Source organism: Rutidosis leptorrhynchoides, chromosome 3 (assembly GCF_046630445.1).
Source record: "Rutidosis leptorrhynchoides isolate AG116_Rl617_1_P2 chromosome 3, CSIRO_AGI_Rlap_v1, whole genome shotgun sequence".
Lineage (NCBI taxonomy): Eukaryota > Viridiplantae > Streptophyta > Magnoliopsida > Asterales > Asteraceae > Rutidosis > Rutidosis leptorrhynchoides.
The window spans coordinates 40,240,209-40,312,297 of NC_092335.1; the positions used below are offsets into that span (position 1 = coordinate 40,240,209).

The 72,089-nt window shown below is 32.3% G+C and overlaps 4 protein-coding genes across 8 annotated transcripts; 1 reads left to right on the forward strand and 3 right to left on the reverse strand.

Annotated features, from left to right (window-relative positions):
• The first annotated feature begins 5,148 nt into the window (after window positions 1–5,148).
• On the forward strand, window positions 5,149–11,180 carry LOC139895974 (uncharacterized). 4 transcript variants are annotated; one of them, XM_071878540.1, is made up of 6 exons: window positions 5,149–5,615; window positions 7,139–7,841; window positions 9,074–9,434; window positions 9,525–9,914; window positions 10,172–10,232; window positions 10,823–11,180. In XM_071878540.1, the coding sequence occupies exons 1-4, from the start codon at window positions 5,273–5,275 to the stop codon at window positions 9,573–9,575; spliced, it is 1,458 nt and encodes a 485-aa protein (XP_071734641.1). In that variant the 5' UTR covers window positions 5,149–5,272; the 3' UTR covers window positions 9,576–9,914; window positions 10,172–10,232; window positions 10,823–11,180. The 4 variants fall into 4 exon arrangements, with proteins under 4 accessions (XP_071734641.1, XP_071734640.1, XP_071734639.1 ...); XM_071878539.1 differs by having other exon boundaries at window positions 10,842–11,180; XM_071878538.1 differs by lacking the exon at window positions 10,172–10,232 and having other exon boundaries at window positions 10,823–11,178.
• A 1,892-nt stretch (window positions 11,181–13,072) lies between these two features.
• Window positions 13,073–17,459, reverse strand: LOC139895975 (probable aspartyl aminopeptidase). Its single transcript, XM_071878541.1, has 10 exons — window positions 17,241–17,459; window positions 17,076–17,154; window positions 16,671–16,806; window positions 16,306–16,578; window positions 16,058–16,190; window positions 15,641–15,877; window positions 14,611–14,740; window positions 14,089–14,270; window positions 13,874–13,986; window positions 13,073–13,532 (listed from the first exon to the last, which is right to left on the reverse strand). The coding sequence occupies exons 1-10, from the start codon at window positions 17,451–17,453 to the stop codon at window positions 13,427–13,429; spliced, it is 1,602 nt and encodes a 533-aa protein (XP_071734642.1). The 5' UTR covers window positions 17,454–17,459; the 3' UTR covers window positions 13,073–13,426.
• A 1,754-nt stretch (window positions 17,460–19,213) lies between these two features.
• On the reverse strand, window positions 19,214–22,480 carry LOC139895976 (diphosphomevalonate decarboxylase 2-like). Its single transcript, XM_071878542.1, has 10 exons — window positions 22,100–22,480; window positions 21,717–21,915; window positions 21,430–21,493; window positions 20,949–21,012; window positions 20,764–20,844; window positions 20,593–20,679; window positions 20,269–20,426; window positions 20,125–20,173; window positions 19,826–19,950; window positions 19,214–19,634 (listed from the first exon to the last, which is right to left on the reverse strand). The coding sequence occupies exons 1-10, from the start codon at window positions 22,313–22,315 to the stop codon at window positions 19,412–19,414; spliced, it is 1,266 nt and encodes a 421-aa protein (XP_071734643.1). The 5' UTR covers window positions 22,316–22,480; the 3' UTR covers window positions 19,214–19,411.
• A 1,823-nt stretch (window positions 22,481–24,303) lies between these two features.
• On the reverse strand, window positions 24,304–29,490 carry LOC139895977 (choline/ethanolaminephosphotransferase 1-like). Of its 2 annotated transcripts, XM_071878544.1 has the most exons (19): window positions 29,382–29,490; window positions 28,664–28,833; window positions 28,501–28,510; window positions 28,353–28,403; window positions 28,058–28,135; window positions 27,846–27,921; window positions 27,427–27,449; window positions 27,248–27,348; window positions 27,055–27,149; window positions 26,912–26,980; window positions 26,665–26,734; window positions 26,433–26,496; window positions 26,304–26,344; window positions 25,556–25,640; window positions 25,387–25,449; window positions 25,047–25,105; window positions 24,787–24,912; window positions 24,650–24,702; window positions 24,304–24,559 (listed from the first exon to the last, which is right to left on the reverse strand). In XM_071878544.1, the coding sequence occupies exons 2-18, from the start codon at window positions 28,798–28,800 to the stop codon at window positions 24,681–24,683; spliced, it is 1,170 nt and encodes a 389-aa protein (XP_071734645.1). In that variant the 5' UTR covers window positions 28,801–28,833; window positions 29,382–29,490; the 3' UTR covers window positions 24,304–24,559; window positions 24,650–24,680. The 2 variants fall into 2 exon arrangements, with proteins under 2 accessions (XP_071734645.1, XP_071734644.1); XM_071878543.1 differs by lacking the exons at window positions 28,664–28,833; window positions 29,382–29,490 and having other exon boundaries at window positions 24,308–24,559; window positions 28,501–28,610.
• Between the last annotated feature and the right edge of the window lie 42,599 nt (window positions 29,491–72,089).

Genomic DNA, 72,089 nt, shown 5'->3' on the forward strand with positions numbered 1-72,089 from the left:
CTTTTCATCTAAAGTTGACGGCATGCATACCATTTCATAATACATCCAACTATAATTGACTTAATAATAATCTTGATGAACTCAATGACTTGAATGCAACGTCTTTCGAAATATGCCATGAATGACTCCAAGTAATATCCTTAAAATGAGCTAATGCACAGCGGAAGATTTCTTTTATACCTGAGAATAAACATGCTTTAAAGTGTCAACCAAAAGGTTGGTGAGTTCATTAGTTTATCATAATCCATCAATTCCATAATTTTAATAGACCAAAATATTTCATTTTTCATAAACAACCTTACACTCGCAAGTGTATAAAAATCATTCGTATGATGAACACCTGGTAACCGACATTAACATAATGCATATAGAATATTCCCCGCATACTCGCAAGTATGCCATAAATATTGGCAATCGCAATCACCATTTAAATCGAAGTGCTAAAGCATTCCAAATTCCAGAATGGGGTTTGTTAGGCCCACAGATCTATCTTTAGTATTCACGTCAATTAGGGGCCATTTCCCTAATTCTTAGGTTACCAGACTTGAAGGGGCGATATTCGGTATAGTAATTCAACCATACAATGTAGTTTCAAGTACGTGTGTCTATTTCGTCAAACATTTATAAATGCAGTGCATGTATTCTCATTCTAAAAATATATATTGCAAAAGCATTAAAAAAAGGGAGCAAATGAAACTCACGATACGATATTTTGTAGTAAAATATGCTTACAACGGAACTGAACAATGCAGGGTTGGCCTCGGATTCACGAACCTATATCATTTATTTATATATTAATACACATAATTGAAATCGAACAATATATATATATATATATATATATATATATATATATATATATATATAAATTTATTAGTTATTTCATTTTATATTAATAACTTATATGTTTCATTGTTTATATTCATTATATATATTTTTAATAACTAAAACTAGTAATATAGTTAAGTTATGTGTATTCAAATATATTTTTATGTAAATCTCATTTAGTTGTTAATTTAATGATAATACCAAATAATGATAATAATTTATCAGATTTAATAATGATGTCAAAAATAATAATTTTGGATAAGAACATTTGTCACTTTAGTTGTAGTTATAATGATAGTGATAATAATAAGTATATTAATAATCTAATATTAATACTAGTAATACTCATATCATACAAATATTCTTTATCATCAAAACATCTCAAGTTATCATCATTTTCATAATAACAATAATATTTATAATACCTAATATTAATAATACCAATACTTTGTAATAATAATAATAATAATAATGACAGTTGTAATAATAAGTATAATAATAACAATAATAACAATAATCATAGTAATAACAACAACAACAACAACAATAATAATAATAATAATAATAATAATAATAATAATAATAATAATAATAATAATAATAATAATAATAATAATAATAATAATAATAACGAATACTACCTCAAGAGTGTATAAGCTTTCAAAATAAAATGCCATAGCCCGGGCTCGAACCTTAGACCTCTCACTCAACCCCAACACCTCTAAACCATTTGTCCCTCATAGTTTTTCTGTTTTAATACCGTATCATAATTTTATAACCCGTATTATCTAGTCCTAATTACTTCAGCCCAACAACAACCTCATAAGCCCAACTGAACAATCGAAGCCCAAACAAATGTCCAAGAACAGATTCGTACATTCAGTAGGTTAACCGTGACTAGAAACAAAAGGTGGGGTTTATTCGTTGATGACTTGTCGGCCATTAAAGCAAGGAAGAACACGCCAGCAAAAAAAATAAAATAAAAAAAATACTATCATCGTCATTATCAAAACAACATACACCATCATCGTTGCTGTTATATTAGGAAACAGAAACAGATTAGCTGCAAAAGTTCACGAATGCGTTAACAAGGTGGTTTGTTTGTGGCGTTGAACAGAAAAATAAACAATACGTATCATCTTCTTCCTTCATCTTCACTGAATCAGAAATAAAAGAAACAGGAATAGCACAACAACAAGGTTGCAGCGGTTGTGATTTTGAAACTGAACGGTAAGGAAAAAAATATCGAATGGGTAATATTAACTGTAACTAACAGAATTAATCGAAAGTGGTTGTGAGGTGAGTAAACAGGTCTGTGATGGTGGATTTGGATTGAAAATAGTGATACAGAAACGTAACATTAATTAGTCGTAGGTGAGGGTTGTTTGATTGTAAATATATATATATATATATATATATATATATATATATATATATATATATATATATATATATATATATATATATATATACGAATAGATACAAGCAGCTAATTTCGATGGTTTAATGAGGTTGTTTTGAACTCGAACAGATATCATGGGTTCGTTATCATTGTTTATCATCATTATCATCATCTCTTAATTACCTTCATCATTATTATGATCTATCATCATTATCATTCTTCTTTTCGTTTCATCACCATAATCATAACATCACGTTCATCACGTATATTATGATAATCATCATTACCGTTATGTGGGTGTTTGTGTTGGTTTTGTTTCGAACGGCAATAGGAAGAAACGAAGATGTAGCAGTAACAGTTTTCTTTAAATAGAATTTAACGATAGTTATAGCAGCAGATGGATATCACGATGAAGAAAGAGAAGGAAGAAGTTGGTTTTTAAGTGGGTGTAGGGTTGATCACGACTAGAGAAACAGAAACCCAAATGAAGAAAAAGAAAAGAAAAAAATGTATAGCAGCGGTGGTTGTAGTGTGTGAGTGGGTTTCGATTTAAATGCTAAGTCAGAAGCAATAAGTATATGGTGGTGATTCTTGGTTTGATAAGAAATAGAAAAAAATTGGTGGGAGATGGTGACTCCACGAAGAAGAAAAAAGAAGAGAGAGGAAAAGAGAGAGAGATGGATAGATATAGACTAAGGTGGTGATTAAATGTCTTGTTTCGAGTAGCAACAATGGTGGGTGTTTGATGGTATGGATCGACCAAGAGAAATAAGAAACAGAAAGGAAGGTGAAGGTTTTGTTTATGGTGTCATTCCATTTGCATATAGATGCATATATATTTATATGCAAGTGTAGGGTGTCTATACATGATGACTAAAAAGACAGAACTAGCATCCATATTAAACTCTCAGCCAAACTAAGGGGTCGTTTCAATTTATGGGTAGGTATATTTCTTATGGAAAAGCAATTGAATATATATAAAGTATAGCTTGTGGAATTCACAAAAGCAAAAACAGTGATATTGTTTAGAATCTCGTAAAAATTGTTTGATTGTATACTACCGACAGTTTTCACGGACTGTGTATCGTGCGAAATTAGTGGCGGATAAAAGTGTTCAGAAAAATCTCATATTTTTAAATTAACTATATTTATTTATTTTGGTCATTATGGTATAAAATTCGATCATTAATTATTAAATAAATTGTACATTAATTATTCACTCCCAATCTCAAGTAAAATATAAAAATTTTTAAAATTTATCAAATAACTTCTAAATGTATTATTAATAAGCTTATAATTTATAAAACTTATTTTTGGATCACCGTTTATTTTAAAATCACATAAGTTCGTATTAAACTTATTTAATATCCATCGAATGGCGATTGAGTGTTACTGTCGTTTACTAAATCGATTCAAAATTATAAAATATATATTTAATATACTTTATTTATACATATAGATATGTTTTAAATAATAATTATCATAATATCATATTTTTATTTTTTTTTCTCATAATTAATTTTAATAACAACAACATTTAATATTTCAAATTATATTTCCAATTAATATTTATATATATATATATATACACACACACACATATCTATTTACAAATAGTTGTTCGTGAATCGTTGGGAATGGTCGAAAGTCAAATCAATATATGAAACAGTTCAATTTTTTTGAGACTCAACATAACAGACTTTGCTTATCGTGTCAGAAACATATAAAAATTAAGTTTAAATTTGGTCAAAAATTTCCGGGTCGTCACAAAGTGTCCGTTTCGAATGTGGTTAGTTTCGTTTTGTTCATAAAATTATTTCGAGTCTGACACTGCCGTCGAAAAAATTTAACTCGTGGCGAGCAGGAAGATACCGGTTGTCGTTGTGTTTAGCGTTTTTTTAAAAAGTGTCCGTTTTGCGTATAGTTAGTCCCGTTGGGTTCGTAATATTTTTTCAAGTTGAACGGTGGTTTCTGAAAAATTTAACTCGCACTGAGCGAGAAGATAGAGCCCGTTATAAATTCGGGTGGAATTAGTTTCTTTTATTTTAATAAAATTATATATTTACACTTTTTATCCCTGAAAAGTGTAACTTGAGGGTCCGTTGTGTAAATATAGTCGAAGTTGAAGGACCGTTTGTAATGTGAACACAAACTCAAAACGACAATCCGATATAACTGAAACCACGACATTCGCCACTACTTTTAGTATACAAGTATACAAGTGTTAATGTTAATGTTAATTATTATTATTATTATTAAAAATATAAATATAAATACTCAATTTTGAGCGAACTTTATGTTTGTAAAATTAATGACAAGTTTCTTAGTCGGAATCCATGATTCCACAAAGCAATAAACTAAATGACTTTAACATTTACATTCACTTATTACATAAAAACATATCATTAAACTGTTCGTTTAAATAAACCCGTATTTTCACGATTTATTTCACTTCACCAGTAAGACCCCTTGTAGCGGTAAACCACCAACGGCGTGGCAGCCTAGGTGGCATGGGGAAACGCCCTATATTGCAAGTATCCATGCGTGGCTTGTTCAAAAATGGGGACTGCACGTTGCTTTGCAACGGGATGGGCAACGTAGTTGGTTAGTAATTTATTAATTTTATATTATTTTAAATTATTATTTTTATCCCCTTTTAATATTTAACACAATTATATTTTAACACATCATCACAATACTCCTAACTCACACCACCACTACTTCACTCAAACAACTCACACGTCATAGTTATCAAAAAGTAACTCACGCCCCCAACCCAGTACAAGTGCTCTAATAATAAAAAAGATAAAAAAGAAGTAGACGCCACGTGCGACCGATGGAGTCACGCTTCCATCAAACCCTATCTTTCATCTTTCATCACATGATATAATATAATTAATTATTAATTATTAATTATTATTCTTCTTCCTGTCTGCCTTCCGATTCATCTTTCCATGAAATCAATCAAAACAAGGGTTTCATCTCTGATCTCCAACCACAGCCTGAGATCACTACAATCATCACCATAATCATCAATTATTGATGATTACTTCTGCTATCAAACCTACAACCACCAATCGCTCCGCTACAACCACTACCGTCGCCGCCACCGGCACTGCTGCCATGGCGGGCTCAGTTGACGATCTCGGAACTGCTCCACCAGATTCATGGGAGGTTGCTGATCTAGACGTCACTATGAGTAGGTTGATGCTTTCACCTAAGCGAGACAACAAAACTAACTCTGATTCGAGGGATGCTATTACTGATAGTATTGATTTATTAGCTCCGGTTAGGTCCTCATCAGGCGGTGTGTTGGATAATTTGGTTGACTCCGTTGATCAGTTTCTTCGTGAAGCTTTGCAAAACCCTAGGGAGCGCCTTTCAGGTCTGTGTATATTTTTTCGTAGATTTATTGTATTTATGTGGTTTCTTATAGATTATTAGTTATAGATATATAGAGTAAATTATAACTATTACGTAGTAGAAGCTAAAATATGATGCAATGTTGTTAGTGTAATGGTTTGTAATTTAATTTATTTTAGCTTTATGATTTTGATTACTGCCAATGATTATTTTACAATTGCTTTGATCTTCTGCGAGGAAGGTATGGAACATTTGGCGGCAAACGGGTCGGTTTGGGTAACGGGTCAAAATGGTTTTGGGTTGAAATGGGTCATAGGTCAAACGGGTCAATTTTTAAACGGGTCAAAATGGGTCAAGTTGGTTCGGTTTGGGTAACGGGTCGAAACGGGTCACAGGTCAAATGGGTTACATAGCTTTTTTTACATTTGTTACATGATTTTAGTTATTATTATTTATTATATATACATAATAAGAAATATTAATATTAATGTACATAATAGATAATAGATAATATAACCATGAATACTTTCATAAATTATTTACGAATGAAACTTTTTATGCTCGACCCATTTGACCCATTCACAAAACCCATTTGACCTATTTCTATTTATTGATCTTTGAGTCTTGATTCCCATTAGACCCGTTCATTCATTTTTTGTATAGGAATCAATAGGTTGAAGAGAAACCCATTTGAATCTTTTTTTAAGTTTTGATTTACATTGTTAGGCCTAATTTTTTTCAAGACCCAATTGACCCGAAAGCTTGCACCATTTGACCCGAATTTTAGTGTTTGGGTCTCGATTGCCAGGTATAATTTGGCTTGTTTCATTTGGCCATGTGTGTACTGCCCTGAGTGAGAATCTTCTAGTTGGCTGGTGATTCAGGTTGATATAAGATGGCTCAACCATATTGACCTGGTATTTATTGTTGTCAGTGTGAGCCTGGAAAGAGTGAGAGGCATGGTGGGACGAGGCCATATTAGTTTACGTCTGACAGACTACGTTAATCAGGAGACCATCTGTGCTTTGGTGATGGGTTAATTGAATATGTAAAATGTAAAAATGATGCTAGTGCAGTTTTCTTTAGAGTTAAAAGCACCTTGCTATGAGTTAACTTTAGGAATTTTCAAATTCTTTCCTGCCTTCTGTGAATGCCACAAGTGAGGGTTAGTAATTTTGACTTATATGAGATGGGTAGTCGTAACTGAAATAATAGGAATTGCCATTGTTATGTAGCTCATGAATCAAGGCGGATTTCTTGATATTCATTTCTTTTGTATATAAGTTTTGCAACATAGTAAAAGCAGATGCTCTTTCTACACAATGTGATCTCATTTTACTATCTGGAAAATGTTATTTACTAACCAGATCATGATGCTCAGTTCGAGTAAGATCCAATGATATGGTATATATTATCTGTTTGGATTTTATAGATGATTTACTTTGTGAACCAATTTGTTACTGTAAAGCCCCGTCTTATATATATACATCGTTTTCTTTGTTTCAAATTTCTAAAAGAGGTATGCATTTCTTTTGTTGTGTTCAGTACTACGGATAGAGCAGGATGTGGAGAAATTCATTAGAGATCCTACACAACAACAAATGGAGTTCCAACAACTGCCCACATCATATCTGCGGTTAGCAGCACATCGTGTGGCTCAACATTATTCACTGCAGTCTATGGTTTTATTGGATGATAACCTCCCTGATGGTTCTGGCTCAAGAATCATCATTCGTAAGACTGCTGAATCCCGGGTTCCTTTAATTCGCTTAGCAGACATCCCGGTTAATATACCGACCGAGGACCTTACCAGTAGCCCTGTTAAAGTTGCAATCAAACAAAGGCCTAGTAAAAGATCCCAAATGGGTAGTGGAGCAAACTCAAATTTGACAAAGAGTAATAGTTTAAAGAGTGTGGAGGAGAGAAAAGAAGAATATAATAAAGCACGTGCAAGAATATTTAACTCTAGTTCTGTTTCTAGTGGTGGGAAACAAGAGAATGAGCCTAGGATGCAAGAAGTTTATCAGCAACATGGTCCATTAGGGACTTCAAAGGTAGAAGAAGCTTCTGCTCCTGATACGAGTATTGGCAGGGCCTCAGTTGATTCTTCCGCAGGAAGTAGTAGATCAGGTAGAAGTAGGACAGAGAAGGAACCGGTTGTTAGGTCAAGGAGTAATAGTAGAGTGGCCATCTTTCGTGACCATGAAGTTGAGCGAAAGGATCCTGATTATGACAGGAATTATGACAGGTCAGCATCATCACTTAATGGTTGCTTCTTAATACTTGTTTTTTTTGCTATCTTTTGGACTATTAAAAAAAGAAACTATTTCTCATTGTTAATCTATTTTGTTAGTTTCAAGTAGTATAATGTTTATTATGCTTTAGTCATAAATTCAAAGTATAGGATTCTAGCGTGTATTATCATTGGTATTTTGATATATTTTTTTTGCATGTGAATTTTGTTTTTTGGTGGACAGAATTGTACTAGATGGATTAGTTAACAATGTGTGCTGTTGCTTGGCCACATCATGTAGTTTCCATTGTGTGTATAGAACATACTGTTTGGAGTGTAAAATGGTTATAACTAGTTGTGGAGCCCTCGCTTCGCGCCGGGGGCTCCGTTTTGAATGCGAGTTAAAAAAAAAAAAGTCGTGATCTATTTTGTAAAAAAGAATTTTTTTCGACATAACATTGAAGGGTTGTTCCTTTTGTGAAAGTTGCTTCTTTTAGCGTTCGGGTTTTATTTTAAAAAAAAAAAAAAGTTAGTAAAGTGGGGGTTCGACTTGTATTTTAATAAAAGTTAGTGGGTTAAGTTTGTGAAATTTGAAAAAACTTTACGTATAAAGTGGGGGTTCGATTTGTATTTTAATAAAAGTTAGGGGGTTAAGTTTGTGAAAATTGAATATTAGTAAAAAAAAAGTTAGTAAAGTGGGGGTTCGATTTGTATTTTAATAAAAGTTAGGGGGTTAAGCTTGTGAAATTTGGGAAAAAATGTACGTATAAAGTGGGGGGTTCGATTTGTATTTTAATGAAAGTTAGGGGGTTAAGTTTGCGAAAAGTGAAAAAACGAATAGTACTATTCATTTCCACTACCTATTTTAATAAAAGTTAGGGGGTTAAGTTTGTGAAAAGTGAATATTAGTAAAAAAAAAGTTAGTAAAGTGGGGGTTCGATTTGCATTTTAATAAAAGTTAGGGGGTTAAGCTTGTGAAATTTGGGAAAAAATGTGCGTATAAAGTGGGGGGTTCGATTTGTATTTTAATGAAAGTTAGGGGGTTAAGTTTGCGAAAAGTGGAAAAACGAATAGTACTATTCATTTCCACTCTACCTTTTAGATATAGGTATATAATATATAATATATAATATATAATATATAATTAATGTCGCGGTGTTACTCATCAACCCCATTTTATGGAGGCTTATATTTCAATCCCTATATATTTATCGTTGGTTTTGATAATAATACTGTGTCTTTTTCAGATATGCACAAAGATTTGATCCAGGCTTTGGATTTAATGGAGCTTCATATGCCATACAGCCACTGTACACACCAGTCGTGAACTACAATACCGAATTTCCTCAGCTTGGTGCTGGCCACAGGTCTCCTATTTCTAGTGAACACCAACCTTGTGGTCTCCCTCAACATTTACCCGGCCCATGGGTCCCACCATCTTCTCCTGCAGGAATAGGCTACAGGCCTCCAGAAGCTATGATGACTCCATATAGTCCCGGTCATGCTAGCCCACATCCTGCAACCACACTATATATGCAGTATCCATGTCAGCGGCCTGGGATGACATTTATCCATCATCATGACCAAATTCATCAACACTATACACAGGTAAAAAGGCTCACACTAACATTTCAGTACATACATCCGTAGATAAGTTAATTGCCATTAAAGTAATATCTGTTGATCATGTTATTGCAGTCTCAGCAGCAACATTCTGATGCAAGTTTTGGTTTAGCCCGGCCCCGGTGAGGGGCGTGGGCAATGCCTGCATCCTGCCAGAGCTATCGAAAGGACTTATTGGGTTGTGGTTTCTACCATTAAACTTTATCTGAGCTGGCAGAGGTGCAGGCATAACCTTCTGAGGTCGGCTGTGATGGACGTGTGAGTATCATGGATATGTTTTAGGTCCGTTTCACCAATCTCAGTTATGAGAGCTTCATTATTCTTTGCTGAAGCTTATTGGTCCCAGTTGATTCCACTTTGTTAAGTAGCTCAATGAGAGCTCACTTTGCCATTGATGATGACGAAGAATGATAGATGAAAGAACGGCTATTGGAGCCGCAAATGTACACCTCTCTTTCATACAAGGTAGTTTTCTTAATCTTATCTTCCTCTGTTCTGTTATCTTCCACCTTTTAATTTCTTTCTTTGATCCTAATAATTTGATCATTAAATCTTTTGTTTTTTTTATGAGGAAAGATGTAAAACTATTCACCGTAGGTTTGGAAAATACATGTCCTCAACTTTTTTGTAGTATGTTGGTATGTCGGGTATGATAACAACACTTTCATTAATCACTATCTCAAAAATAAACTAAATATTCTATGAGGTTTTATGCATTACAGGGAGTTCACATGATCAATATAATGGCCCAATAATGGTATAGGATGCTCAAGTAGGTTCAAGGTAGCTTCGTAAATAAATGCTTGCTTAGTTGACATTCTTTTTATGTTTAGTTATAACTAGTTGTGGAGCCCTCGCTTCGCGTCGGGGGCTCCGTTTTGAATGCGAGTTAAGAAAAAAAGTGTTGATCTATTTTGTTAAAAAAAAAAAAATTTCGACATCTAACATTGAAGGGTTGTTCCTTTGTGAAAGTTGCTTCTTTTAGCATTCGGGTTTTTAAAAAAAAAAAAAGAAAGTTAATTGATCTATTTTGTAAAAAAGAATATTTTTCGACATCTTTTGGTAGCATTGAAGGGTTGTTCCTTTTATGAAAGTTGCTTTTTTATCATTTGAGACAAAAAAAAAAAAGTAGCACAGTAGTAGCGTGGTGAGTGTTATTATACAATATTTTTAGTGTTAGTGATGGGATAAATAATATTTTAGAATATAGGTATAAAATGGACGAATTTTGTCTATTAGTTATATTAGTAATAGTAATTATAATTATAATAATATAATTATATCTGGTTACTTGAATCATTGTTAGCAATAAACTATCACTAAAACGTTGTTGATAGTTCTACTTCACATGTCACATAGTAAACGTTCCTCAGTTTTGTATTGTTGTTACAGCTCCATGAGCACAAAAGGAACTCTACAAACAAAAAAGAGAGCCCGGGTTTGTTTGCTTTTCGTTGACGGTTTAATATAGGGGCTGCGCCAAACCTCTGTTCTTGAGTAAATGGAAGAAGAAAATGGCACATCATAACAATATTGTTGGATTTATATGTAAAATTCTTTTGTTTGAAACTTATGTTCTATGCATGTCACTGGTGGTTATGCTTTCTTTATATACTAAGTTCTGCGTTATTTGCTTTTAAATGAAAATTTTGTATAGTTAGCGTGTTTCCCAGTCGAAAATAGATATGTGGACCAACCAATGACTTAAATCTGCACTGGTTTGTTTTATAGTTGGACTTTGGTAGCAACATGTTTCCTTCTATGTTCTTAAAGAATTTTGTGTCATTCGCAAAGATTCTTTAAATCGCTTAAACTTTTTTTCATTTGGGGAAAGTCTTTTTCCAGAGATAAACTCCCCGCAACAAAAAACCTCTTTACTTTACGTGGCGAGGTGGCGTTAACAAACTTAATCCACTTTGTCGATGAGTTAGATGCAAGTCTCAAAACCAAAAATTGAAAAGGTAGTTGAGATTTACCCTCCGTGTTCCAAAATTCTAGTTGTTTACAGAGTTATTAAGTTTGGGGATGATGTTATCCTACCCGTAATTCTTACTTTTTAAAATATAAATGAATCAACTAGTCTAATTAATAATTTTACATTCTTTTGTAAAATATACTCGTAAAAAAAGATAGAGCCTCTGTATTTCATTATAATTGGTCTCACCAATCGTCATGCTTAATGGCTGCTTAAAAGGATCAAATAGTACTTCAACTCCCTGTCTGTGCAGGATACGTATACTCCTAGGTGTGAAGTTATCCATTTCACTTTTCGAGTCACAAAGACCGTAACATGAAGGCAAAACATGAGATAAACGATCACATGATATACGAATAGATGAGTCTTTTCACAAGAATGTGACATCTTCGGAACATATGTTCATGTTGGATATAACCAAAATTCCAACCGAATTTGTTCCTTTTGTTACCCACATGGAGAACCACCCTCTTTTATCCTCTTGCTTGCATCACATAACATACATACGCGCACCTAACTCTTGCCTACCCTTTATTCTTTTCTGTAACATTTAATATACCGTTTTTAATCATTCACAATTTCCCCTTTTTAAGGTGTGAACACAAATCCTATCACAAGATACATCTTCGTCTTACATTCCTTCACGATTATTTCTTCTCGTCTGCTGCAAAATCTTTTTCACATTGAACTCGCTGATTTGGTCAATGTCATAATTGCCTTGCCTTTTATTGATGGTGCTTTCACAAGATTTGTGTAACATTCATGTCACATGAAGTTAAATGTATAAATCTCAAGGATCTTTCATGATTTTCACATTAAGTCACTAAACATGAAGCTAACCATTCTGATATGATTTTTTGGGTCTATCAAAAATGGAAAAAGGAAGTTTTCGGTCTCCATGGACGGTTAAAGTCCCATGCAAAGAATGATGGTTTTATAAGTAATATAGGAGTAAGAGTTGCCTTTCCCTTCAAAAGACTTTGTCTGTTTTGTGCGAGCCTTTTAGATTTCCTTCAAAAGGCACTTTATGTCATGTATATATATATATATATATACCAACTGCCTGTTACATATCTACCATAAGCACCGGTTACAGCAATTACCATACATGAGCTGTCATAGCTAGTACAAGGTTCACATACATAAACAGGTAATCTAAGCTGATTTTCATATGTTGACATCTTGTCTTATTATACACCTTGAAGCCCACAAGGGTTTAGTTGTTTCTATAGAGATTTTAATTCTGTTACGTAAAAAGATTTAGATAAAAGTTATCTTGAGTACAAAGGTTCACTATATTGCACTTGTTTAAACCATTAAAACTTCTCGTTTTAGGCACTTGTCAGCTCTTAACAATAATAAATTATAGCTGAATGACCCATTTGCAAATGGTCATCAGATCATCTTAAAAAAATTTAAACGAAAGATTTCAATAATAGAAAGAATTAAAATGCGTTGAACACGCGTCTGATGAAACGATTGTTTCTACTAACTTCAAATTCATATCACTGAACTTGGTTTCAGTGTCAGAAACAAAGCTACCAAGATGGAAAAATTCAATACAGAGTTGTACCTGCGAAATTGCCAAATCATTCAAGAAAATGAGAGGCTGAGGAAGATAGCTCAACAACTGAACCAGGAGAACCAGGCTCTGCTGACCGAGTTGAGGAGGAAATATGGCGATCCTAACTGTGTTAAAAAACCAGAACTCGGTTCCAGTTCACAGGAAGAGAAAAATCCAGCAAAACCAAAGGGTTGACTTAGCGAGTCAAAGCCTTCGATGTGTATTCTTTAATAAATACCATATAATACACCAATAGGAATTTATGGTCAATTTAGAGACATCAGAGGGGTTAGCAATTGCTATCTCTTCATATGTTATTCTTATCCAATTAAAAAAAGAATACACTTTTTTTGAATGAATATAAATATCGTGCAAGTGTCTTACAGTCGGTTTGTCGTACATTTGTTTCGTTGCTAATGATTGGTAGGAACTAGTTAACTAATCCACGTTCAGTTTTTGGTCCACACTTGAGAATGTCTGGTAAAATGCCTTGAAATGGTTATAGGCGATATCTACGTCTTCTTTTCCACAAATCTCCCTTACACTGCAGTTATTGAAATAAACCCATAAATTTTAAAAATCCAAAAGAAAAATAACATGATATGGGAATATCGATGTGGAAACAACAAAACAATAGGATAAAAAAAAGGCAATGATAAATCCACCAAAGGTATGCATTGTTTGTGTGTACAGTACAATCTGTGTGTGGTGGATTAAACAAAATTGATGGTGGATTCATCATTTTTATAAAGAAAAATAATATGATGATTTAAGAAGTGATTTTAACATAAGGATGTTTAAATTGTGCAATATTTACTTAGATGGTTTGGGTCATGTGGGCGGGTTAACATGTAAAAAGAGATTCGGGTTAAAACAAGTTATTACCTGTGCATTGAAAGCTGAGGAATGCCACAATCAACAGTACGGATACCAATTCCAGAAGCAAGTATAGGACCTATAGTGGATCCACAACCCATATCGTTTCTCACCACAAAGTCCTGCATATAAGGTCAAAAAAATTAAGTTTTGACTCTTTTTAAAACAAAATTAACTGTTATGATATAAAAGAAAACAGTCAAAATGGTGTAATATACAGTTACCTGAGTAGGAAGGTTATGAATTTTAGCGACTTCTTTAAAAAGAAAAGCAGTGACTCCACTTGTTGCATAGCGTTGGTTAGCATTGTGCTTAATCACAAGACCCTTGTGCAGTTCTGGGCGGTGGTGTTCTTCGTGTTTGTCCATAAAATTAGGATGAACTCCGTGAGCCATGTCCGCAGAAACTGCAAGAAAATATATAACAAAAAATCAATAATAATAATAATAATATGGATTCGTCCTAGGACAACCTGTTGTTAAGGTGAATAATAAAACTCTTGTACAAAGCGGTTATTAAAAGTGGCGGTTATGAAATTGAACAAGAGTTTTATGCACCTAAACAATTGTTAGAAAAATCCTAATAATATATGCAATGAATAATTAATCATACCATCTTTCAATTGTTTTTTTTAATCAGAGGTTCAAGTAAAGCGTTAATTAATATTATAATAAACTGCTGGAGAATTTTGAATATTGATTTGCACTAATTAATAAAATAAAATTCATCAAAAACTTAATACGCACCAAGAAATGATTGACGAATTGCACGCTCAAAGATGCTCTCTCGGAATTGACTAGTCAAGCAATCAGTTATTCGCCTCATAGCTTGGAACATTGTGGGTGCACCGGCGCCTTGCATTGAATCAGAACCTACCTATACAATATTATTATGCAGTAAAAACTGAAGACATTAAGTAAATACAACAACAACAACAACAACAACAACAACAACAACAACAACAACAACAACAACAACAACAACAACAACAACAACAACAGTACCCAATACCACTTGAGTGGTGTATGGGGGAGGTGAGATGTAGACAATCCTTCCTTTATCCGAGAATAAAAACAAGTCATTTCTCCACCCAGAAAAGTAGAGAAAGTCATCCCTCTCTTTATTCGGCGGATAAAGAGATTGCTTCCGAGTGGACCTCCGGCCTTTTAAGACATTAAGTAAATGGTAGTGATTATTGGAGTAAAAATTTTGCATTTAAAAATTGAGTAGAGAACATGAAAACATCAAGTGCACAAGCAACAAGAAGGTAGCCTAATTCCTCATGGCTCGTAAGCAAGTTATCAAAAAGTATAAGGATATGTATATGCAACACATTAGGGGCTAGAGGTGGCCAACTAAGTGGGTTTGGGTTAAATTTTGGTATGGGTAATGTTGACCTGAAACACATGTTGTCCAAAACCTAACAATTTATTTATAAGTAAATAGCCAGCTATCTGGTTCAAAGAATTATGTTGATTAGATAAATAACTTTCAACGGTTCCTTATTAATGTTTCTGGTCTTACCCATTAAGGAAGAACCAAATAACACAACATGACCAACTTTATTTACCACCTCTGTTAGATGCAAAAGGCTTGCAAGTGAGACCTTCAAATTGGTACCAAGTATTATATATTATACTTTATAATAACAAACAACATACTCAATGGACTTTAAAAGTTAAATCTAATCTTTGATTTTCTTAATTGCGACATCATAATTTTAAGGAACTATTCATAACTATTATACAAATGATTTCATTTTGAAAGTTTAAGTACCTCTTCGTTATCGAAAAGTGCAACCATTCTAATTGCATGCTCATCTGATAGATCTTTGGGCTCAGATGAGTCAATAAGAGCTCTGAGTGCACAAAAGCTTGAAGCAAGATTATCTAATCTTCCAGAAAATATGAACTCATTGTTAGCACCACCAAGACAACTCGGCTGGGTATCACATATGTTTAGCTCAATGCTCGCTATTTCACCAACTTCACAATCCAACTCATCTGACAAGATCTAAAACGGTAACCACAAAAACCAAAGAATGTCATCAAATAAAGTTCATTTAAACATACTAATAGCACACACAATTCATTGTTGTAATTATAGTTTACTGTCGTCACCAATTTGGCAAGCAAAAATACTAATTTCCCACCTCCCTCGCTCTATTAAAAAAAAGTACCAAGATTTACTTACCTGCATTAGTAAAGGATGATGATAATCTTTACTTTTATCTTTTGAATCCATAGATGCATCATCATGTTTTGTTGCCAACAAAGGATTGAGATGAGTCTCCAAATTTGGTTTAAAACCATCCTTGTTCACATTACTATAAACCAAAACAACATATAATACTAACTACAATGAAAAAAAAAAAAAGCAAATATGAAAACTATTATGTTACTGAAAACAAACAAATTATGAAGATAATACAGCAAACACACCGGTCAAGATGAATAGCAAGTGTAGGCACTCGTAAAAGAGGCCTCTTTACTTTGACTAGTTTGTGTATAAACGAGCCATCACCACCTCTTACTATAACCCTTCCAGCTACACTTAAATCTCTATCAAACCAAGTATGCCATAATCCACCACCATACGTTTGTACATTCACCATAAGATAGTTGGATTTCGAGGATGCAGACTTTGGCTTCAATTTCAAACAAGGGCTATCCGTATGTGCAGCAATTACATGGAAACCATTACCAACAGAATACCTGAAAAACTGAACCATTAAATAATCAAAACATTAACACGACAATACATAGGATGATATAGAAATTGGTTAATGGGAACAATGTTAACTCACTTTTCTCCAACTGCAAAAGCAACCAAACAGGACATGTTTCGAGTGAAAAAGTAACGTCCACCAGGTTTAAGCTCCCATTCATCATTCTCACTTAGAAGATGGAATCCAGCGGCAATCAATTGCCGCTTCGCTTCAGCTACAGATTCACAAATTAATAGTAAGACAAGATAAACAGTTTATCACCAAACTACAAATTGATATTTCATCAACATCCATTTATCTCCTTAGGTTACTGTGTTTCATATGACATCCATGATAACCCTAAATACATCAGCCTAAGACTTTTATTAACAACAGCATTATATTTAGATGTGTACAGTAAGGAACATGTGACACTTTTACAAGTAGGGACAATAAGAAGGCTCAAAGCTTATAAAAAATCATATGAATTCGCAAACTATGTACCTGTGGCATGAAAGTGAGTCCAGGACTCGTTAAGATAATCCAAAAGATCACCAACTATTGAACCACTAGCTCTAGAGTTCTACACCAAAATAATAAAATTATAAAATAATTATAAAATATGTGAAGTTAGTTGATTAGGTTTATAAATATGATGGTGAAAGCTACCTCGGGATTAGGGTTTAAGTTGTTGGAGCAGAGGGACGGAGTAAGATGAAGGTTGCGTAAACGAATATTACTCCGTAAGAAATTATTACTAACAAAACGGTTACAAAAGAAAGGGGAAATGGAAGAAATACTACGATTGAATTTCGAAGAAGATGTCACTGACGACTTAAGATATGAATGCTGAATCATATGAAATCGACCTGCTACTGCCATTGCTGAACGATGTCAAGTTTGGGAATTTGGAACATATCAATATCGTTATCTCATAAATGTGTGAAGAAAGAATGACACTGTGTCATAGTCAAGGGGGTCAAATGTAAAATTTATCCAAACTTTAGAGTAAATTTGTAAGTATAAAAAATAATAGGGGTTAATATGTAAATTTCCGAAATCAGTTGCCGGTTCCACCCGATTGCATTTTTAGTGGAAGATATACTTGTTGGGCTTCCGGCCTTCCGTTGTACGACATATCAAGCTCTACTTTCAAGTTGTGTTATAATCATCAATACTGCACTATGTATGAGAGTATGATCTCGGTTTATTTTGCCATTTGGTTTAAAATTCACTCATGAGGACTATTTGTTAGATTTTTACCGAGTGGTCAAACAAGTAATTTTGTTGTAATAGTTGTCTTTCATCATTTTATTTTTATTTTTTTGGCAAAATAACGAAGACTTATGAAAATACGGAAAACTTTTTCGAATAGAAAACGCCTTCAACAAAAGATACAATAGAGAGAACTCCGACGAGGCTCGTAACTAGAAACCGACAAACATACAAAATATCTAAACCGAACCTCATCTTGAGAATACTGAACCAATAATCGAAACTAAATGGGGATAACAAAAAACAAGTAACGACACTATGAAACACGAACCTGAGAATTCCGAACTCAAATATCTTTAATAAACACGCAGAATTCTTCCTTCTCCGCGCCTTGAACCAATTTTTTCTCTCTTTTGTTGATACCTAATTTCTAACGATTGCAATAGGGATCTCGCTAGAATCAGTAAGTAACAGTAGTAGTAACCGGGTCGCTCATCTCGGTCATTTTCGTCATCATTTCATCAAATGCCGCGAAATCCTCCTTAGACATTTTTCCTTTCACAATTGCCGATGATCCACCTTTACCCGCGTCCGTAAAACCGCCTTGCTTGACTTCCTTAATCCCCACAAACAAGTTTTGTCTTTCATCATTTTGATGATAGGTTTCCTTCCTCTTTTATTAATGAAATTCGCTCCCTTTTTGCCATTGAAAAAAAAAAAAAAAAAAAAAATGCCGGTTCCACCAAAGAGCAAAAAGCAAGGCTATGAGCTTGCCATCCCAAAAGTAACAGATGGCGGGAACATTTCATAAAATGTACTAGCATTCGTTCCATGAATGCTATCAATGACTCGTTAAATGTTAAAATCTAGAAAGCCTCGTCCATTACCATCAGAAACAACATTAATTCTGATCAGGTTATTTTATTTCTGTCCTTAATCTCACTATAACAGTTTTATTAAAATAAATTAGGTTTATAATATATAAATATAAGATATATTTTTTTTTAGGTTCAAGGAAATGGTGGTCAGGATCATTAGATCAACCTCCTCAAAATCTGGTGGTATCTTAACTTTTGCTGCTAGCAATTTGCTTCCATTATATAATGTAATGTGTTGCATTATATTTTTCTATTTTTACTTCTAATTTGTTTCAGTCCGCATCTGGTGGTCACGAATCCATATATGCAAAGAAGGAAATGACTGCTCTCCAAATTGGCATTACTCAGGTAAAAGATTATCAACTGATTTTCTTGGTGTTTATTGTTATGTTAAAACTAAACAGTGAAATATTTGCATCAAAAAACTGTGATTAACACTACCCAAATTTAACTTTGGTAATTGGTGAAGTTAAAAATTTGAACCCGTGGTAAAGCAGATATGCTTTTATATATAGCATAATCCAAGCTCATGTCAATTAAGAAACTGAATGAAACAGTAGAAAATGAAAACTTCATTCAGCTGTAACATGTTTTGGGTACATGATCCGAAAAATAAGTTGCAATGTATTCTTACACAGCTTCATTCAGGTACCCTGTGCTCGACAAATTCCAATCTACAGCGCTCAAATCTCTCAGAAAAAGATAAGGAAACGGATCAAATACAGGGAACTAAACAGGTATTATTTCCTACTTAGGCAAGCCCGTAAGTGGGTCAAGGAGAGCCTGAGTTTCATCAGACAACACAACGGGACCACCACCAGGTCTCGTGCAGATAAAGTAACTAACATCTCCCTTCGATTTTTCAGTCGATAAGTTATCTTTGATTTCTGGGGGTGGGACCAAAGCTTCAACGTCCTTCATATCCTTAATTCCAGCATATTCTAGTATTGACTTATCCCCAATTACATATCTATTAACACAAAAACAACAAAAGAACGACACCAGTTACTATACAGATCACATAAAGCATCAACATTATGCAACATAGCTCATTACAACAAGTTTGATAATATTAATCTTTTACAAGATGATCCCATTTTTACATTATTGAGGGGATTTTCAAATATCAAACCAACAGTCAAAAACTTTTAACTACCATACCTGTCTAAATCGGTATCAGACTGTGGAGGGAAGTTATAAAGCAGCCTCTGGAGCAAAAGGGCGGCAGTTTTTCTGTTACGGGCTATCATAACTGCATTTGGCCCAGCATCGAAGGTATAGGCCACCTGTACAAGTGTTTTGAAACATTATACTGTATGCATACGTATATACACACACACATAGATATACAAATACAATACATATAGGTGCATTTTTGTATATATATGTAGGATTGTACGTATACAATTAGTTGCATGGGAGTTTTCGATCCTATAATAAGTTTGGAATAAAATAAGTACCTGAGGTGTTCCTTCTGCACGATTCCATTTCTCGACACAGCTGATTATCCTGCAATAACATCACAATTTGAAGTTAATCTATTATTATTATTATGGTAGTACTAATGCATGAGTGAAACTATTATACAGAGTCCAGAAACTTGCCTATGAGATGTATCATTCATATAGAATATAGGGGGATACGTGTCAAGACAAACAGCATGGAATTGGTTGCTGTCGGTACACGCTAAACGTGCAAACGAAGGAAAATCACGGTTTTGAATGGCGTTCTCCATTTGGACAACACGCTTTGGCACAACTTCCTATCATATTTAAAAAGGAAAACTTCAACAATGCTTTACATTTAAAAGAGACATCAAACGGTGTTAATGTGCTATAAAGTAATCATCATTAGTTGATTAGGAAATGAGAGATCTGAAAAACAATTATTGACCATCATTGATATCCTCCTGTAAATCAAGGTTGTACCTTGGCCCTGTGTTGAATAAGTGCACTAGTTTCAACAGTATCACGCATTCCTGAGGTGCTACTGGTTTCCTTTTGTCGCGCACTTACCTGTAAACAACAGATGCAACTATTTAAGAAATTACTGATTAACCACAAAAACATATAACACAGAAAGAAAAAAAAAAAACATACCACGGCAATGATAATTATGAGCTCATCCCAATGTTTCTCATCTGCAAGTTGAACAGCAATGCTGTCACTGCCATTGTCCTCCTACAATCGATACAACTAGCTTAGGAATAAAATTTGGTCCAATTATGTCACACATAAGAAACTAATAAATGAATTAAAAGAATATAACATGATTAAAAACATACTTTCCCCATGATCCACTTTACAAATCCACCATATAAACTGCGACAAGCACTGCCTGACCCTTGTCTGCAGATAATTTATCAAATTTAGGAGTTTGCATAATTTATAAATTATACTCCGTATTGATTTATAAATTCGTTATACAAGCACAAATAACTGAATCCAAATAAGCACAAAAATACATAATTGATGTCAAATGAAATCTCTAAACTACTTTACCATGATGCTTCATCTAATAAGATATGACCAAAAAATCTAATTAAGAACTTGGAGGGCCACTATGTATGTTGATTCTATGTCTTGACGCATTACATGTACGCTAAATAAAAATACCATTTCATTAATTAATAACTTTTATGAAATGTATAAACAAACATGAAGTAACACATTGGGACATTTTTTGAAAAACAAACATGATTATAATCATTCAAGAACTTGGAAACCACCTTATGTCATTGAAAAAAGAATAAAAAGAAAAGGTACCTAGCAATAGCAGAAAGTTGGCTATTATCTTCTTTCAGATTCATCAATTTGGCAAGGGAGAAAACTGCATCAACAATGAACTATCAGCCAAGAATCATAAACTCTAGACAATATCAAAAACCAATTCTGATATAAGAAAAACAGAAATTCTGTTATCTTGGAGACCTACGAAACAAATTTATCAATTACCAATTATTTACAACTAACGCTGACAACACAGATCATAAATAAATGTACTCATAAAATCATTATATATAAGTCCACGCTGTTACGTCCAAAAGTTATACCTAGACAAGCAAGACCAGCAGCAGATGAAGCAAGACCAGCAGCTGTCGGGAAATTGTTATACGAAGCAATATGCAAATGAAGTTTCTGCCAATCTTCTTTCTTAATTCTGATTCCTTTCTTCTCGTCTTCGACATCTTGAGCACGCGCACGAATTTCCCTCAAACAGCTTTGAAATCTACCTCCTTGTAAAGATATTTCCTACATTAAACAAGCAAATAACAGCACAAAATGCCAAAATCAATAACTCTACCTAACTACATTCATTCATACTTCAGTATAATATAATCAGCATAAGTACTCCAATTATAAATCAGATTAATTAATTAATTAAAATTTCACAATATATGATGTACATATACATAGAGATAAAAGCATTAAATACCTTTCCGTTAAGCCACATTCGATCGTGATCAAAACTAGGGCTAACAGAAACAGTAGTGGTAGTACATAAATGATTAGGATCAAGAGTAACACTGATACTATCATTAATCGGTAATATCAATGTTTCATCTCGTTTTCCCCAATACTTAATCACCGCAATGTTCGTCGGTGTTCTCGCCGTCACCATCAACACCCATTTCTCCGACTCACCTCCCATTTTTGGTAATCGATTTAATTTCACGAATTTAAGATCCGTGATTGGGAGGGGACTTAGAGTTTGGTGAGTGAATTTAGTGTTTTACAGATTTTATATATGATATATGAGTGTCAATGTATTAGTTATTTATACGGAAATTTGGAATAAAGCCGCCTTAATTTGTTGACTAGTAGGTGACTAGTAGGTGATATCAGCAGCAAAAGAGTTTTGAGATTCGTAAAAGAATGTCAGTTTACATAGATATCGACGACCAAATTTTGGAGTTTGGTGTTTTATAGTTTGGACACTCAATTTTGTTATTTTTATTTATGGCCACAATAGTTTCGTTTTTCAAGAATTTAGCACGAGGTACTTTACATAAAAATACTCATCTATCAATAATATCATCTATGTTAGTAGTTTCTTAGCCCCTTAAGAAAGATGCGTCAAGCAAGTATGCAATTGATATTTACACCAAACCTTTTAATGGATATAGTAATCTACAAGTTATGTATTACGGACTAATATGTTATACTCCGATGTAACTCGATAATAAAACGGACAGGGATTTCCTAGTTTAGGTTGATTAGGAAGGGTGCATATTTTTAAACATATGTACATGATCTAATCGGTTTATTATGTGAACGTCTTCGAGCATTTACCTAGTAATCATGTGAAGCGCTGTGAGTGAGATTTGAACTTAAGTCCTCTTGTGAGAATATTATGACGTCAACCACTAAACCATCTTATGAAGATTTACAGTAATATAGAGTGATATCATGTCACATATTAATACTAGAATTGTCTTACACTATATACACTATATAAGTAATATAACTATTGTGGCCCCATCATAAAATACAAACTTCGAAAGAAAAATGTAAAAATGTTTTTATGGTAACTAAATGTGCTAAAAGTCATAACTCAAAAGATCACATTCAAACAATTTAAAGAAGATCCTATGGAAATTTTAAGTTACTTTAACAAAAATTATGCTTTTGAATTGGATGGAGTAGGAGATTTTATATTGTAAAATTGAAAGAAAAGATGTGTGTCTTTGTCGAGTTGTTGCTTTATCTACATTTAAAATGATAATGATAATGATAATGATAATGATGTTTATGTTTATCTATTATAATTACAAGTAGTTCCATAGCTTGGACTTGTAGGTAACTTTTGTTAATTAAATTTAAAAGTATTAGCACATTGTTGTTCATATTTGACATTTCAAATACAAACAAAATTTATTAAAACTATAATGTGGAAATTCCTTTTCTCGAAATTGAAACTATTGATGTTAGTTGAATTTATAAAAAACGTTATTATATATCATAATCAAATCATTCAACTTCCTAAGATCATATGAAATAACACACACGACTTGGAAAAGGTCTAAGATTTAACAAGAAAAAAAATATAAGATAAAGTGATACATATCATCAAGAACTTATGAAGACTAATGAGAGTTTGTGCTGAAACTATTCTCGACAAATTATAAATATTTATTGTATGTATGTATATTGTATATATTTCCAGCCCAATAAAAGCCTTCCTTCAAAATTTGTTAGATTCGTGATATTTTGATTTAATGTCAATTTTATCTTTATAATCAAAACATGTTTGACCTGATATATATTTAAGTAAAGTAATGATTTATTGAAAATAATAAATAATGAAGAACTTAGTTTTTTCTTAACGTAACGTGCGTTTGGCGAAACAAGTTGAAGCGTGTTAACTTATATAAAGTTTTTTCTTTAGTTGCCGTATTCACAGCTCTAGTTGAATTGTGACGATCTGTTTCTATATTTTCTATCAACCCGATAACCTCAACACTTCAATGGTGGAAGTATAGAGGGGGCCGATTGTGGAAGTGCAAAGTTGTAGAGGGGGACTGTGAAATTGAAATATGGAAGTTTGACATTGCAATTACATTTAGGAGTTATATGCACAATGCACCATGCACACCCAAAAGGTCATGATGAGACGGCTTCAGAAATAGTGATTCACGCCTTTGTTTATAAAGTTGGTTTGGTATGACAAACCCAAACAAAAGCCTCCTATTAGCCGATTAAAAATTAATTAATGTCTACAAAACCGTTGGGTAGAACAGAGTAAAACTAAAAAAAAAGGCTTCAATCTAAAATTCTAAAGAAGTAATTTGAAAGATGCAACATAGTAAGATAAATATAAATAAATTACATAATGATCGGTAAGAGTTGAGTCAAATCCCTTTTTATGAGGTTGAATGCCAAATATAATATAAACCTGAAAAAAGCAATTGAAAACCTTTACTTGTTTGTTTATAAAGTATAATAACTGATATATGGAAAATCAAGATCCAGAGAACACCATTACCTTCAAATGGAATACGATAGGCAAACGGCACTCAAGCTTTCTTCTTTGCGATTCTATAAAATTATACCAAAGGATTATTAGTCAAACAGTCAACATGTAGACGGATACATGACGTAAAGTGATCAAGATTTAGTTACCTGAAACAGTAGATTCCAAGAGCTGTTGTAATTTCATTAATAACAGACGTAGCAAATTGAAGATACACCATACCCGTATATATACAGAAACCAAGAAGAACCCATTTCTCATCAATTAAGGGAACTCTGTCACAAATGTAAAGATTACAACATTATACACAATCAAAAAGCAACACATGACGAAATGCTCTGCAGATTACGTTTTCTAAAAGGAAAGATACACAAAATGTGAATTTAACATTGAAATGATGACTACATACCCGTCATTCAACCGAGCAGTGAGCGTATTTGCAATAGCAAGCGGAAGATATAACAGCGACTGCAAGTAACAATCAAAAACATTATCCACAAATTAACGGTTACAAAGGCTTGCTACTATATTAAAGAAAACAAATCATTCCAATAGTTATCAGACAGTTTAAATGTCACGTTTTAAGTAGGCTGTATGCGTAAAATAGTAGGTTTGGGCGACTTAGGACCTGTTTCCGTTACAACTAAACTTTAGTTTATCCTTTTAGCTGTCAATTATATAACATAATACCCCTTTACCTACCAAATCAATAATTAAATGAGCTGAAATTGCACGGTTATGAAACTTACCATAGACATACTGGTTTTCAATCCCTTAGGTTCATCACACAAGTGAGCTAATACCATCCTTCCCTGCCAAATAATGACGTAGCCAAAATTCATAAATATTTATTACAAGTTGAAGGAGCTTATGCAGTGATTTGTATTACAATGAATAAAGTTGTATAAATAATGTTACCACGAGGAAACCAAATGCTAGTCCGGTTCCCAATACAACCATATGTGGGTATTTTCCAGTTAAATCAGATGGAGACATCCAATCCCTGAAAAACAAGAAATAAAAGAATGAAAAGAAAAAAAAAATATATGAGAAATCCAAAAAATTATGTATATTAGGCCCGTTGTTTTTTTGCTTATTAAGTCATCTTGTCTAAACGAATATATGATGTATGTGGGAATTAAGTGACAGAATAAAAAATAATTGTTCGTTTTATTTGCTGAATAACCATCTGAATAATTACAATTACTAAATTAACCATGTATGTAGGTAGTTAAACTAGCAGTTACTAAAAACTGAGAATTAAAATGGATATTCACACTTGAAATTTTTTACATTAAAACGCGTATTATCTAATAAGTCAAAAACAAGCCCATCTTGATGACATTTCATATTCAAATCAATACTATTAAGTCAATTAAGTGCAAATCAAACATTGCCTTAGTTCCTATTAGAATATATTAGAATGTAAACATGGTCCAGCCCGATTGTATGTATGGGCTCGGTCTATTAGTGTATAGTTATGGTCCAACCCAATTGTATAGACGGGCTGGACCATGTTTACATTCTAATATATTCTAATAGTTCCACTAGGAATTAGTAAATTGGTAATGACAATACAAAGATAATAATAAACTTTAGTTTGTTCCATAAGACATTTAGAAATGAAAGCTGTTACGATTCTAATGGAAATGTAAAAAGGAAATACCAGAAAATAATTAGCACCAACAGCACGCAGAATGGGACGAGCTGTCATAAAAAAAAAAAAACAAAAAAAAAAAACAATAAGCCTCTTCAAAATAACAAAACTATAAATTGCACAGAAAAATATGCTTACCATAGCCAAGGCATTCAGCATGCTTCCTTTTCTCGACTGTACAACCTTATAAACGTTTTGAACACTATAAGAAAAATACATAAATAATGTTAATAGAGAAATATTTAGCAACTGATAACATACAACACTTACAAAAAATTGTCTTTGCAACTATTTATTGACCATACATATCATAAATACGCAATAAGGTACGACGATAAGCAACTTTAGTGAAAAGAAGATTTTTACTTACTTGAATGATACAGTTGGTATAACAGCAAAAATTATCATAAATAATAGAACAACTTCGGAAGTAGGAATACCTAAATACAAAAAAAAAAAAAAAAAAAAAAAAAAAAAAAAAAAAAAAAAACAGACCAGATGAAAGTAATATGTTAACCATACAGTAATTAAAAGCCCAAATCGGCCCATTCATATGTAACTAAGTCGAACTTGTGACCTGTTTCCATGATATATTCAAAATGAATTAGAGAAGTTACCATTAATAACTGGAACCCAACTCAGGAGAGGCATAGACTTCCCAAAATCCCGGGCCCACCATTCCGCCCCTGCAATTATGTACTGATTTAACAACCCAATACTTCATTATAAGAGAAAAATAGCATAGATTTAAATGACATACCAACTATAGAAGTAAAGAAATGTGCCACGTATATCAGCATGAGACCTTCTGTAGGTCCATTTAATGTGGGAAGAATTAGGGAGTTTGTAAAATAGCTGCAACATGCAAGAAATTTGATAAAGGATTATCATAAATAAATAAAAATTGCTAAAAAACTTAAGAAAATAAAAGTGGAATTATTAGCACTACGTACTGTTCCCACGTTGCACCATAAAACGGAACAGCCGAAATCACCCAAAACCAAAATGTATTTCTTCCACACATAGCGGTGCTCCCAAAAGCCAAAGCCTCCAACTGGTTTATGCATCAAGAAATTAATGCCAGTGGGGGAAGCAAATACTAACTGTATTATATGCATTAAAAAAAACATACCGCGCATGCAAGTGCATCACATCCTGCAACATATATAAAATCCATCAATTTACATAATTTAAAGAGATTAGTGTCTGTGAATGCATCCAATTTGTACCCGATGACTATTGTGTGTACCCAACTTAGGTTTGCTTTTTCTAATGCATCCAACTTTCAAAAGAGTGTTTTCATGTATTTTGCTGATGAGCCATCTGTTTAAGGTGGCACGTGGCATCCGTAGAGTGAATGACAAATCATCAAAAGTACTAGGAAATACATTAAAACACACTTTTTAATAGTTGGGTGCATTGAAAAAACACGTCGGGTTCAAGTTGAATGCATTCCCAAACACTAATCCCTAATCAAAACGGGATCAAGAAGGTCAACAGATACAATCATCAGAACAGTTCATTATTAGAGAGAAAATAATCATTATTCACCATGATCGAAAAGTTCTCCTAATGGACTAGACGAACTTGTCCTCCTAGCTTGTTTACCATCAACCGCATCAAAGGTCTAGTAAAAACACCACAGAAGTTGGAAGTAAATAAATCAATGAATAAATAATAAATATAAATATAAAAAACGTAATCTGTGATGATGGAAAGCCTAAAACTTTTCAGTTTTATCTTTACCAAATTTGAAAACAAACCTGGTATAAGAAGAGAAGTAGTCCGTGAGCAAAGTGAACCCATCTTGGCGGTGCAGAATCCAGTTGAGGTGAATATATCTGATAAATAGTAACCATTAAAAAAGGACTTAGTGTAATAGCAGATTCAAACTTTATCGTCCACAGAGTATATTTCACAATCTTATTTTCCCTATAGATGAATAACCGGCATATGTTCCCAAAGTTGATTTTTAGTTTCTTAGAAGTACAAGAAGGCAATGTCATGAAAAAATATTTTAAAAAATGCATAAAAATTGTTGCTTTTTTGCAGACTCACGTAGCCAAGCACTGCAGAGACTAACAAGAACATGAATCCCATGAGTGTAATCTAAAAAATAAAATAAAAACAGGTGTTAATCAAAAAACTTAAACATAGAGTAAATATATCAAGAAAATAAAACAAGGTTTGTAAGAGGCATGCTTACCATATTAGGCCTGAGACATCCATGATATGCAACAAATATATACAAAGTGGTTAGTGAATGCATATAAACTGCTTATCCATAGATAAAATCATCAAAAAGGTTGCTGTATAAAACGGAAATAAAAAGTAATCATTTAGATAATTAATTCCCAATCTCTACTTACGGCATCCATAGAGGGAAAAAGGTAACGAAACGGGTCCAAAAAGGTTGCAGGACATATTTTGCAACATAAGAGTGATCAACCCCACTGTACTTGTATTTATGCAATGCATTAATTCCATGAGCACCTATATAACCCATTGTGGTGTACAAACTCTTTTTAGCTTTTACAACCTGCCATTAATACAAAACACAATTAACGAACAGAACAAATGAACAAAAGAAAAAGCATAGTGTTATTTGTAACAATCAAATCAAAAATGTGTTTAGAAAAAAATTATTTCCAAAAGATGTTCTAAAATCTGGGCTTGAGCTTTGGGGATTATTTGTGCACAAAAACACAATAACCTCCGTAGTACACAGCTTGTCCAACAACTTGAAATAAACTTATATAAATAAGCTTAAGCCATACGCGGGTAAGCCCATAAAAAACCTAATCCAAATATCCCTAAAACATAATTTGAGATCATAAACGCATCATCATCAGTATCATTACAAATTATAGCAGTTATATCGAAGAAATTAAAATTACAGATGACATAAAGAAAGATAAATGAAAAAATCTATGTATGAAACAGGGTTTATAACCCACAAAAAGAAGAATGATTCTACATGTGCACAAACACTGTCTGTGAGTAATTACTACAGTAATACACAATTTTTCAATATTTTACAAAAACAAAATGATAATAATATGAGAGTAGATCGGAGATTGAAAGTACCAAGACGATTGAGGCGAGATGATGAGGATTGGCGATGAATAGATTATAGATTAAGGGGAGGAATTAATTATCTCCCGCCCTAATAATAAAATGTTACGGAGTAAAAGTGAGTGAAAAGAGAGATTCGAAATAAATAAAAATGATGCCACCTTTTTTGTTTTATTGGGTTCCGATTCCCTCGTGTAAACTCACCCACGTCACGTGTGTGATGGAAACTGGATCATTGGTTAATACCGTGTAACCGTGTCCGTGTAATGTTATTAACTAGTAAAATGGGGTCGCGCGATGCCACGGGACCTTTCAAGTTGTATATTCATAGTTAATGGAGCGTTATGTATTTACAGAAGTAAAAACGTTTTGCTACGGGTATTTTTAAATACATGTAGTTAGTATCTAATGTACCTAATGACCTTTTTAACTGCATGAAGATCGTGTAAAAAAAAAGGAAACAGAATTATCAATATGATGTAGTTAGTTTGGGGAGTTTATTATAGGTTATGGAACACTGATCTAAATACACGTAATTAGCGTTTTTTTTTTAAGTGTCCGTGTCGCGTATAGTTAGTCTCGTTGTGTTCGTTAGATTTTTTTGAGTTGAACGGTGGATTCGAAAAAAATTAACGTGAGCCGAGCGGGAAGATATGTCCCGTTGAGTATTGAGTAGAATCCGAAGTATTTAGCGTTTTTTTAGAAGTGTCCGTTTCGCGTATAGTTAGTCCCGTTGTGTTCGTTAGATTTTTTTGAGTTGCACGATGGGTTCGAAAAAATTTAACGCGAGTCGAGCGGAAAGGTATGTCCCGTTGAAATTATGGGTGAAGTTTAATTAAGATTTTTTATTAAAATATTTATTTTACACTTGATACACCTTGTTTGCGGGTTGGGGTGTAACTTGTCACTTTTGTTAGGGGGTGATTTGTATTATTTGCCCCTTTTTTTTTTCCTTGTTGTCGTTTTTGGGGGAAATTGGGTGGGGGTTGAGTTAAAACGACCAAAATTCTTGTGCTGATTAGTATATATGGACAATTAACTAGCCTTTAATAACCCGTGCGTTGCAAGACTAATCTTAATCAAACAGATTGGAAATGTATATATTATATCAATTAAGGGTATTGATAAAATGAGAATCACAAGTATTCATGTTGATGAAATAAATATAATATGGTTAAGTTTTTTTTGCTTTACTCAAACCATATAGATAAAGACTACTAATTCTGACATTAGCCAAATTACATTAGAGATCAAAAGTTACACCAAGAAATGAGCAAATTGAATTTCACCACTTGAACACATAAACTGTAGAAAAGAGCCATTTTGATTCAACACATAAACTGGAGAGAGAAAATAAATCTTGAATTTTACTTTGCACCTAACACCTCCATACACTCTCATCTTGCAATAGAAGGTTTAATGAATTTTATTAACGTTGCTTTTCTGCAATTGGATTCACAGAAAAACTATCAACATGTTATATACAATTTATACATATATAAAGACACCAACCCTTATAATCTTATTCCTTACAATAATCCAACAAAAAAAATATCCTTTTCACATAATCAATTAGTAACAATGACAAAATTTAAGCCCACAACAACAAATGAGATAATATAAAAATAGACAACAAAAACACATTTAACTACATAAATCCGTATAGTTGTTGTTATAGTAGAGTCACAACAAACTATGGTTCTTTCCAAAAAAAACTCACCTTAAAAAGTATATCTTCGGAAATGTGTGACAATAAAAAAGTTCCATAACTGCATAATGTCAATTATACACCAAATGAAACTATTTTGAATATTTAAATAGTTCAATATAGTAGTAACAAAAACCTTCACACAAACATAAAAGCTTCCTAATACAAATTTCAGAATGCAGATCGGGATGAGCATATTTTAGCTTAATAGTCTTCAAATATATTTGTATTGTAATTAGGTGTGCATAATACTTTGATACACAAGTGTAACAACTTTTGTTAATCACTGAGAAGAACTATTAAAACAACTAAAAGTCAAATGTAAGGAAATTAAAAGAAATTTGAATCTGGCATAACTCTTACGCTTTAATTTCCTGATAACTCTTCAGCTTCAAGTGTGAAGTAAATTCAGCCCAATCGAAGTCTCCAACCCCAAATCTTAACGCACCAAACGAAGTTAATACCATCAAAAAAGGTGTAAATACATCATTATATCTTTTGAAATTCGTCATTTTATCTTTTATCAGTAAAAGACAAGCTGATGACAAGTCGCAGCCATTTTAAGTGTGTGTGCAATCTGAATTCAATATCTACAAAGTCATAGCATCAATGCATTCAAAAAGTTCAAATGTTACGAAAATTTAATTTGGCAGCTACCAATTTTGTGCAAACATGAATTTTTCCCTATATTTCCAGTTCACTGCCATTTATCATAAAATTAATAGCCAGTTTAACATATCATCTTCTTAGGATATGAAAATAATTATTAAATATGCCACAACCACTATAACGTATTCTTCAAATACATCGATGGTATTTCTATTAAAAACATATGGTTTATTTAGTGATAAAGCCATTGTTTCAACTACTTGGGTGCTAGAAATTATGTAACATACCAAATGTTCTCGACAAAGTTCCACATCAAAAAAATGGAGGACAGCTTGTGTTAAAATACAATGCAAATTTAGATAATATGGAATTAGTAATGTATATAAATATCTAGATATTAAAATGTAAAAGAAATATCTAGATATTAATATATATATGAAGAAAAATCTAGATGTTAAAATGAAAAAATATAGATATTTTTATGTGGTAAAAATATCTAGATATTTATCCATGGAAAAATCTAGTGTGTAGAAGTTTTCATGGAGTAGTATAAATATGGGTGTTGATTTCATTTGTGAGTAAGATGTGAGTAAGTGAAGTGTGAAGTAGAGAAGAAGTAAGAAGTGAAGAAGAGTTAGAAGTATAAGTTGTGAAGAAGTAAGAGTGTGAGTTGAGTCCATAATATTGTAATTGTTTCTTTGTATTAATAAAAGTGTTCTTTGTTAAGTTTCCCGGTTAAGCCTTAGTTCGTGTTTGAGTTCTTAGTGCACTTGTGTTATTTTTATTATATGGTCGGCTCTGCCGCCTAAGTGATACATGGTCGGTTATACCGCCTGAATGATATATGGTCGACACTGTCGCCTAAATACTATTGTACACTAAGGATTCATAAAATTAAAGGCTAACCAATGTCAAAGTGTTGGTCTAGTAAGTGAATATAACCTAGGTCCTCTATAGTGGGTGTGTTGGGCTCGTCGAAGCTTTCAACAATTGGTATCAGAGCGGGTCGTTCGGGACCATTGCTAGTGGAGGTACTCATCGGTAAACGTTGGACGTTTACATCGACTTGTTTTCACCAAGGCTCTAAGGGAGATTCTGTCGGAGCACAGTTAGGAACTGTGAAAGCTCATCGGTCAGGGACCAAGCTTATTGGACGTTGGACGTCATGATGGCAGACAGATCTTGCAAGTACGAGCAGTGAAATCAAGAGTCTCAATAACCACAACTATGGTTATTGGCGAACTTGTATAGAATCCTACCTACAAGGACATGATTTATGAGAAATAGTTGTGGCAGTGACACAACGCCTCCACCGAAAGAAAATGCCGAAGCCTTGAGAAAATGAAACATCAAGGCCGGGAAGGCTTTATTTATATTGAAGACTACAATCGAGGAGGATCTATTGGAGCACATCCGTGACGAGAAAACACCAAAGGCAGCTTGGGAAACTTTTGAAAAATTATTTTCAAAGAAGAATGAAGCACGCCTCCAGCTCTTGGAAAATGAGCTTGCGGGTATCTCACAAGGAAGTCTTATTTCTCAATATTTTACCAAGGTGAAATCTATTTGTCGTGAGGTATCTCAACTTGCTCCTGAAGAGAAAGTGAGTGATGCAAGGATGAAGAGAATTATCATCCACAGCTTAAGATCCGAGTATAATGGATTTATAGCCGCTGTGAGAGGATGTCCTACTCAACCATCATTAATAGAGCTGGAGAATTTATTGGATAATCAAGAGGCATTAGCCAAGCAGACGAATGAAGTAACCATAAAAGACGGAGAAGATGCACTATTCACCAATAAGAAGAAAGCAACATCTCGAAGACAAGAGGCGATGAAAGAAGGTAAGACATATGGGTGGAAGGGTCACCCAAAATTAAAAGGCAACGCTTCAGGGGGAGCTCAACAAGGAAGAAGAGATCATCGTCAACAATACGGGGAAAATGATAAGAGAAAGAATGGTGAATGCTTCAATTGTGGCAAGAAGGGTCATTTTGCTCGAGATTGTAGATTCCCCAGAAGGCGAACTTTCGAAGGAAATGTGACCGCCGCAAGAGATGAGAAGAAAGAGGTCACATTCGAAGCAACCATTAATAAGGAAACATGGGATGCAGAAGCTGGACTCTCTGTTGAAGCTGACATAGATGATCAAGCTCTTACAATAACTTTAAAGTCAAAAATAAACTACAAAGATGACTGGATCATCGATTCTGGGTGCTCAAATCATATGACCAACGATGGGACAAAGCTGCAAGAAATGGAGGATTACAAAGGAAGGAGATTCGTGTTGACAGCCAACAATTCAAGGTTGTCTATTTCTCACATTGGAAAGACAATAATTCCAAATGAAGACGACTCTCAAAAGCTCCAACTCGATAAGGTGTATCTTGTCCCTGGCCTAAAGAAGAATTTACTGTCAGTACCACAATTGACAGCAGAAGGGAATTATGTGCTCGTTGGACCAGAAGATGTGTTCGTATTCAAGAGAGTAAAGGTGGTTGGCAATCCAGTTATGCATGGAAGAAGAATAGAATCGGTCAATGTATTATCTGCTGAAACAGCTTATGTAGATAAGACTCGAAAGAATGAGACGGCTGATCTGTGGCATGAACGTCTTGGGCATGTGGGATACAATAAGTTAAAGGAGATGATGGTGAAACGCATAGTAAATGGGCTTCCTCAAATTGATATCTGAACAGATACAATATGTGCTGGATGTCAATTTGGCAAAGCTCACCAATTGCCATTCAAGGAGTCAGCGCATCAGTCCACGACACCACTAGAGCTCATACACTCATATGTCTTCGGCCCAGTGAAACAAACATCACTTGGAGGTATGAAATATATGGTGACATTCATTGATGACTTCTCAAGATATGTGTGGGTTTACTTCATGAAGGAGAAGTCAGAGACTTTTCTGAAGTTTAAAGAGTTCAAGAACAAGGTAGAAAGTGTGCTTAATAATAAGATTAGGTGCTTACGCACAGATAATGGAGGAGAATATTTATCGACTGAGTTCAATATCTATCTTGAGAAGCACAAGATTAGAAGACAATTAACTTGTCCCAATACTCCACAACAGAATGGAGTCGCAGAACGCAAGAATCGTCACCTTGCCGAAACTTGTAGAAGTATGCTTCATGGTAAGAATGTGCCAGGAAGATTTTAGGCTGAATGTATGAGAACTGCATTATACGTGATAAATAGGCTTCCACAAACAAAGTTGGGGCATATTTCACCGTATGAAAGATTATAGAAGATCAAGCCAACCGTCAACCATCTCAAAGTATTTGGATGTGTATGCTACGTCTTTGTGCCAGATCATCTACGAAGTAAATTTGAGAAGAAGGCAATTCGGTGCATTTTTGTCGGTTATGATGAATCAAGAAAAGGATGGAGATGTTGTGATCCAAATACCGGAAAGTGGCATACTTCAAGAAATGTGGTATTTGATGAAGCGTCTTCATGGTGGTCACCTCAAAAGATAGAGCTTCCAGAATCTCATGGATTAGAAGAAGGTCCAAAAGAAAAAGAAGAGCCTAAAGAGCAGGTATTGGATTCAATAAAAGAAGGAGAAGGGTCGTACTCTAAGTAAAAGAGTCAATGGAAAACTGGTGTACATCAATCTATATCCGAGGAGGTTCATCCAAGCCAAAAGGAAGTCGAGGAGCATGCACAAGAATTAAGGAGGTCAGCAAGGCCGAGACAACCTAATCCAAGGTACGCCAATGCTGCTCATATGGATGAATCAATACCTATTGAGCCTTCTACTTATGAAGAAGCAGCACAAAGTCGAGAATGGCAGAAAGCGATGGAAGAAAAAATTAATGCACTAAAAGAAAACCAGACATGGAGTTTAGTTCCAAAGCCAAAAGATGTAAAACCAATATTGTGACGACCCGAAAATTTCCGACCAAATTTAAACTTTAATCTTTATATTATTCCGACACGATAAGCAAAGTTTGTTAAGTTAAATCTCAAGAATTTTAAACTGTGTTCATACATTCATTATAACCTCGACCAAATTCCGACGATTCACGAACCGTTATATATAAATATATATGTATATGTATATATATATATATTATAACTTGAGAATATTAATAAAGTATTAAACGTATAATACCTTACACGAACGTATTTGTTTCAATATGATTTTCGATGAAATTAAAAAAATATATTAAATGATTGAATTATCAGAAACATTGAATTATGATTACAAGTCTCTGTTGAGAGGTCCACTATAATTTGAGAAAATCTATTCCTCTTAACGATATTCAAAATAATTTGTAAAGCTATTTATAAATAAAAACAAAAAGTGTCATTTACGAAAGTTAGACAAAAATTAGTGGAGAATTGGTTACAATAATATTCTATTAATTTAGTTTCAAAAGTACAAAAAACGTTTTCAGTTTAAAAAGAACTTTATTATTAAAACGTATATATCTTTTATAAATATCTAGAATCACTTTTGACAACTCATTACTTAACCAGTATAATAAATATAACGATATTTATATTTTATTTCATTAAATATATATAACGATTTAAATTAATATTATATATATTTATACGCGTATTATACATACATAGTTTTTATACTTTTACTATACTTTAACTTTACCTTTACTTTACTTTTACTTTACTTTAACTTTAATAATTCATACTTTAATAATTCACTTTAATAATTCATATTTTAATAATTCACTTTAATAATTCATACTTTAATAATTCACTTTAATAATTCATACTTTAATAATTCATACTTTAATAATTTACTTTAATAATTCATACTTTAATAATTCACTTTAATAATTCATACTTTAATAATTCACTTTAATAATTCAAAAATCTATTATAAATAGAATTCAATAGGTTTCATTATTTCATAGAAACTTGAAAATATATTTCTCTAAACTCTCTCAATCGATTTATATATATATATATATATATATATATATATATATATATATATATATATATATATATATATATATATATATATATATATATATATATATATATATATATATATATATATATATATATATATATATATATATATATATATATATATATATATATATATATATATATTTGCTCTGTATTATTTCAAGATATTATTAGTATACATAAAATATTACGACGGAGTGCTGTCCGAGTGATTTCAAAATAGTTTTTTTTGAATGAGTCGAAGCTAAGGAAATTATGGGTTATAGCTATGGAGGTGATGGGTATGGTTCATGGGTATGCTCGTGAGGTCAATCTAGTGTTTATCATCTTCGTTGCGTCTATGTACTTTCCTGCAATATTAAATCTCAATATTGATACGTTCGTGAATCCGAGGCCAACCTTGCACTTGTTAAATGACGTTATATGTATTTTTACTACGAAATACAGTATTGTGAGTTTCATTACTCCCTTTTTATATATATTTTTGGACTGAGAATACATGCGCTGTTTTATAAATGTTTTACGAAATAGGCACAAGTACTAAAACTAATTCTATGTGGGTTTAAACCAGAAATATACCCTTAGCTTGGTAACATTAAACTACTTGTCTATGTACGGTAGGCGCGAATCCTAAAGATAGATCTATTGGGCCTGACAAACCTCATCCTGACTATGGGATGCTTTAGTACTTCGAGATTATTTTAAACACACCTAATCTGGTGTACTTCAGAGGGTAAAACATGAACGTTAAGGCTTGTTACCGGGTGCCTACAACTTATAGAATACTTTTATACACTTGCGAGTGTACATATATTTATAAACGGAAATCTTGTGGTCTATTAATATATTGAAATGATTGTTATGATAAACCTATGAACTCACCAACCTTTTGGTTGACACTTTAAAGCATGTTTATTCTCAGGTATTAAAGAAATCTTCCGCTGTGCATTAGCTCATTTTAAGGATATTACTTGGAGTCATTCATGGCATATTTTGAAAGACGTTGCATTTCGAGTCATTGAGTTCATCAAGATTATTATTAAGCCAATTATAGTTGGATGTATTATGAAATGGTGTGCATGCCGTCAACTTTCGTTGTAAAGAAAGTTTGTCTTTTAAAAATGAATGCAATGTTTGTAAAATGTATCATATAGAGGTCAAATACCTTGCGATGTAATCAACTATTGTGAATCGTTTATAATGTATATGAACGGGTCCTTTCAGTTGGTATCAGAGCGGTGGTCTTAGCGAACCAGGTCTGCATTAGTGTGTCTAACTGATAGTCGTTAGGATGCATTAGTGAGTCTGGACTTCGACCGTGTCTGCATGTCAAAAGTTTTGCTCATCATTTTTGTCGGAAATTATCTGCTTATCATTCTTAGTCTAGACACATCTTATTGCATTGATTGCATGAATAGTGTATAGACAAAATTCATATCTTAGCGTATCTGCTAATTCATATCTTAGCGTATCTGTTACTGTAAAATTTGCCTGACATATTTTGTAAATTCCTCCATAATCTACGAAACCTTTTGCTCTATATAATTAGAATACCACCTGATAGTCGGAAAATCATTTCATATCGAAAAAATTCTTTATTCAATCGTACGAAATGGAATTCGTCATTAGTTCAAGTCCCTCGGATTCCGAAATGGAATCCCACTCAAGTTCCGAAAGCAGTGTGACCGGAATGGATCAACCAATTAGTCATCATCTATTCTGGATGAATTGGAGATGGGTTCGTAGCCTCTTTAATCATTGGAGACAAGAAGAAGGTGATCCCTTCCATCCACCACATTGCCCTCTTGGCGAAGAACCTGAAGCACTTACCGGCGAACCTATTCGAAACACCATTTTCTCTCTCATTTCCAGAGTATCTCGTCATGATTATATACTACACCAAATTCTAGATCTTATTTATCCGCTCGTCCGAACCGACAATCACCCCGGTGTAATAGAAGAAGTCAACGAGCTTCGCGCTCGGGTAGTGGCTTTGGAGAATATGGTGCAAAGGTTACAAACACCAGCAGCAGCACCAACAACATAACCAGTACCACCATCAACAACATCAACAGTACCATTACCACCACCAACAACAACCGCATCGCAAACCTCAACTTCACAATCTGTCCCATGAGCATCGACGTCATACGCCCTGTAGATACTAAGGAATACCACAACGATGAAGTATTGATTCATAACTTCATTGGGAAAACATTCTATGACGATTATGTAATTTCTAAAGTTTAGAAATTATCTATCCTAGCCTTAACCATAAATTAAGTGAGTTTAATTTAATATTAACTCATTAAATCAATATTACATCTGAAGAAATATACACATATATTTCCATAAAGACTGTAATAAAATTCTTTTGTACAAAATATTAATTGTGACAATTTTTTTTAACGGGTAGGTAATACCCGAGAGATATATAAATTCACAATTAATATGTTACATTCTTCGAATCTGATTCAGCAAATCATCTATTATACTCCCTACTTTCACAACAATATACATTCTTTTATAGAAATCAAAACAATCATACTCATTCAAAAATCTTATTACATATTCTGATTTTGAAATCGCCGAATTCAATTCAAGTTATAACCGGTATCATCACTCTTAGATTCTTACATCTTTCAAAGCTATACTTTAACTTCAAAACTGTGTTAGAACATCATATGTATTAAGGATTACAATACGTGCTCAAACCCTTCGAAATTCCTGAAGACACTTCAACTAAAGAACAATCGAGATGATGATCCAACCACATGTTACCCACAGTTATACACCTGAAAAACTCTCAAATCCAAAGTCATAGTTCGACACGTATCCGTGTCAGACCTTTTGGCATTTACTAGCTAAAATAACATTTAAATCCCTTCTAAAAATAGACGATTTTGTCACAGCTCCAGCAAACCAACTTCAATTGTTCAATCGAATAAGCCTTATTATAATGATTACCTCTTCATCAATATTACCGGGGAACCTTTCATATCTCGCCACATTAGCAGTAAACTTATTAATAACTTCATTGATCTTTAACTTTCCGAAAAATCTTTATATTTATCAAAACCCCATCATTTACTTATCTGCATCTTGTAACGAGAATTGCCATACGAATCATCAGAAATTAGCAATCAGTATTTTGAAATCTCGCAGCATGTCTACGCCAACAATTATATGTGTCTATCTTCTGGACTTATATACTTTGAATGTGAAATTTCTGAAAAACACCCTAAACTGCGAACCAGTTCTCAAAATTTTAAAAAATGCTGATGAAGCAGCAAAAACTGTAAACGACCTTAACAGTAAAAAGTTGGATGATAAAGGATAGTATATTGGCAAAGCTCAGAAAAAGAGAAGCTTTGGAACTAGAAAATGGATTGAGCAAAGTATGAAGGAGGCTATGGACAAATCAAAAAGGCTGAACCTGCCTTCAAAGAATCCAAATGATTCAGTACTTGCTGAAGTCATTAACGAATACCTTGCTCCTGACTCTAAACCCCTGCGGACAATATCCTTCATCATCCTCTGATATTAGACATTCTAAGATATAATCGTATCTTTCATTATAAATATCATCCATACTTCTGAAGATATTTTTATAATTATTCTTATCTGAAATCATTTACCTCTTCGCGTTATCTGTATTATATCATAAAAGAAACTATTTTAGTTTCTAAATTCTGAAACATTCGAGTTTAAAATAGGAATATTCTTGAAGAAGTGTTGGGAGCTGAAGCATGAGTTAGTATAATATAATGACACTTGATCAACGTGATTATATTATAGTAATTCATGCTTAGTTTCTAAATGGAACATGATGATTCACAGATCATAACGTCATCATGTGCTATGTTACACTACTCTTGTATTCTCTTTGATCTCTAAATATCAAGAAAATATTTCTTGATGATTCGGCCTTTTCTGAGGTATTCTGGTAATTTGATAAGTCAAGATCGTGCCATTACAATTTCCTTCCTAGAACATTAACAATGTTCATTCCGAAATTTATATCCGCGAATTCTGGACCATTACAAGCGGTGCTTAATCGCAAGAAGAAGAAACGAAAGGACAAAGCTTCGAACTAGAAATGGAAGTATAAATCATAGCAAATAGAAGAGAGCATTAACTGTGGATGACAATGATTATAGAAGAAGCAAGGACTTTGAAATATAAGGGAAGATATAAAATCCAACAACAACCCAGAAATCACAAACCGTATATATCAATGCATATAGCAATATAAAGACACGGGAGAACTAAAAACACTATAAAACCAATAGTATAGTAGAAGTAAATAGATTTTTCCGGAGGCAGATGAAAAAGAAGAGCGACAGATATGAAAGTGAGGAGTATATCAAGAATCAGCACTGGATGAAGCATATTGACAAATACTTTAAAATATGAGTTGAGAAGGTGTGAGTTGTAAGAAAACAAATGAGGTGGATTTATAGTGAAATATCCGACAGAGAAATCAAAATGGATTATCGCATTAATTCGAAGAGGATCATAATTTCCTTAATCGCCGAATAATCAAATCCAATATAGATTACAAAGATTTTCTTTTCGGAGATCAATCGTGATGACGTCAAAAGATACGACGAATCAATATTATCTTATTTCATTCATTTACGATAACTTCACTCACACGTTTCTATTAATCGAATTATTTTATCCATTCTTCTTGAACATGATAAAACTCTATAATCATTATAATAAGATTCTCATTGTTAGTCATGACGACCTCTATCAAATTTCGGGGACGAAATTTCTTTAACGGGTAGGTACTGTGACGACCCGGAAATTTCCGACCAAATTTAAACTTTAATCTTTATATTATTCTGACACGATATTCTGACACGATAAGCAAAGTTTGTTAAGTTAAATCTCAAGAATTTTAAACTGTGTTCATACATTCATTATAACCTCGACCAAATTCCGACGATTCACGAACCGTTATATATAAATAGATATGTATATGTATATATATATATATTATAACTTGAGAATATTAATAAAGTATTAAACGTATAATACCTTACACGAACGTATTTGTTTCAATATGATTTTCGATGAAATTAAAAAAATATATTAAATGATTGAATTATCAGAAACATTGAATTATGATTACAAGTCTCTGTTGAGAGGTCCACTATGATTTGAGAAAATCTATTCCTCTTAACGATATTCAGAATAATTTGTAAAGCTATTTATAAATAAAAACAAAAAGTGTCATTTACGAAAGTTAGACAAAAGTTAGTGGAAAATTGGTTTCCATAATATTCTATTAATTTAGTTTCAAAAGTACAAAAAACGTTTTCAGTTTAAAAAGAACTGTATTATTAAAACGTATATATCTTTTATAAATATCTAGACTCACTTTTGACAACTCATTACTTAACCAGTATAATAAATATAACGATATTTATATTTTATTTCATTAAATATATATAACGATTTAAATTAATATTATATATATTTATACGCGTATTATATATACATAGTTTTTATACTTTTACTATACTTTAACTTTACCTTTACTTTACTTTTACTTTACTTTAACTTTAATAATTCATACTTTAATAATTTATACTTTAATAATTCACTTTAATAATTCATACTTTAATAATTCATACTTTAATAATTCACTTTAATAATTATACTTTAATAATTCACTTTAATAATTCATACTTTAATAATTAACTTTAATAATTCATACTTTAATAATTCAAAAATCTATTATAAATAGAATTCAATAGGTTTCATTATTTCATAGAAACTTGAAAATATATTTCTCTAAACTCTCTCAATCGATATATATATATATATATATATATATATATATATATATATATATATATATATATATATATATATATATTGCTCTGTATTATTTCAAGATATTATTAGTATACAAAAAATATTACTACGGAGTGCTGTCCGAGTGATTTCAAAATAGTTTTTTTGAATGAGTCGAAGCTAAGGAAATTATGGGTTATAGCTATGGAGGTGATGGGTATGGTTCATGGGTATGCTCGTGAGGTCAATCTAGTGTTTATCATCTCCGTTGCATCTACGTACTTTCCTGCAATATTAAATCTCAATATTGATACGTTCGTGAATCCGAGGCCAACCTTGCACTTGTTAAATGACGTTATATGTATTTTTACTACGAAATACAGTATTGTGAGTTTCATTACTCCCTTTTTATATATATTTTTGGACTGAGAATACATGCGCTGTTTTATAAATGTTTTACGAAATAGGCACAAGTACTAAAACTAATTCTATGTGGGTTTAAACCAGAAATATACCCTTAGCTTGGTAACATTAAACTACTTGTCTATGTACGGTAGGCGCGAATCCTAAAGATAGATCTATTGGGCCTGACAAACCCCATCCTGACTATGGGATGCTTTAGTACTTCGAGGTTATTTTAAACACACCTGATCTGGTGTACTTCAGAGGGTAAAACATGAACGTTAAGGCTTGTTACCGGGTGCCTACAACTTATAGAATACTTTTATACACTTGCGAGTGTACATATATTTATAAACGGAAATCTTGTGGTCTATTAATATATTGAAATGATTGTTATGATAAACCTATGAACTCACCAACCTTTTGGTTGACACTTTAAAGCATGTTTATTCTCAGGTATTAAAGAAATCTTCCGCTGTGCATTAGCTCATTTTAAGGATATTACTTGGAGTCATTCATGGCATATTTTGAAAGACGTTGCATTTCGAGTCATTAAGTTCATCAAGATTATTATTAAGCCAATTATAGTTGGATGTATTATGAAATGGTGTGCATGCCGTCAACTTTCGTTGTAAAGAAAGTTTGTCTTTTAAAAACGAATGCAATGTTTGTAAAATGTATCATATAGAGGTCAAATACCTTGCGATGTAATCAACTATTGTGAATCGTTTATAATGTATATGAACGGGTCCTTTCAAATATCTTGTAAATGAGTTTACAAGGTGAAGACTCGATCAGATGGCTCCGTTGAAAGGTATAAAGCTCGACTTGTTGCTAGAGGTTTTTCTCAACAATATGGGCTGGATTATGAAGAAACGTTTAGTCTAGTGGCGAAGATCACAACAATTCGAGCTCTACTAGCTTTAGCCGCTAGCAAATCTTGGAAGTTGTGGCAGATGGATGTCAAGAACGCTTTCTTACATAGAGAACTTGACAAAGACATTTATATGGAGCAACCAAAAGGCTTTGAGAACAAGTTCCATCCTGACCATGTCTGCAAATTAAAGAAAGCACTATACGGCTTGAAGCAGGCTCCAAGAGCTTGGTACGGGAAAATTGGTGAGTTCTTGGTACAAAGTGGTTTCACAGTTGTTCCTTCAGATTCTAGTTTATTTGTGAAACAAGATCAAGAAAAACTAGCCATAGTGCTAGTATATATGGATGACTTAATTATCACGGGAGATCACTATGAGGAGATCCAAAGAATAAAAGAGAATCTCTCTATTAGATTTCATATGAAGGAGCTTGGAGAACTCAAACATTTTATTGGACTCGAAATAGAGCAGAAAAGAGAAGGATTATTTTTGGGACAACAGAAATATGCGCGAGATCTTTTACAAAAGTACGGAATGTTTAATTGCAAACCTATCTCAACTCCGATGGATCCGAATACAAAACTACGAGTAGATGAAGGAAAAGTCTTCAAGATGTTACCATGTATCGAAAGTTGGTCGAAAGTCTTATTTATCTCACACTAAGTCGGCCGGACATATCTTATGCAGTTGGAGTGGTTAGTCGATACATGAGCAATCCGAAGAAGCCTCACCTTGATGCTGTACAATGCATCTTAAGGTATGTTAAAGGCACTATTAACTTTGGCATTTTGTACAAGTAAACAAAAGAATGTCACGTGACTGGATATTGTGACACTGATTACGCTGGAGACTATGATACACGACGATCAACAACTGGATACATGTTTAGTCTTGGATCGGGAGTAATATCATGGTGCAGCAAGAGACAACCAACTGTATCCTTATCAAGCACCGAAGCAGAATATCGATAGGCATCATCAGCAACACAAGAAATTACATGGTTGAAACAACTAATGGAAGATCTTCATCAATCAACAGACTATCAAGTAGAGCTTTTCTGTGATAACCTATCAGCTATACGTCTAGCAGAGAATCCAGTCTTTCACGCAAGAACAAAACATATAGAAGTACACTATCACTATGTTCGCGAGAAGGTCCTTAAAGGGGAGATCAAGATGGTGCCAACAAAGACAGATGAACAAGTTGCAGATATATTCACCAAGAGCCTAAGTAAACCAAAGTTTACAAAATTCAGAGAAGCACTTGGAATGGTCTGCAAGACATCATTGGAAGAAAATTTGCATTGAGGGGGAGTGTTAAAATACAATGTAAATTTAGATAATATGGAATTAGTAATGTATATAAATATCTAGATATTAAAATGTAAAAGAAATATCTAGATATTAATATATATATGAAGAAAAATCTAGATGTTAAAATGAAAAAATCTAGATATTTTTATGTGGTAAAAATATCTAGATATTTATTCATGGAAAAATCTAGTGTGTAGAAGTTTCCATGGAGTAGTATAAATATGGGTGTTGATTTCATTTGTGAGTAAGATGTGAGTAAATGAAGTGTGAAGTAGAGAAGAAGTAAGAAGTGAAGAAGAGTTAGAAGTATAAGTTGTGAAGAAGTAAGAGTGTGAGTTGAGTGCATAATATTGTAATTGTTTCTTTGTATTAATAAAAGTGTTCTTTGTTAAGTTTCCCGGTTAAGCCTTAGTTCGTGTTTGAGTTCTTAGTGCACTTGTGTTATTTTTATTATATGGTCGGCTCTGCCGCCTAAGTGATACATGGTCGGTTATACCGCCTGAATGATATATGGTTGACACTGTCGCCTAAATACTATTGTGCACTAAGGATTCATAAAATTAAAGGCTAACCAACGTCAAAGTGTTGATCTAGTAAGTGAATATAACCTAGGTCCTCTATAGTGGGTGTGTTGGGCTCGTCGAAGCTTTCAACAATTGCAGGACGATCATTGTCTCTCGTATTTGCAACCATTAATGGAGGCACATCATTTCCATCAGCAGAACCATCACCTCCAAAAGCACCAACTCCTGTTTGAATGGTCCTGCAAGCAGAACCTTCACTTCCAGAAGCAGTAAGACTGAAAACACTTTGAAAGATATTCAAACTGCTTGACATGTTCGACCCATTTGGGCCATATCTGAAGGTAATATGTCTATAATTGTAAAGACCAGTCCTTATCCCCCTAGACGAAGTCATGAACATCTGGTCCCATTGCGAGGTACTGACCTAAGTATGCCATGTACGACTCCATATAATATCTTTAAAATGAGCAAATGCACAGCGGAATATTTCTTTCATACCTGAAAATAAACATGCTTAAAAGTGTCAACCAAAAGGTTGGTGAGTCCATAGGTTTATCATAACAATCATTTCAATATTTTAATAGACCACAAGATTTCATATACACAAACGTTTTAATAAAAATATTCTAAGTGGTTGAGCACTTGGTAACCATACTTAACATTTAATCAACGTCGCATATTCCCTTTATTATGAAATCTCACTACACTGTACCAAGAGTAGTCACCGAAACGAAGTACTGTGCAACCGTTTAATACTGGTCATCCAGTCCGGTTGGGGTTGTCAGGCCTGATAGATCTATCAACAGGATTCGCGTTTACAATACCACAAGTAAATTGTAATTACCAAGCTATTAGGGAAGATATGCAGGGTGGTACAACTCAACGTATAATATATTTTAAGTACTTGTGTCTATCTCGTAAACATTTATAAAAGCAGCGCATGTATTCTCAGCCCAAAAATATATATTGCAAAAGCAATTAAAAAGGGAGCAAATGAAACTCATCATACTGTATTTTGTAGTAAAAATACATATGACGACGTTGAACAAGTATAGGGTTGGCCTTGGATTCACGAACCTATATCATTTATTTATATATTAACACATATAATGGTAATCGAACAAATGTATATATTATTAGTGATATAATTGTTATCTTAATTAAGTGTTTCATTAAAACCCTAATAAGTTACATTTATTAATATTTATTATTAAAATATTAATATAGTTATGTTATATGTAGTAAATATATCTTTATATAACTAATAGTTATTTGACAAAATAATATTGATAATAATAATAATAACTAAAAGTTGTTTTATTTTACAATAATAATAATAATAATAGTTATTATAATAATAATTTTGATAATATGAAAATAATAATATTAATTTCAAAATAATAATAATGATAGTAATAATAATAATTTTGATAAATATGATAATCTTTCTAATAATGATAATAATAATAGTAATGATGATACTTTTAATATAAATGATAGTTTTTAATAAAAATGATACTAATAATAATATTAATGATATTTTTAATAATAATTTTAATAATACTAATAATAATAATAATAATAATAATAATAATAATAATAATAATAATAATAATAATAATAATTAGATAAATAACTACCTTAGGGAAGTAGCCCTAAAAATAATGCCCAAGTCCGGGTTTACCTCCCGCTAATCCAATAATATTCCATACCAATGCTCTGTTTATAAATTTCTGTTTTAACTTATGGATTAAACCCATGTAACCACTATAACTGTCATCTCTATCATTCATAAACATAACCATCATTTCCTTACTACCGTCATTTCATCACCATCTATATAATCATAACCGTATTTCATCATCGTCGATTAACATCAAACTTTTATCATGATCCTAATCTAATTATTATTATAATCCTTATCAATATCATTATAACATCTTGTCATCTATATCATCATCTGATTCATCATGATTATAATCATAATATCATCTTATCATCGTTATTATATCTGTTACCATTATTCTTCATATATCACGTATCATATATCATCACCTAGAGACCATCACGTCGTTTATCGTGTACCATCGTCATCATCATATTACACATATCATCTAACCTAATTATTCTTAACCAAATCATCATTAACATATATCATTATGATCATGTGATTATCATCATTCCTTCTTCAAGTTTAGTTTCAACAAAAATATGTATATCACGGTTTCATATACAAGTAGCCCAACAGGAAACTTAGGTTGGGTCACGGCCCAATCATAAACATACACCAACCATAGGCCTAATTATAATAACTAAATGGGATCCTTGACCCAGCTGAAACTCCAACACGTACCTAATCGACCCACAGTATGATCCCATATCTCGTTTGTATTGAATTGGAACGAGCATTAGAAGGGTTATCCTTGGTCCACCATATTTGTTGGATAGCAAGTGGGGATTAGATACAAAAAAAAAAAAAATTCGATAATGATGGGTAAGGTTAAACAAACGTGATTAATTTAAACAACTCAATATCTTCAACAAGTGGGGTTTAGAGTGGGGTTTGTGAGGTTAATGTAAATAATCAAACCGACACATAATATGAGTGGATGTGGGGTTTTCAAATTGGTAATGGTTGATCATAAAAGCTTACCTAATCCTACTTGTTAATTTATTACTCGCCATGATATCATTCGTTGTCATCTTCTCGCAATAACATAATTAGATTCATGGGTTAGGCGGTCATAATGAAGGAACCCGTAATAATGTAGCTGCAATAATGAATGCGCTCAAATTGGTGTGTGCGGTATTGGACCGAATAAGAACAACAGAAGTGATATTGGGTTTAGTTAGACTCAACAGAAAACAGCAACAATAGTACTACTAGTGGCGGTTTATGTGGTTGTTGATGGAATGAAAATAGAAAATAGCAGTGGGTTTTGAAGTGGTAGTGGTGATCATTGTTGTGATTCGAAAAATAATTGTTGTTAGTGATCAAACGAAAAGAAACTGAAACTAGTTAGCAGTCAAAATAAAAGTGGTGGTGTTTGATTAATTTATGAATTGGTGCAAAACAGAATTGTGAAGATACTGCAGTAGCAGTTTGTAAGGTAACGAGAAAGGGGCTGTTAGAGATTGTGGTTTACAACGAGAATAAACAGAAGAGAATAATTGCATATCATAATCGTTGATGGTGGTGATTGAATAGTTGTGGGTTTGGTATTGGTAATTGATTTGTGTGTGGTTTCGAACATCATTAAGAGTGAGAGAAGGAGATAGATAAATGTGGTGTTCAATTGTTAATTTAGTTCACAGAAATGAGAAAATCATTGGTTTTTAAAAAGAAAGAGGTATCGGCAGCCATTAAATCAAACAAAGAGAAGAAACAAAAACAAGAATAAAAGCAGATGACAAAGTCTTAATAGAATCGTACTACAGATATGATTATAAGACAGAAACAAAATCAAAAAGTGAAGAAAGGGATCGATCGTACACAAAAATATATATATATATAAAGTTGAAAGAGTATTCCTGATTAAATTATTCTGCATTTGTTTATAATTAATAATAATGATTAATAATAATAATTAATAATAATAATATCTTTAATATTATTAAGAATAATAAAAGTACTTAGTAATAATAATAATAATAATATTAATAAAAATACCAATAATAATAATAATTATATTAAAATCATAAAAGTAATAATATTAATAATACTTATTTTTATAGTATCTATAATATTAATAAATAATAATAATGATATTAACCATAAAACTGGTAGTCATACTTTTATTCCTAATGATAATACTATTTGTATTACTCATAAAAATGGCGATTTAAAAATAATAATCATAATACTAATTGAATTTTACTATTAATTATGTCATAATGAAGAAGTAGCTATATTTTAACTTTGTAGTCATTTTTGATTTATTAATGTTACATATTATTAATTAAATAGTACTCATATTATATAATAACACATTTGTATATTTAACATCTATATATTTTGTATATATTACAACATGCCTAATATTAATTGTGTACCGAATATATATATATATATATATATATATATATATATATATATATATATATATATTTATATATATTTGTTTTAATATTTTCTTAATTATTTTGTATATTACTCTTCATATTTAATTCAAATTAATATATACACTTACCTATATATATATTTATTCACATATATTTACCAACATTTATTCGTGAATCGTCGGGAATAGTCAAGGTCAAATGCATTCTTGAAAATTAGTTCTAACATTTTGAGACTCGGTTTAATAGACATTGCTTATCATGTCGAATTCATATAAAGATTAAAGTTTAAATTTGGTCGGAAATTTCCGGGTCGTGACAGTACCTACCCGTTAAAGAAATTTCGTCCCGAAATTTGATCGAGGTCGTCATGGCTAACACTAAAAATGTTTTCATGACGTATATGAGCTGATAATTAGAGTTTTATCATTATTGATTAATATAGATAAAACGATTCGATCATGTGAAGCGTACGAGTGAAGCTATCACAAAATAGTGAAATGAGAAAAATAATATTCGACCTGACTTTTGACGTAGTCACGATTATTCTTCTGGAATTCAAGGAATTTAAAGAAATCTTCTAATCAGAAAGAAAATGTAATAGTACGATTTATTAGCAACTGTCGGAATTATGGAAAGGATAGAAATATCAAGTGAATATTTTCTTGATATGTTAAGAGATTAAATAGAATGAAAGAGTTATGTAACATGACACATGATGAGGATAAGGTTTGTGAATCATCATCACGTTACATTAGAAATTTAGCATGACTTACTGTAATATAATCACGTTGGCCAAACGTCATTATATTATACTAACCCATGCATCAGTTTCCAACACTTCTCCACAATTCATTCATAATTCATACTCAGATTTTACAGAAGTTTCCAATATAATGGAATACAGAAAACACGAAGAGGTAGATAATTTTGGACAAGAATATTTATGAAAATATCTTCAGAAATATCGAAGATATTTATGACGATATTTTTGGAATTTCTAAGTTTAATGGTTGATGGAAAAGATTTTCCGCAAGATTTTAACATGAGTAAGGAGCAAGATATTCTCTAAAGATTTCATCGGATCCAGATTTATCTGAATTCTTTGAATATAGGGTTTGGTCCTTGTATTTTTCCTTGATCTCCTTCATGGTTAGCTCAATCCGATTTTCAGTACCAAACTTTCTATCGAGCGTTCCTAACACTTCCTTCTTTATCATCAACTTTTGGCCATTAAGACCATCTAGAACATGCTGCTTCGTCAGCATTTTCAAAGTTAACGGATCTGGGTCATCGGTTATCAAACCGAGGTGGTTTTAGGAGAATTGTGTTTTTACATGATTAAACGCTGATGGTAATATGGTGGAATATAAAAGGTTCCCAGTAACAATAAAGAGTACACATATATATCAAGGTTATAATAAGGTTGTTTCGGATGAAAAGTCGGAGTTGACTTGATGGAGTTGTGACAAAATTTGCTACTTTGCAAAGGATTACCAAATTATTTTGGATAATAGTAACACTAAGGAATTAACACAACTACGTGTTAAACGTTTACTCAGTTTTCGAGGGTTTTTCAGGTGCATAACTATATGCATCAATCTTATCTTCCGTAGATGAAGTGCGGCTGGTTCATTCTCTCGATCGAGGTGTTTTCAAGAATCATGAAAGATTTGAACGCTGATTGTAATCGTCAAGATACAATTGAGGTTTAAGATGAAATCAAGTGGCAAACTTGAAGAATTATTTAGTTTCATATGTTATAATCAATATTTTAATTCATTTTATTTGTCCAATGTTGGTAGTCCTCATTTGATAGTCCACAGTTAGCAATTCAATAATTCATATATAGTTTAATATATAATATTCGAATTAATTAATACATGTTGTGACCCGTTATATACAGGTCTCAGACTCGATCACAACTCAAACTATATATATTATTATAGAATCAACCTCAACCCTGTATAGAGAACTCGATTATTACTGCATATAGAGTGTCTATAGTGATTCCAAATAATATATATATATGCGTCGATATGATATGTCAAAACCTTGTATACGTCCCGATATTTAAAGTGCGTAAAATAATTACAGAAATTAAATGACGATAAATTAAATGCGTAACGTAAATAACAGAAATTAAATGACGATAAATAAAATTACGATAATTAAATTGCGATAAATAAACTGCGATAAATAAAATGTAATCAGTTAGCTAGGAACAGTTAGCGTGGATTCTTAACCAATTTTCTCATAGTCAATTTGTTTGTTTCTAACAAATTTTATTTTGTCCAATATTTTCTTCATTATGCCACTTGTTGGATTCTGATAGGTCAAAATCCAAATATGAAATTTGAATGAAAATGGTTATTCTGTGGTGAACGAATACGTATGCCTGTGGATGTAAGTAGGATAGTAAATGATCGTTGAATTAGATTCAAAGAATGTACAGTGTAACTTATTAATGTGAAATCTAAATATTCCTCGGGTATTACCTACCCGTTAAAATATTTTCACCATTAACAGTTTGTACGAAGAATTTCTAATTACAATCCTTATGAAAATATATAAACATATATATTTTCTTCAGATGTAATCATGGATTTAATGAGTCAATATGATATTAAACTCATTTGATTTACCATTAGAACAAGAATATATAATCTCTAAAACATTAAAGATTACATAATCGCCATGTCGAACGAAGATAAATGAGGTAGAGCGATACGTAGAACGAAGATCATACTCGAAGTATAGATGGTGATATTGAGGCATGGATTATTGATGGTACTGATGTTGTTATTGATGGTACTATTAGTGCCAGTGATGTTGCTAAAGCTGGTAAATTTTGCATCATATTCTCCAGATTGATTACTCGAGCGCGGAGTTCGTCGACTTCTTATATTATTCCGGGATGATTGTCGATCGGAACGAGCGGATGAATAAGGTTTAGAATTTTAGATAGAATATAATCGTAGCGAGATATTCGGGAAATGAGGGTGAAAATGGTGTTTCGGATTGGTTCCTCGGTAAGTGCTTCAGGTTCATCGCCAAAAAGGAAATTTGGTTGGTGAAAAGGATTGCCTTCTTCGCGTCTCCATTGATTACTTCAACTACGAACTCATCAGATGAATTGGAGATGGATGATTGGTTGATTCATTCTGGTGACGCTGCTTTCAGAGCTTAGGTAAACATCCGTGTCGGAATAGCTGTCGGAATAACTATCGGAATAGCTATCGGAATCTGAGGGACTCGAACTGGTTGAGGGATTCATCTCGTACGATCAGATGAAGGATTTTCAATAAGAAATAGATTATTGGATGTAGATTAGTACCCTGCTATACATAATTTATATATGCATATATAATACTAAAATCCCATAAATTACGGAGGAATCTACGGAAGCTATCAGACAAAGGTAAAAATAACATATACGCTAATATATGAATTAGTAGATATGCTAAGATATGAATTTTGTCTATACACTAATCATGCAACCATTGCAGTAAGATGTGTCTAGACTAAGAATGATAAGCAGGTAATTTTCTAAGGATGATAAGCAGATGATTTCCGACACGAAATGATAAGCAAAACTTTTGACATGCAGACACGGTCGAAGTCCAGACTCTCTAATGCATCCTAAAGACTATCAGTGAGACACACTAATGCAAGACCTGGTTCACTAAGACCACCACTCTGATACCAACTGTAAAGACCCATCCTTATCCCCTGGACGAAGTCATGAACATCTGGTCCCATTGCGAGGTACTGACCTAAGTATGCCATGTACGACTCCATATAATATCTTTAAAATGAGCAAATGCATAGCGGAAGATTTCTTTCATACCTGAAAATAAACATGCTTAAAAGTGTCAACCAAAAGGTTGGTGAGTTCATTGGTTTATCATAACAATCATTTCAATATTTTAATAGACCACAAGATTTCATATACACAAACGTTTTAATAAAAATATTCTAAGTGGTTGAGCACTTGGTAACCATACTTAACATTTAATCAACGTCGCATATTCCCTTTATTATGAAATCTCACTACACTGTACCATGAGTAGTCACCGAAACGAAGTACTGTGCAACCGTTTAATACTGGTCGTCCAGTCCGGTTGGGGTTGTCAGGCCCGATAGATCTATCAACAGGATTCGCGTTTACAATACCACAAGTAAATAGTAGTTACCAAGCTATTAGGGAAGATATGCAGGGTGGTACAACTCAACGTAGAATATATTTTAAGTACTTGTGTCTATCTCGTAAACATTTATAAAAGCAGCGCATGTATTCTAAGCCCAAAAATATATATTGCAAAAGCAATTAAAAGGGAGCAAATGAAACTCACCATACTGTATTTTGTAGTAAAAATACATATTACGACGTTGAACAAGTATAGGGTTGGCCTTGGATTCACGAACCTATATCATTTATTTATATATTAACACATATAATGGTAATCAAACAAATGTATATATTATTAGTGATATAATTGTTATCTTAATTAAGTGTTTCATTAAAACCCTAATAAGTTACATTTATTAATATTTATTATTAAAATATTAATATAGTTATGTTATATGTAGTAAATATATCTTTATATAACTAATAGTTATTTGACAAAATAATATTGATAATAATAATAACTAAAAGTTGTTTTATTTTACAATAATAATAATAATAATAGTTATTATAATAATAATTTTGATAATATGAAAATAATAATATTAATTTCAAAATAATAATAATGATAGTAATAATAATAATTTTGGTAAATATGATAATCTTTCTAATAATGATAATAATAATAGTAATGATGATACTTTTAATATAAATGATAGTTTTTAATAAAAATGATACTAATAATAATATTAATGATATTTTTAATAATAATTTTAATAATACTAATAATAATAATAATAATAATAATAATAATAATAATAATAATAATAATTAGATAAATAACTACCTTAGGGAAGTAGCCCTAAAAATAATGCCCAAGTCCGGGTTTACCTCCCGCTAATCCAATAATATTCCATACCAATGCTCTGTTTATAAATTTCTGTTTTAACTTATGGATTAAACCCATGTAACCACTATAACTGTCATCTCTATCATTCATAAACATAACCATCATTTCCTTACTACCGTCATTTCATTACCATCTATATAATCATAACCGTATTTCATCATCGTCGATTAACATCAAACTTTTATCATGATCCTAATCTAATTATTATTATAATCCTTATCAATATCATTATAACATCTTGTCATCTATATCATCATCTGATTCATCATGATTATAATCATAATATCATCTTATCATCGTTATTATATCTGTTACCATTATTCTTCATATATCACGTATCATATATCATCACCTAGACACCATCACGTCGTTTATCGTGTACCATCGTCATCATCATATTACACATATCATCTAACCTAATTATTCTTAACCGAATCATCATTAACATATATCATTATGATCATGTGATTATCATCATTCCTTCTTCAAGTTTAGTCTCAACAAAAATATGTATATCACGGTTTCATATACAAGTAGCCCAACAGGAAACTTAGGTTGGGTCACGGCCCAATCATAAACATACACCAACCATAGGCCTAATTATAATAACTAAATGGGATCCTTGACCCAGCTGAAACTCCAACACGTACATAATCGGCCCACAGTGTGATCCCATATCTCGTTTGTATTGAATTGGAACGAGCATTAGAAGGGTTATCCTTGGTCCACCATATTTGTTGGATAGCAAGTGGGGATTAGATACAAAAAAAAAAAAAAAAAATTCGATAATGATGGGTAAGGTTAAACAAACGTGATTAATTTAAACAACTCAATATCTTCAACAAGTGGGGTTTAGAGTGGGGTTTGTGAGGTTAATGTAAATAATCAAACCGACACATAATATGAGTGGATGTGGGGTTTTTAAATTGGTAATGGTTGATCATAAAATCTTACCTAATCCCACTTGTTAATTTATTACTCGCCATGATATCATTCGTTGTCATCTTCTCGCAATAACATAATTAGATTCATGGGTTAGGTGGTCATAATGAAGGAACCCGTAATAATGTAGCTGCAATAATGAATGAGCTCAAATTGGTGTGTGCGGTATTGGACCGAATAAGAACAACAGAAGTGATATTGGGTTTAGTCAGACTCAACAGAAAACAGCAACAATAGTACTACTAGTGGCGGTTTATGTGGTTGTTGATGGAATGAAAATAAAAAATAGCAGTGGGTTTTGAAGTGGTAGTGGTGATCATTGTTGTGATTCGAAAAATAATTGTTGTTAGTGATCAAATGAAAAGAAACTGAAACTAGTTAGCAGTCAAAATAAAAGTGGTGGTGTTTGATTAATTTATGAATTGGTGCCAAAACAGAATTGAGAAGATACCGCAGTAGCAGTTTGTAAGGTAACGAGAAAAGGGCTGTTAGAGATTATGGTTTACAACGAGAATAAACAGAAGAGAATAATTGCATATCATAGTCGTTGATGGTGGTGATTGAATAGTTGTGGGTTTGGTATTGGTAATTGATTTGTGTGTGGTTTCGAACATCATTAAGAGTGAGAGAAGGAGATAGATAAATGTGGTGTTCAATTGTTGATTTAGTTCACAGAAATGAGAAAATCATTGGTTTTTAAAAAGAAAGAGGTATCGGCAGCCATTAAATCAAACAAGGAGAAGAAACAAAAACAAGAATAAAAGCAGATGATAAAGTCTTAATAGAATCGTACTACAGATATGATTATAAGACAGAAACAAAATCAAAAAGTGAAGAAAGGGATCGATCGTACATAAAAATATATATATAAAGTTGAAAGAGGATTCCTGATTAAATTATTCTGCATTTGTTTATAATTAATAATAATGATTAATAATAATAATTAATAATAATAATATCTTTAATATTATTAAGAATAATAAAAGTACTTAGTAGTAATAATAATAATATTAATAAAAATAACAATAATAATAATAATTATATTAAAATCATAAAAGTAATAATATTAATAATACTTATTTTTATAGTATCTATAATATTAATAAATAATAATAATGATATTAACCATAAAACTGGTAGTCATACTTTTATTCCTAATGATAATACTATTTGTATTATTCATAAAAATGGCGATTTAAAAATAATAATCATAATACTAATTGAACTTTACTATTAATTATGTCATAATGAAGAAGTAGCTATATTTTAACTTTGTAGTCATTTTTGATTTATTAATGTTACATATTATTAATTAAATAGTACTCATATTATATAATAACACATTTGTATATTTAACATCTATATATTTTGTATATATTACAACATGCCTAATATTAATTGTGTACCGAATATATATATATATATATATATATATATATATATATATATATATATATATATATATATACATATATTTGTTTTAATATTTTCTTAATTATTTTGTATATTACTCTTCATATTTAATTCAAATTAATATATACACTTACCTATATATATATATATATATATATATATATATATATATATATATATATACCAACATTTATTTGTGAATCGTCGGGAATAGTCAAGGTCAAATGCATTCTTGAAAATTAGTTCTAACATTTTGAGACTCGGTTTAATAGACTTTGCTTATCATCTCGAATTCATATAAAGATTAAAGTTTAAATTTGGTCGGAAATTTCCGGGTCGTGACAACAATGACCCGCTAAGAATAACCCAAACAACCAGTCATCAACTTGGAAAACGAGTAGTACCCATATGGTACCCATACACTACGTATATATAGAAACAAAGTTAAGCTTAAAAGAGATTACGTAAGTTGCGTTAAAGATGTCAAAAGTATCATAATGTCTATTTTAAAAACATACAACTGCAAATAGTGTTTTAATCAAATGTTGATTTTACAAATGTAGTTATAGTGCGTTTCTTATCATACTTAAGCAAGTGACTACTTAAAAAATGAGCCCAGAAAAGTGTTTGCAAGCGAAAATTTCCCATTTTGACCAATACTGTTTTGACCCATTCTTACTTATTTGCCCAACCCATTTATCACCTGTGATAATGCTAAAAACAAACATATATTTCATAGCATTATTCCTCAAGAAAGACAAGCTTTTAGTTGCAATTGTTCTATTTACAAGTGATATTCGTTTAAATAATAAAAGGTGAGGACAAAAGACAGATTCGACGAATTGAAGACGCAAACGACCAAAAAGCTCAAAAGTACAAAATACAATCAATGAGGTTCCAATTATTGATAAGAAACGTCTCAAAATTACAAGAGTACAAGATTCAAAATGCAAAGTACAAGATATTAAATTATTCGCAAGGACGTTCGAAAATCCGAAACCGGGACCCGAGTCAACTCTCAACGTTCGATGCAACGGACTAAAAATTACAAGTCAACTATGCATATGAATATAATATAATATATAATTAATTTTTAAAATTAATATATATATTATATTATATTTAAATAAACGTCGGTAGAAGAAAACAATCAAATGTGGCTCTCCCCAGCTGGCCATGCGATCGCATGGCCTGGAAGGCATAAATCCATGCGATCGCATGAGCATCTTTTCCAGGTCACAGGCCTATAAAAATCGAGCTTTGGTGCACCATTTATCCATCCATATATCAATCTCTCTATCTATATACGTAATATATATATATATATATATATATATATATATATATATATATATATATATATATTTATTTATTATATTTTAATTTTAATTTTAATTCTAATAATAAGGGTATGTTAGCGAATGTTGTAAGGGTGTAAGTCAAAATTCTGTCCGTGTAACGCTACGCTATTTTTAATCATTGTAAGTTATGTTCAACCTTTTTAATTTAATGTCTCGTAGCTAATTTATTATTATGCTTATTTAAAATGAAGTAATCATGATGTTGGGCTAATTACTAAAATTGGGTAATTGGGCTTTGTACCATAATTGAGGTTTGGACAAAAGAACGACACTTGTGGAAATTAGACTATGGGCTATTAATGGGCTTTATATTTGTTTAATTAAATGATAGTTTGTTAATTTTAATATAAAGATTTACAATTGGACGTCCCTATAAATAACCATTACTCTCGATCGGACACGATGGACGGGGTATTTATATGTACGAATAATCGTTCATTTAACCGGACATGAGAATGGATTAATAGTCTATGGAATTATTAAAACAGGGGTGAAATTATGTACAAGGACACTTGGCATAATTGATAACAAAGTATTAAAACCTTGGGTTACACTCAGTCGATATCCTGGTGTAATTATTAAACAAAGTATTAAAATCTTGTTACAGTTTAAGTCCCCAATTAGTTGGAATATTTAACTTCGGATATAAGGATAATTTGACGAGGATACTGGCACTTTATATTTATGACTGATGGACTGTTATGGACAAAAACCAGACAGGCATATTAAATAATCCAGGACAAAGGACAATTAACCCATGGGCATAAAACTAAAATCAACACGTCAAACATCATGATTACGGAAGTTTAAATAAGCATAATTCTTTTATTTCATATTTAATTTCCTTTATTTTATATTTAATTGCACTTCTAATTATCGCACTTTATTTATTGTTATTGTATTTAATTGCACTTTTAATTATCGTACTTTTAATTATCGCAAGTTTATTTTATCGCACTTTTATTTATTGCAATTTCATTATCGTTATTTACTTTACGCTTTAAATTAAGTCTTTTATTTATTTAATATTTTACATTTTGTTTTAACTGCAACTAAAGTTTTAAAATCGACAAACCGGTCATTAAACGGTAAAAACCCCCTTTATAATAATAATATTACTTATATATATATTTGTATTTTTATAAAATAAAACTAATATAGCGTTAAGCTTTGTTTAAAGATTTTTTTTACCTGTGGACCGAACCGGACTTACTAAAAACTACACTACTGTACGATTAGGTACACTGCCTATAAGTGTTGTAGCAAGGTTTAAGTATATCCATTCTATAAATAAATAAATATCTTGTGTAAAATTGTATAGTATTTAATAGTATTTCCTTGTAAAATTTAATAGTATTTTATACCCCTTAGCTTTGACATCAAGTATTTTTGGCGCCGCTGCCGGGGAATCCGAAATCTAGCTTAAAAGCCGGAAGCGCAACGCTAAATAAAAAAAAATTCACTTTTGTAAAAATACGTTTTAAATATTCAAAAATATAAAAAGAAAAAACAAAAATATAAATATTTTTAAGAGTTTATTAAATATATAAGTTCTATAAAGTTTCTTTATCTTTAGTTTGTAAAAATATAAGTTTTATTTAATTTATAAATATATTTTACAGTAAAAATAGAAAAAAATAAAAATAAACTCTCGGCCTGTACTGTAGCAGCCCAGTGTCTGGCCCGAAACCCTAGCCCATGCGATCGCATGGCCGGGTAGCTTAGAACTCATGCGATCGCATGAGTCCGTCTGACACGCCACAGTTGACTGCAGCCAGCATTTATTACGGATAATAATTATTATTATTTAACTTAAAACCCTAATTAGGGTTGTTTTTTATTATTATTTAGTTTTAGTTTTTATATTTAATTTGTATTATTTAGTTTTAATTAGTTTAATTAATATAAAATTAATAGTTTTATAAAATAAATAATATAAAAATAATATTTTTATAAAAATTGTTCTTTTTACAACTTTTAGTATATTTTTATATTTTGTCCCTTTTTATTTGTTTTAGCGTAATAATTTGTATTTTTCGCTCGTATTTAGTTTTAATTCATATTTTTTACCATAGTTATTTTTATTTCTAGATTTTTAGGCTTTGCCGTAAAAATCCCTTAAGTGCTTTTTCTTTAGACTAAGATTTAGGTGCTTTAGAATTTTGCGACGCCTTTTTAAGTTTTAGTACCTTTTTAAGTTATTGCCATTTGGGATATAGTTTTACTTGTAAGCTTTAATATTTTTAGACGCCTTTTACCTATGTATCAATTATCATTCCAGTTAGTAATCTCAATTTGCGATTATAATTTTAAGTTAGTGGTAGTAATAAGGTTGGGTTAGTCGAGTGTTTTTAAGTTTTATAAGTCATTATTTTTTTCTTTCTTATTTTTTCGACGCCTTTTATTTTTCGACCTTTTTCGAGGCGCTCTTTTTCTTTCTTATTTCTCGCTATTCTAGTTTTAGGACATAGATTTTTATTCTACTTCTTATCTAAATTTCTTAAAATTACGAAAATTTATTTTAAGTGGTTAAATTGATAGACATCAAAATTTTCTGGTTCGTAGTAATAGTTGGATTTGTACGTGGACTGGGTTATTGGAGCCAAACAGTCCTCAATTATATTGAGACCAAACGAATCCTGCCCCTCTGCTGCATCTTTTGGCTATTCGAAACGTGGGTAAAATCAGAAAAGTCTATTAATTGGATAACTTATATAATTTTTCTTTTCTTTTAAAAACTAATAGGATATTCAGTGAATGCACCGAGCAAGACGTTCACCACCTTTTGTACGTTCACCACCTGTAACTAGATCAAGACATCTAGCTAATATTACCGCCGTTGATTTTTCTTTAGAATCGTCATACAGTCAACCAAGTACTCCAATTCAAATTTTCGATAATCCATTTTTTGAAACCGACATCACAATTGAGAATCCGGAGAATATTCAGGGACGATTCGTAGATCCTGAACCATTAATTTTTCCTCCGGAACCACCAATCATTCAAATAGAGATTGTTGAGGAACGAACCATTAAATCAGAATCCTCTAGTGATTCTGATTCAGCAAATTCAATTATGGAGAATCTGGAACCCTTAAGTATGGAAGACCGAATGAGAGCTAAACGCACTGGCCAAGGTCACGCAATTACTCATCCTGACATTAATGCGCCAGATTATGAAATCAAAGGACAAATTCTACATATGGTGACTAATCAATGCCAATTTAGTGGTGCGCCGAAGGAAGATCCAAATGAACATCTTCGTACCTTTAATAGGATCTGCACACTATTTAAAATAAGAGAAGTTGAAGATGAACAGATATATCTCATGTTATTTCCCTGAACTTTAAAGGGAGAAGCCAAAGATTGGTTGGAATCGTTACCTGAAGGGGCGATTGATACATGGGACCTTTTAGTTGAAAAATTTCTTAAACAATTCTTTCCGGCATCTAAAGCCGTAAGACTTCAAGGAGAAATTGTTACGTTCACACAGAAGCCAAATGAAACTCTATATGAGGCATGGACCAGATTTGGAAAGTTATTGAGAGGATGTCCGCAACATGGTTTAGACACCTGTCAAATAGTACAAATATTCTACCAAGGATGCGACATCACTACAAGGAAAGACATCGACATAGCAGCTGGTGGTTCTATTATGAAGAAAACCGAAACTGATGCTTACAAAATTATTGATAACACTGCTTTCCACTCACATGAGTGGCACGAAGAAAGAGATATGGTTAGATCATCTAAAGCAGCTAGAGCCGATTCTAGCCATGACTTAGATTCCATTTCAGCAAAGATAGATGCTGTCGAGAGACGAATGGAAAAGATGACTAAAGATATACACTCAATACGAATTAGTTGTGAGCAGTGTGGAGGACCACATTTGACAAAAGATTGTCTCAGTATTGAATTAACAATGGAACAAAGATAGAATATTTCATACATAAACCAAAGGCCTGGAAATAATTATCAGAATAATTATCAACCGCCAAGACCGATTTACAATCAAAATCAGAATTATAACCGAAATATTCCATACAACAACCAACAAGGTCCTAGTAATCAACAAGTATCCAATAATACTTACAATCAGCAAAGACCTAATTTTCAAAACAAACCACCACAACCCGATGATAAAAAGCCGAATTTAGAAGATATGATGACGAAGCTAGTTGAAACTCAAACACAGTTTTTCACATCTCAAAAACAAACCAATGAACAAAATGCTCAAGCATTTAGAAATCAACAAGCTTCTATTCAAAATTTGGAACAAGAAGTAAGTAACCTAGCAAGGTTAATAGGTGAAAGAAAACCGGGAAGTTTACCTAGTGATACAAATGCTAATCCCCGGAATGAAACAGCTAAAGCCATTACCACAAAAAGTGGTACAACACTTAAACCACCTGAAATACCTGTAACTTCTGATGAAGCTATTCCTACTCCACAAGAACCACAACCTGAACAAGATAAGGAAAAAGAACCGGTAGTTGAAAAGGTTAATGAAGATAACACAGTTAAGGCTAAACCTTATGTTAAACCATACCAACCACCACTTCCTTACCCGAGTAAGATGAAAAAAGAGAAACTTGAAGCCGAGCAATCCAAATTCTTGGATATGTTTAAACAGATAAATGTAAATCTTCCTTTCATTGATGTGATTTCAGGAATGCCTAGATATGCTAAATTTCTGAAAGATCTGATCACGAATAGAAAGAAAAAGGAAGAACTCTCGGCCGTTACTATGAATGCTAATTGTTCAGCAGTGCTGTTGAATAAGATACCAGAAAAATTATCTGATCCAGAAAGTTTCACAATTTCATGTTTTCTGGGTAGTCTTAGTTCAATAGAAGCATTGGCAGACTTAGATGCTAGTATAAATTTAATGCCGTATTCACTATACGCTAAACTAGACCTTGGAGAATTGAAACCAACACGAATAAGTATACAACTAGCCGATCGATCAATAAAATATCCTAGAGGGATAATGGAGAACATGCTAGTTAAAGTTGGTACTTTAGTATTTCCAGTAGATTTTGTTGTTCTGGACATGGAAGAAGATTCTCAAGTTCCTCTCATATTAGGAAGACCATTCTTAAACACGGCTAAAGCAATGATAGACGTGTTTGGTAAGAAACTGACCCTAAGTATAGAGGATGAGAGTGTTACCTTTTCAGTTGATAGAGTAATGCAACAACCGCAATCTGCAGATGATACATGTTATTATATTCAAACTATAGATTCACATGCAGAATTGTTAGAAGAATTTCCAGAATTACAAGGAACAGGAGAATGTTCTTTAGGAGAAGGTAATGAACCAATTGATGAAACTGAAATGTTAGCTACACTTATAGCTAATGGATATGAACCAACAAGAGAAGAAATTCAAATGCTAAAAGAAGAAGACAGATATCGATATAAATCATCGATAGAAGAACCTCCGACATTAGAGTTAAAGCCACTTCCAAACCATTTGGAATACGCTTATTTACATGGTGAATCTGAATTACCTGTAATAATATCGTCTTCTCTTACTGAAAATGAGAAATCACAACTCATTTCTGTGTTGAAAGCTCATAAACCAGCCATTGCATGGAAGATTCATGATATAAAAGGAATAAGTCCTTCGTATTGCACACATAAAATCCTTATGGAAGAAGGTCATAAAACGTATGTGCAACGCCAACGAAGACTAAATCCTAATATGCAAGATGTAGTTAAGAAAGAAATTATTAAACTGCTAGATGCAGGATTAATTTATCCAATTTCTGATAGTCCATGGGTAAGCCCAGTTCAATGCGTGCCTAAGAAGGGTGGCATGACTGTCATTACAAATGAGAAAAATGAGCTTATTCCTACTAGGACTGTAACAGGATGGCGTGTATGTATTGATTATAGAAAATTAAATGACGCCACCAGAAAAGATCACTTTCTCTTACCTTTCATTGATCAAATGTTGGAAAGATTAGCCGGAAACAGTTACTATTGTTTTCTAGATGGTTTTTTCGGATATTTTCAAATTCCAATAGCACCCGAAGATCAAGAGAAAACCACATTCACGTGCCCTTATGGTACTTTTGCTTACAAACGCATGCCATTTGGACTTTGCAACGCCCCTGCAACCTTTCAAAGGTGCATGATGGCGATTTTTCATGACATGATAGAAGAATGCATGGAAGTTTTCATGGATGACTTTTTAGTCTTCGGTGATACATTTGAATCATGTTTAGTTAATCTGGAACGAATGCTTATTAGATGCGAACAATCAAATCTAGTTCTTAATTGGGAGAAATGTCATTTCATGGTTAAAGAAGGCATCGTTCTTGGACATAAAATCTCAAAGGAAGGAATTGAAGTGGATAGAGCTAAAGTAGATGTAATTGCTAAACTTCCACATCCTACCAATGTTAGAGGAGTTAGGAGTTTTCTAGGGCATGCCGGTTTTTACCGACGTTTCATAAAAGATTTTTCTAAAATTGCCACTCCTATGAATAAACTCCTAGAAAAGGATGCTCCATTCATCTTCTCAGAAGAATGCATCAAATCTTTTAATATTCTTAAAGAGAAACTCACTAATGCGCCAATCATGATAACTCCAAATTGGAATCTACCGTTTGAACTAATGTGCGATGCAAGTGATTTTGCAATGGGAGCCGTTTTAGGACAAAGGATTGAAAAACGATTTCAACCTATATATTATACTAGTAAGACGTTACAAGGAGCACAAACAAATTACACAACTACTGAAAAAGAACTCCTTGTTATTGTCTTTGCTTTCGACAAATTTCGATCATATCTCGTTCTAGCAAAAATGGTGGTCTATACCGACCATTCTGCTCTTAGATACCTATTTTCGAAACAAGATGCCAAACCAAGATTAATCCGTTGGATCTTACTCTTACAAGAGTTCGATATTGAAATCCGAGATAAAAGAGGAGCAGAAAATCTCGCTGCTGATCATCTTTCTCGTCTTGAAAATCCTGAATTAGAAGTTCTAAATGAATCGGTCATACAAGACAACTTTCCTGATGAATATCTATTGAAGATAGATTATAATGAAATTCCATGGTTTGCAGACTATGCAAACTACTTAGTATGTGGATTCCTTGAAAAAGGATTATCCTACCAAAAACGAAAGAAATTCTTCAGTGATATAAAACACTATTTCTGGGAAGATCCACATTTGTTTAAAAGTTGTCCCGATGGAATAATACGCCGATGTATATTTGGAGATGAAGCTAGTAAAATTTTAAACCATTGTCACACAGGACCAACAGGAGGGCATTATGGGCCTCAACTATCAGCAAGAAAAGTTTATGATGCTGGATTCTATTGGCCTACAATTTACAAAGATGCACACCTTCTTTGCAAATCCTGTGATGCTTGTCAAAGGGCCGGAAAAATAAGTCAACGTGATGAAATGCCACAAAATGTCATTCAAGTATGTGAAGTATTTGACATTTGGGGTATTGACTTTATGGGTCCATTTCCAAAATCTCATAATAATCTCCATATTCTCGTAGCCATTGATTATGTATCTAAATGGGCTGAAGCACAAGCTCTCCCAACTAACGATGCACGAGTTGTAGTCAATTTTTTAAAACGTCTTTTTGCAAGGTTTGGAACACCGAAAGCTTTAATAAGTGATCGGGGTACTCATTTCTGTAACAATCAACTTGAGAAAGTTCTCAAAAGATATGGAGTAACTCATAAAATCTCCACCGCATATCATCCACAAACAAGTGGACAAGTTGAAAATACCAACCGAGCTTTAAAACGTATTCTAGAGAAAACTGTAGGATCAAATTCGAAGGAATGGTCCATTAAATTGGAGGATGCACTCTGGGCTTTTAGAACAGCCTACAAAACTCCAATTGGAACCACACCTTTTAGACTCGTTTACGGAAAAGCATGTCATCTTCCAGTAGAAATTGAACACAAAGCATTTTGGGCTTTGAAGACATGTAATCTTGACTTACATGAAGCTGGACGTCTACGGTTAAATCAATTAAATGAATTAGAAGAATTAAGACATGAAGCATACAAAAATTCGTTAATCTATAAGGAAAGAACGAAGAAATGGCATGATAAAAGAATCAGAAGTTTAAAATAATTTAAAGAATGAGACAGAGTTCTTCTTTTCAATTCACGATTCAAGCTATTTCCTAGAAAATTGAAATCAAGATGGTCTGGACCATTCATAGTCAAAAGAGTTTTCCCATACGGAACAGTAGAATTAATAAATTCAAATGGGATTGAATTTAAGGTTAATGGTCACAGAGTTAAACACTACATAGATAGTCCGATGGAAGTCGTCAACGAAGTCAATCACAATTTCGATACCACAGCTAACTAAGTGTGGGGAGAATCAAGTCTTTTAAAGGATAATATGTATTTCTGTTAGAGTTAGATTGTCTGTTTTCGTGTAGTTCTCGAAAATGGAACCCGAATGGTCTTTCCCTAGCAGACCCTAAAGAACTAGTCTTCTCCCCCCATTCTGAATTTTTATTTTTTTTAGGTTTTTACGAAATGAAGACTTCCTGTGAACTAAACTATGGTCTAATGCTACACGCTTTGATTACTAAACGTAATAATGACACACTTCCGAGTGATCTAGTATCAGTAATCAGAGAAAGATTGGACGGAGTAAGAAAAGAATCCAGATGCGAAGATAATAAGTTACAATTTGGTAAAGGAAAATCAAAATCCGCAGCAAAAAGAAGAGCACAACACCTTGAAAAATGTCACAAATGCGGAAAATGGTCACATGGAGGTAAATGTTCAAATAATCAAACTTATTCAAACACCGAATTTGTTACTTTATGCAGAGACGGACCGTTCATATGTTTAGAAGAAAAAACACTGAATGCTCGAGGTTACGCCTATGTAGCTATGGAAAATCAATTAAACCGACTATCTTATGAATGGGATAGATCATATCACTAAGAATACTATCTCACAGGTAAGTCTGTACAGTTTTTATTTTTATTTTTATTTTTAACCTTTTGATAATAAACACTAATTTGTTCGCTATAAAGTATTAAATTGGTATTGAATAAAATTAGGTTTGGCGACCGAAATTATTGATATCATACAAAAATTTATTACATCACTGCGAAATTTAACTTTTATTCTTAAGGTAAAAATATCTTTAATCAATCAAAACAAAATATTTCAAAAATTCGTCATGAGTTAAATTAGGCCATGGAACCGAAATTACTTTACCGAAAAGAGGGGCGTATATTTTTGATAATATTTGATTAATTAAAGTGGGATAAAAGCCAAAAAAAATTTTAATTTTATTTTTACCATGTTTTTATAATTTAATATTAATTTAATATTGTAAACTTATTTAAAATTGTAAATATTTGGAAAATTAATATTTTTAATATAAGTTTGTTTGTATAAAAACAAAAATATAATTTAAGTTTGGTGTGAATTTTATTTTTATGCATTTTTAAATTTAAGTTTGGTGTGAATTTAAAAACAAAAATTTACTTTATTTCGTTAAGTTAAAAATATGATTTTTAAAATTCGTCGTGAGTTGAAGACTAGGTCGTTGAACCGAAATTGCTTTACCCGAGGGAGGGACGATGAAATGTCCCGTTCTTATTGATTAAAAACGTTCCATATTAATTGATTTCGTTGCGAGGTTTTGACCTCTATATGAGACGTTTTTCAAAGACTGCATTCATTTTAAAACAAACCATAACCTTTATTTCATCAATAAAGGTTTAAAAATCTTTACGTAGATTATCAAATAATGATAATCTAAAATATCCTGTTTACACACGACCATTACATAATGGTTTACAATACAAATATGTTACAACAAAATAAGTTTCTTGAATGCAGTTTTTACACAATATCATACAAGCATGGACTCCAAATCTCGTCCTTATTTAAGTATGCGACAGCGGAAGCTCTTAATAATCACCTGAGAATAAACATACTTAAAACGTCAACAAAAATGTTGGTGAGTTATAGGTTTAACCTATATATATCAAATCATAATAATAGACCACAAGATTTCATATTTCAATACACATCCCATACATAGAGATAAAAATCATTCATATGGCGAACACCTGGTAACCGACAATGACAAGATGCATATATAAGAATATCCCCATCATTCCGGGACACCCTTCGGATATGATATAAATTTCGAAGTACTAAAGCATCCGGTACTTTGGATGGGGTTTGTTAGGCCCAATAGATCTATCTTTAGGATTCGCGTCAATTAGGGTGTCTGTTCCCTAATTCTTAGATTACCAGACTTAATAAAAAGGGGCATATTCGATTTCGATAATTCAACCATAGAATGTAGTTTCACGTACTTGTGTCTATTTTGTAAATCATTTATAAAACCTGCATGTATTCTCATCCCAAAAATATTAGATTTTAAAAGTGGGACTATAACTCACTTTCACAGATTTTTACTTCGTCGGGAAGTAAGACTTGGCCACTGGTTGATTCACGAACCTATAACAATATATACATATATATCAAAGTATGTTCAAAATATATTTACAACACTTTTAATATATTTTGATGTTTTAAGTTTATTAAGTCAGCTGTCCTCGTTAGTAACCTACAACTAGTTGTCCACAGTTAGATGTACAGAAATAAATCGATAAATATTATCTTGAATCAATCCACGACCCAGTGTATACGTATCTCAGTATTGATCACAACTCAAACTATATATATTTTGGAATCAACCTCAACCCTGTATAGCTAACTCCAACATTCACATATAGAGTGTCTATGGTTGTTCCGAAATATATATAGATGTGTCGACATGATAGGTCGAAACATTGTATACGTGTCTATGGTATCTCAAGATTACATAATATATAATACAAGTTGATTAAGTTATGGTTGGAATAGATTTGTTACCAATTTTCACGTAGCTAAAATGAGAAAAATTATCCAATCTTGTTTTACCCATAACTTCTTCATTTTAAATCCTTTTTGAGTGAATCAAATTGCTATGGTTTCATATTGAACTCTATTTTATGAATCTAAACAGAAAAAGTATAGGTTTATAGTCGGAAAAATAAGTTACAAGTCGTTTTTGTAAAGGTAGTCATTTCAGTCGAAAGAACGACGTCTAGATGACCATTTTAGAAAACATACTTCCACTTTGAGTTTAACCATAATTTTTGGATATAGTTTCATGTTCATAATAAAAATCATTTTCTCAGAATAACAACTTTTAAATCAAAGTTTATCATAGTTTTTAATTAACTAACCCAAAACAGCCCGCGGTGTTACTACGACGGCGTAAATCCGGTTTTACGGTGTTTTTCGTGTTTCCAGATTTTAAATCATTAAGTTAGCATATCATATAGATATAGAACATGTGTTTAGTTTATTTTAAAAGTCAAGTTAGAAGGATTAACTTTTGTTTGCGAACAAGTTTAGAATTAACTAAACTATGTTCTAGTGATTACAAGTTTAAACCTTCGAATAAGATAGCTTTATATGTATGAATCGAATGATGTTATGAACATCATTACTACCTTAAGTTCCTTGGATAAACCTACTGGAAAATAGAAAAATGGATCTAGCTTCAATGGATCCTTGGATGGCTCGAAGTTCTTGAAGCAGAATCATGACACGAAAACAAGTTCAAGTAAGATCATCACTTGAAATAAGATTGTTATAGTTATAGAAATTGAACCAAAGTTTGAATATGATTATTACCTTGTATTAGAATGATAACCTAATGTAAGAAACAAAGATTTCTTGAGGTTGGATGATCACCTTACAAGATTGGAAGTGAGCTAGCAAACTTGAAAGTATTCTTGATTTTATGAAACTAGAACTTTTGGAATTTATGAAGAACACTTAGAACTTGAAGATAGAACTTTAGAGAGATCAATTATATTAAGAAAATTGAAGAATGAAAGTGTTTGTAGGTGTTTTTGGTCGTTGGTGTATGGATTAGATATAAAGGATATGTAATTTTGTTTTCATGTAAATAAGTCATGAATGATTACTCATATTTTTGTAATTTTATGAGATATTTCATGCTAGTTGCCAAATGATGGTTCCCACATGTGTTAGGTGACTCACATGGGCTGCTAAGAGCTGATCATTGGAGTGTATATACTAATAGTACATACATCTAAAAGCTGTGTATTGTACGAGTACGAATACGGGTGCATACGAGTAGAATTGTTGATGAAACTGAACGAGGATGTAATTGTAAGCATTTTTGTTAAGTAGAAGTATTTTGATAAGTGTCTTGAAGTCTTTCAAAAGTGTATGAATACATATTAAAACACTACATGTATATACATTTTAACTGAGTCGTTAAGTCATCGTTAGTCGTTACATGTAAATGTTGTTTTGAAACCTTTAGGTTAACGATCTTGTTGAATGTTGTTAACCCATTGTTTATTATAACAAATGAGATGTTAAATTATTATATTATCATGATATTATGATATATAATATATCTTAGTATGATGTATATACAGTTAAATGTCGTTACAACGATAATCGTTACATATATGTCTCGTTTCGAAATCATTAAGTTAGTAGTCTTATTTTTACATATGTATTTCATTGTTAATACACTTAATAATATATTTACTTATCATTTAACATAATTAACCAAGTGTATCAATATCTTAATATGATTCATATGTACCTAGTAAGACGTTGTTATAACGATAATCGTTATATATATCGTTTTCGAGTTTCTTAAATTAATAGTCTCATTTTTATGTATATAACTCATTGTTAAAATACCTAATGAGATACATACTTATAATAAAAACATGGTAACTATATATATAACCATATATATGTCATTGTATAGTTTTTACAAGTTTTAACGTTCGTGAATCACCGGTCAACTTGGGTGGTCAATTGTCTATATGAAACATATTTCAATTAATCAAGTCTTAACAAGTTTGATTGCTTAACATGTTGGAAACATTTAATCATGTAAATATCAATCTCAATTAATATATATAAACATGGAAAAGTTCGGGTCACTACAGTACCTACCCGTTAAATAAATTTCGTCCCGAAATTTTAAGCTGTTGAAGGTGTTGACGAATCTTCTGGAAATAGATGCGGGTATTTCTTCTTCATCTGATCTTCACGCTCCCAGGTGAACTCGGGTCCTCTACGAGCATTCCATCGAACCTTAACAATTGGTATCTTGTTTTGCTTAAGTCTTTTAACCTCACGATCTATTATTTCGACGGGTTCTTCGATGAATTGAAGTTTTTCGTTGATTTGGATTTCATCTAACGGAATAGTGAGATCTTCTTTAGCAAAACATTTCTTCAAATTCGAGACGTGGAAAGTGTTATGTACAGCCGCGAGTTGTTGAGGTAACTCAAGTCGGTATGCTACTGGTCCGACACGATCAATAATCTTGAATGGTCCAATATACCTTGGATTTAATTTCCCTCGTTTACCAAATCGAACAACGCCTTTCCAAGGTGCAACTTTAAGCATGACCATCTCTCCAATTTCAAATTCTATATCTTTTCTTTTAATGTCAGCGTAGCTCTTTTGTCGACTTTGGGCGGTTTTCAACCGTTGTTGAATTTGGATGATCTTCTCGGTAGTTTCTTGTATAATCTCTGGACCCGTAATCTGTCTATCCCCCACTTCACTCCAACAAATTGGAGACCTGCACTTTCTACCATAAAGTGCTTCAAACGGCGCCATCTCAATGCTTG

Excerpts from the sequence above, each read along its gene's own strand:
- LOC139895974 (XM_071878540.1), top strand. The coding sequence starts at position 5,273 with ATGATTACTTCTGCTATCAAACCTACAACCACCAATCGCTCCGCTACA. Across the intron at positions 5,616-7,138 it reads CCCTAGGGAGCGCCTTTCAG|TACTACGGATAGAGCAGGAT; the intron begins GTCTGTGTATAT and ends TGTTGTGTTCAG. Across the intron at positions 7,842-9,073 it reads TATGACAGGAATTATGACAG|ATATGCACAAAGATTTGATC; the intron begins GTCAGCATCATC and ends TGTCTTTTTCAG.
- LOC139895975 (XM_071878541.1), bottom strand. The coding sequence starts at position 17,453 with ATGGCAGTAGCAGGTCGATTTCATATGATTCAGCATTCATATCTTAAG. Across the intron at positions 14,271-14,610 it reads AATTCGTCAATCATTTCTTG|TTTCTGCGGACATGGCTCAC; the intron begins GTGCGTATTAAG and ends ATTTTCTTGCAG. Across the intron at positions 13,533-13,873 it reads CCTCAGCTTTCAATGCACAG|TGTAAGGGAGATTTGTGGAA; the intron begins GTAATAACTTGT and ends CAATAACTGCAG.
- LOC139895976 (XM_071878542.1), bottom strand. The coding sequence starts at position 22,315 with ATGGGAGGTGAGTCGGAGAAATGGGTGTTGATGGTGACGGCGAGAACA. Across the intron at positions 20,845-20,948 it reads TAAAGTGGATCATGGGGAAA|GAGGACAATGGCAGTGACAG; the intron begins GTATGTTTTTAA and ends TATCGATTGTAG. Across the intron at positions 20,680-20,763 it reads TCATAATTATCATTGCCGTG|GTAAGTGCGCGACAAAAGGA; the intron begins GTATGTTTTTTT and ends TGTTGTTTACAG.
- LOC139895977 (XM_071878544.1), bottom strand. The coding sequence starts at position 28,800 with ATGGGTTATATAGGTGCTCATGGAATTAATGCATTGCATAAATACAAG. Across the intron at positions 26,345-26,432 it reads TGCTGAATGCCTTGGCTATG|CTCGTCCCATTCTGCGTGCT; the intron begins GTAAGCATATTT and ends TTTTTATGACAG. Across the intron at positions 25,106-25,386 it reads TGAAAACCAGTATGTCTATG|TCGCTGTTATATCTTCCGCT; the intron begins GTAAGTTTCATA and ends TGTTACTTGCAG.